At 41.0% G+C, this 58,785-nt stretch overlaps 1 protein-coding gene and 1 long non-coding RNA gene across 2 annotated transcripts; both read right to left on the bottom strand.

The window, feature by feature from the left end:
• Positions 1–792: 792 nt before the first annotated feature.
• QRFPR (pyroglutamylated RFamide peptide receptor) lies at positions 793–13,615 on the bottom strand. The gene is made up of 6 exons (XM_059470718.1): positions 13,276–13,615; positions 5,892–6,050; positions 5,266–5,327; positions 4,282–4,517; positions 3,846–3,943; positions 793–2,910 (listed from the first exon to the last, which is right to left on the bottom strand). The coding sequence occupies exons 1-6, from the start codon at positions 13,613–13,615 to the stop codon at positions 2,507–2,509; spliced, it is 1,299 nt and encodes a 432-aa protein (XP_059326701.1). The 3' UTR covers positions 793–2,506.
• An 11,927-nt stretch (positions 13,616–25,542) lies between these two features.
• On the bottom strand, positions 25,543–33,448 carry LOC132071937 (uncharacterized). The gene is made up of 2 exons (XR_009418262.1): positions 33,317–33,448; positions 25,543–25,655 (listed from the first exon to the last, which is right to left on the bottom strand). It is a non-coding gene; the product is annotated as an uncharacterized LOC132071937 (long non-coding RNA).
• Between the last annotated feature and the right edge of the window lie 25,337 nt (positions 33,449–58,785).

Genomic DNA, 58,785 nt, shown 5'->3' with positions numbered 1-58,785 from the left:
TGTTCTCTGATAAATTCATTAGCCAGGAATATTTTTGTGCTCAGATGAGCCATGCAGTTACTGGAAGATGGAAAGAAGCCCAGGCAGGCTGAGGGACAGCAGGGCTTTGCCTGGTTTGAAGCACTCAGTTACAGCCACACACAGGGTACAAGCACTGCCAGGGATAGGTTAACCAGGCTGAAACTGAAACTCTTCAACAGCACAGCTGGTTTGGTTGGCTCAATCAAAGCTGAAGCTCTGACAGATCTATAAAACAATGGGCAAAATCCTGGTGGTGCTTATGCCAATAATGGATCTTTTATTATCATTTATTCCCTGCAGCCAGGACAAGATTACCTGGCTTCAAGACAACTACTCTGTCAAAAAAGCACAAATAATATAATTACCATTAAGAACAGTATAAGAACAGTCTTTTATATTATTTTAGTTTATATTTAATCTAAACATAGCCCCATACATCTATGCTGAAATATTTATCACTTCTCTTCTACCAAGACACTGGACTATTCTTTTTCTTTCTCACCTTATTCTGTAAAATCCTTTAAATCACAGCTCTCAGGATCACAGGAGCAGCTGGCACCTGTAACAGGACTGGAATTTAATCACTAAAGAGGCAAGGATAAGCTCACATCAATCTTCAAAAAAAGAGAGACTCAAAGTGAAGTTTACAGCAGATATCCCTAGTGCAAAACGGCACCAACAAAGCCATAAAGGAACTTTAATGAAAACGAAATTAATACTACAGCAGTTATTCATTGACACAACGTTTTATGAGACAACAGAAGCAGGGAGGACAAAACAAAAACATAAGATACTTGGAAGTTCTGGTTAAATGCTTGTTAAAATCTGCCACTGAAATTAGCAGTGCAAATAAATAAATAGCTTAAAATAAATCAGTTTTCAGTCACAGATTCTATCCAAACACATAGTTCTCACCATCAGACAGTTGAACTTTACATCTGCTGAGGAAAACTATGATGATAACCCAATAAACTCTTAATTCCTGGCCCTCAGGACAGTCAGGAGCTTTCAGTCATTGCACAGGAGTGTATCAAATAGAATATAAAAAATACATATGTGAACCAAGTGTGTCACAAACCCATTGCAATCTGTAGACACTACAGAACGATGAAATGACATCCAAATTATACAAGGATATTTTACTCTACGTTTTCATTTACAATGAAATGTAAAGTAGCAATGTAAAAGAATCTTAAATTGACTGCCAAGGCAGCACCAATGTCCCATAGGTGAGGCAAGGGGTGACAGAAGAGAGCACTGACATTTTACAGGCTGCTAAAGGATCCAACCTAATCTCAGCTGGAGTGGGAAATTCTGAATTTCAAGGCCTCATTTATGGAATCTCAGTGTACCAGATCAGATCACACTCACCTCCCCCCAGTCCCACACTTGCAAACATACCTTGGCAATTTTGCAGTTTGGCCCACTGAGAGCAAAAACATTTAGAATTTGTAAGAATATCAACCTCACTTAGTATGAAGCCTAAAACAACAAAGCACTGGCCCAGCTGTCAGACAGCAACTAATCCCTTTTGAAGATGATGGACAGACAAAAATACAAGCATGTCCTCAGAGAAGTGTCTGGTCAAAAGATCATCGTATTCCATTGACAGTCTTCCATGAAGTCCCAACAGGCTCTGGATCAGGCCCCTGTAACTCTCCAGAAAATGGCAACAACGCCCTTTCAACCTGAGAGTCACATGCCCAAGCATGACTGGAAGTTCAGTGCAGTTTTACTCTACAGACCACACCTCCTGCATCTGCACTCTCTTGTACAGCACTTTTCCAGCCTCTCCATTTTCCAGCAGAACAATGCAGTTTGCAGGGCAGCAAAATGGCATTGAAATTTGTACCCAGGAATGAACCTGTAAACAGCACAGTAATTATGCATGCATTGACTAATATGCTTCCTGGTAACAAATCTGAACATGCACGTAATGTTTAAACCTTAAACCTCTTCAGAGTCATGTTCTGGATAACTCTTTCATATTCCCTTTTTTTTCTAAAATGGAACTGCATTTCAGTCTCCATCTTTCCTGAACTCAGCTCTGAAGCTGCTCTGTCCTCAAAGATGCAGAAAGTAGATCTTACAATGTCATCCCCATGTCAGCTGTCCCAAAAAGGTGCACATGCTCTCCATAGTTCCTGTCTCCATGCATTCAGCTGTGCACAGTCCAGACACACAATAAATGGAGCAAGCAGCAGTTGTTTGGTTTATCTAAAGTAGAGGGCAAACAAGCCCTACATTAAGTCAGGAAGCAATTTTTTTCTCCTGGAAATCACACAGTAATGTTCATTTCCAAAGTCTTACTCCTCATAATTATAAAATAAATATTACATTTTCTCAGTCACTATCCCAACATTATTAGAGTCCACACATCATCTTCCCCCCTCATTTCGGCATGCAAAGCAGCAAACTCTTTTAAATGGCTTATTGAGATGAACATAAAGAGAGCAACATCTCCATTCCCAACCCCCTTGTGACGCTACTGTCCATTTCCTACTGCAGAGTGCACAGTAAGCTCAGAGCTGAACAGGACCAGGTGCCTTTTCAAATTCCTTTTGGAAGCTGGCTGATCACAGAACTTGACCTCGATGTTGCCATCACTGAATGCCTCCCTCCTGCCTTCGTCCGAATCCGTGGGATTTTTCTGAGATGCACTTGGCTTTTTCCTCCTCATGGTCATTCCTGAGTTCCCAAGCTGCCTGCTTGGGGATGTGTTGTCTTTCATAACGCAGAAGCAGAGGGCAGACAGAAAATTTTTCTTGAAGTTCTCATTCATGAAAGCATACACAATAGGGTTACAAATAGAATTGAAGAATCCTATTATCTGGACAATTGCAAAAATCATTTTGATTGTCACATCATCATACTCCTTCTCAAAATTACCTGCAGAGAAGAAGAGAAATATGTTCTAAGTAAAGAAGGTCATAAATGCTTACTACTTAGTCTGTTTATATCCAGTTTGGCATTAGATGTTTTTGTTTAAAATCAACAAAAACCCATGCTGGAAGCTCTTAACATTAGTAATTGAGTTTTCTCAACAAGATAAAATCAAGATCTATCACACAGTCCTGCTTTGTATGTAGACAGTAACAGAATCAAAAGAAAGAAAATTTATGAGCCAAAAAAGCTGACTGGCTGAACTATTGATTTATCTGCTAGAATCTTTTTTGTGTCAGAAGACAAAGGAACGCTACTTGCCTTTAGCAAGTAGAGTACAACTAGTGAAAAATTCCTCTTGTTCCTGCTCATAGGCTGCTCCAGTATCCATGGAGGAGGTGGGAGATGAACAGTGCAAGACCCCAGAGAATAAGGCAAATAGCAAAAAAGCCAACACAAAAGCATTAAGGGCCTTTCCAAGCCAGTTTTCAGCAGAGAACACTGAAAAGCTCCAGCTGGATTAATTGGATATCATCACTGTGATGTCCAGTATTTATATTTCCAATATGCCTACCACAATAAAAGGGATAAATATTTCATTTTAAGTGTAACTCAAAACAGTTAAGTTAAATTAAATATAATTAAAAACTTCAAGATGTTTTATGCTCAGAAATAACTTTTACCTTCCAGCCAAGCCCTTTTGGCCTTTCAGCAAATGAGGGCAACATAACAGACATGGTAAGAAAAAGCATCTACACAGACAGGCTCACCCCTCTAACACTCCTGGTTTTCCTTAAAGCAGGACATCAACCTTTGCTATCTGAAGGTATTTCAGAGCTGAATGCTGTAGCATCATTAGATTTTCACAATCTGAAGTCCCATTAACTAATAAAAACCCCAAAACTCCAGACTTCATTCTATGAGATATGGCAGGTACTCACTGTACTCCATCATCATGTGAATCACATGGAAAGGGGCCCAACAGACTGCAAAGAGAAACACCACTGTCACCATCATAACAATTGCTCGCTTCTTCTTCCTGAAATTGCACCAAGAATTCCACACTGAGTCACTGGGAACTGGCTGGCAGTTACATATCTCTCTTCAAGTTACATCTGTGACTGTGTTCTGATGGCTGTAGATTCAAATAAAACCCTCAAGGAAAGCTCAGAAGTACACAATCCCCTTGGAAAGAAAAAATGCATCATCGTATAAATCTAGCACTTGATTTCTCTTTTTTGGGACAGCAGAGCACTTTGCAGCATGACAGTAGCATGTCTTGCAAGGCATTTTCAACTCTATTCAGAAGGAATAATAAAAAAGTCAGGAATAAAGCTTCCTAGAAGTCAAAGTTCCAAGTGCATTTTGCTTACAAACCTTGATATTTTAGACATTTCACTCCCGTGAATGGTTTGAAGAACTGAAGCGTCTCCCACTCGTTTCTTAATCCAGAGTTCATAGCCAATTTTAGTGTACAGAAAGAGCATCAGCATCAGAGGCAGAAGGAAGAGTATGACAAGAATAAAGGTCGTATAGATCTTCTGATAAATGGGACTGGCCCATTCTTCCAAGCAACAAACATGCACTTTTTCATATAGAAAGTCATATTTAACCTGTAACAAATGCAAAGAAGATGAATCAACAAGGTGTTTTATTCCAAGTGTAAATCCCAAGCACATTCAGATATTCCTTGCTCTTAATGGAACAACCAAAATTCAACAGATTTTTCAGAGTGACAAAAGTCTTTCGAGCACTTGTCCAATCAGATACTTGGTTCAATCCAAATTGACAAAAAGAGGCAGGGAGATGCTCTGATTTGGACTTCAAAGGAGACCTTGGCTACATGCTTTGCAAGTAAAGATGGATGTATGGAAACCTCACATTAGCCACTTGAGAAAACAAGAAAATTATCAACATTCAGATTCACAAGCAGCAGATTCTGCTAAGTCTTCTGCCTAACCTCCAAACGTGTGTGGTAACTCATCAACTATAATGAGCAGCTAATTAATTCTGAACTAAGCACAGCTCTTCCAGATGTTGGGGAGCATTGTGTCATCCTGAAACAACAATCTAAGCCCTCTATTCCTGTGTGCCAGTGCAAAAGAAATCCACAGTGGAAGTCACAGATGTAATTAACTCTTCTTTGATGTAATTAGGGAGAGCAGCCATGACTAGTCCCATACTAGTACATGCAAGCTCTCATCCTCAGCCTTTCCCAGGCTGGCATACAGAACCAAAGCTCCACCTCCCTCCCTTATCCCCCTCTAATTTCACAGGAGTTGATTCAATTTCACCTAAAGGTAGAGGAATATGCAGCAAGGACTGAGTTCAATAAGCAAACCCCCATCTGACCTAACTTACCTCAAGGCGCTGCACGTACCACATGGGCGACCCAACAATGAGAGCCAGCACCCACACTATGCCTGTAAACAAAGACATTTTTTCATGCTTTGTCCAACAAGCAGGATTTGCTATGAACAGCTTAAGAGCTTTGAAAAGTCAGGCAAGGTAGAAAACTGTAGCAAATAATAAAGTTTTCTACGAGGCATTCATCAGTCAACACATCAATAACAGCATGCTCTTTTGACATCAGTTGTCTGTCTCTCAAACCACCTCCATGTATTGATATTCCACAGGGAAAAGCACTTAATCTGCACAAGGAGTATTAAATAAACCTCATTGTGTAACAATGAAAGGGTCATTTCCCCGTGACACTTTTTAATCAGTGCTTGCACATTTTGAACTTTTCTTTAAAAAAAAAGGTGGCTAAAGGTTCATCTTTGTTAAGTACATTTTGGACTTCACATGCTAAGTCCCTTGTGAGAGCTTTGGCTAGTGAATACTTTACTTGTAGGCACTATCCTTGAGCTATTTTATAAAGGTCAATTAACTCTGCCTCTGAATCACTGGTCATATCACTGCCGTCTGTGGATCCACACTGAAGATCATTTCTCACACACAATCACTGGAGATGCCTAAAATCTTACCAAGCATGGTGAAAGCTCTTTTATTGGTGTACTGCCACTTCATTTTTAGTGGATGCACAATTCCCTGGTGTCTTTCCACAGCAATGCAGGTCATGGTAAGAATCTCAGTTACAATAGCAGTGGACTGGACAAATGGAACCATCTTGCAAGCAAAGGCACCTGCAATAATCGGAAAGTAAGGCATGCAACAGCTATTAACTCCATTACTAAAAACAACAGACCGAGATTGTTAGATTTATTGTAACATCTAAACTGCTGAGTCACCTATTTAAGCCACTTGTCAAATGCAGCTCTCCATAGCCATTCTTTGTTGTAGACATCTGCAAAGCCAAGATTTCTAAGGACATATTCACTTGTAAGTGTCACCAGTCTGACACTTACCCGTATTTCACTTTTGACCAAGTCTTCCATCATCTGTTTTCAAACACCTCCAGTTACAGAGCCATTTATTATTTTTTCATTTTTGCAGACTACTCTCCACTTTATGAAGGTCTGAGTGTAACCTGTTTAAAAGTTTACCTTTTCTGCTGTAGCAAACACATTCCCTAAGTGATTTCCATATCACTCTATCTGTACACTTCAGCATTTAATGCATCATCCTGTCAAATGAGATTTATAGAGGAGAAGGCGTAAGAGGAAAAATTTAACTCCATCATCCTTCTGTTCTCCAAGTCTCCCTCTCTGCTGATTACCAATTTATGTCAGTGCCACTTTCCAATCCAAATGCAATTTCCTGCCTGTATTTTCTAAGTTCTACAGGTTCCTATTGTGTTTATGCAACTTCAACTTTTATTGCTGACACAGCTTTCCAAAGTCCATATTCAATTTTTAATGTATTAGTCATTCTCCATTACCCATTCTCAAGTCCTAACCATCTTAGAAAGTCATATAAATAACTCTGTTAAAAAATCTTACTTTAATGCCCTTCCCAATCTACTTCTCTTTTGCCCATTTTTTGACCCTGAGATGATTTTCTCTGTACTTCCAGAGTTCCCTTACACTCTCTTACAGTTCAGTATTACCTATTCTTTTCAGCAACCATCAGGGTTATTTGTCCTTACCAGACTATTATTTATACCTTACTCAGATATAATCCATAAACCCAAAACAGCCTAAGAAGTATCTGATCCAATTTTCAGTCAGGCTTTAAGATGCTACAGACACCTCAAGCAGTAACAGCACAAAAAAGAGAAAACAAACAGAAAACTCTGAAAACTTAATCCTACCTTCCATGAAGGGAACAAACCAACTTCTGCTTGATGGACCAGGCTAAAATCCACTCCAGTTTACAAGAGGGAACTGGTTTGCTACTGGTCTTGCCAATCCTAGTTGCCCCAAAATCCCTTTTTCTGTGGCTCCACGAAGGGAAGGAGAAGACAAACAGCAATGGGTGGAAAACAAGCACCTTTCAAGCACATATTCAACACCAGCAGCATGATGGATGTGCACACAGATCTGGCTTAAGCCAGAATAAAAACACATCATGCAGCCCTTTCAAGTTCCTTGCATGAAATCTTAGCATTTAGCCAGTAGGAACTGCATGGCTGAGGATGCATTGGGCTGCATAAATACATACACCCAATATGTATTTTTCCAGAGCATCAGGGAGAGCAAGACAAGACATCCTCACATCTTCTGTCAACTGCAATTTATAAAATAAAATTCCCCCTGCTCCTTCCTGGGCATCAGTAATGCCTAAGGAAACGTCTCATGAAACAGACATGATATTTTACTAACTCAGCACCTCATCAGCTTCTCACTACACCAAGTACAGAATGTGCTGCACACACAGCACCAGACCCACTCTGCCAAATTCACATCCTTCACCCAGGGGGCTTCAACTTCTGTTGTGAGTTCAAACCAAAAGCAAGCTCAAATCCTACCTACTCTGCACACAGCAAATGGTCAATGTAACCAAAGAGCTGGTTTGCCATTTTGCATCACTAAGTTAGAAGGGACTCCTGCTACAAATAAACAGAAGAGCCAAACTTGTTAATGAAATGTTTAAGTTTCTGTTTCACTAAGGAAATAAGTTCAGGTCTGAGTGCTGAAGCTGGAGGAAAACTGAAAAAAAAAATCAAACAAACACAAAACAAAGCTAAAAAAACAACTCAAACTTTCACCATAGGCTATTTCTTACAGTTTGAAAAAGGCCAGACTCAAACCCACTTGAACTAAACCTGCCTTACAGGATTGCCCTGTAATGCACCACTCCTCCACTGAAGTCCCAACATCCCAGGGCATTCTTAGGAAGCACAGCAGTACCACTACTACTCAAGTAACAAAATGAGACTAACTTCCAACATCAGTCTGGTGGAATTTCCAGCTGGTACCCAGCTACTAAAGAACAAAGGGAACACCCCAAACTGGGAGAGAACTCTCAAATTCCCAGATGCCCATTGTTTTTTTTTTTACAGATGTCTTCCCATTTTCTTCCCAGCAACCACACTGTCAAAGAGCACAGACTACCACTCACTATGCCTTGAGCTGAACTCCCAGGAGAAAAGGCTGCAAAAAACCCCTCTAATTTATCTTTTTGAAGACCAACACACAAAAAGTAAGCAGTTAAACTATACAGAAGTAGCTAAAAGTAAAAGTCTACAAAATGCCTGCAGGTCGAGCCTACTGAGCTGGACAAGTGCCATTAGCACTTCCAGAAATGGGAAGCAAAAGGATATTTTCCATTAGCTGGAATACAAACACCTGCTCTGAGGCACACAGCACACATTTTGGGGACTTGGAGGCCACAGCAAAACAGCCACAGAGTCTTTTTATAAACAAGAAACATGGTTTTCCAAATGAATAATAGGTAAAAGCTAGTCAAAAAGCATCTATGTATCAAAAGTAAAACCAGAACAGAACTTGAGCTTCCCTGAAGCTTCTAATGCCACCATGCACAGGGTCTCTAGGTGTCACTGTTATTAACAATAAAATATCCCTTCAGGGCTCTGGTGCTTGCCCTGAATTGGAACTCACAACACAAATGCTTCCCATTATCTGAAATGATGAGACCTTCAAGTGCCTTGAAATTCAAACATCCATCACGGTTAAGACTGTTGAGCAAGGAAGTCGCCCCTCCTTCACAGAAGTATTTAAAACAGATTTGCTTAGGAGCAAAAGAGAAAAAAATAAACTTTTCAGGATGTCCGGGCCACCTGGGAAAATTCAATGGAATTCTGACATCAACACACCTGAGATCCATCCACCATCCTTACTGTGTTTGAATGGCATTTAATCCTGAGTCCTTGTACTTGGCAAAATAGTGACTGTTCTTCACATCAAGCCTCTTCTTGGCTTTTCAACCCACAGTTTTATTTATAAATCTATAGCAGCCATTCCCAACTGCTTAGATAATTACTAGAGACTTTCTCCAGATCTTTCAATACTTGAAATTATATTACTCTTTTTTTTTTCAAATTACAAACATTAACAGGCCTTTACAGATGGAAAATGAAATTTACTGTGAAATAAGGTAATTATTTCAGAACAACGCATGCACATTTCACTTAATATTTAATCCATTTGTGTGAAACAGGCTTCACCTGCAGCAAGAACAAATTGATACAATCCCATTCTCAAGTGTCTGTTAGTTCAAAGTCTACTATGGAAAAAAACTGAGAAAAAAGTGGCAAATTTTATTATAAGGAAGACATGGTAACATTCGAGGAAAAAAAATTAATTATGCTGTTACATCATAGTAAACACAGTGAAATTAAAATAAGACTGAGATAGGCAAAACCCCAGCTGTGTCAAACACATACATTAAAACCATTTCAAGCAAATTTTCACATTCATATTCAGACTTAACACAAAGAGAAGATTTTACTAGCTTAAATCTTGGTTAAAATCCAGCTGGTAAAAATGTGGCTGTTTGGAGCATGGTTTGCAGACTATATGACTAACAGACAAACACAAAGAAGAAAAGTCCACTTCAGTGAGGTTCAGTCAAGGTTATTGAAATTTCACTCCATAAGTTTTCCCAGTGCTGGGTTAAAGGCTAAAGTGCTGGGATCACCTCAACATCACTGGAACTGTGTTAATTTCTGCACTGGTGGCAATACAGAAAAGTGTTGACTCTTCTGAATAATTTAAATAATGATAACACTTTAATTAATACCTTAAGTATGTATCAAAATTAAATTATTTTTTATTTTAAATTTTTTTTTCATAATTAAATTCCCACGCTGTTAGGCTTTCAGAGAACACTTCCAAGGGGCTGCTAGTCAAGACAGCACTTCAGCACCTAAAACTGGCCACCTTCAACTGGGAAAGAAAATCATTTGCAGCAGAACATTGGGAATGAAAATAACTAATTGCTTCTCTTTTTCAAGAGGCTAAAAGTAATCCTTATGCATTGCTTGCTAAAAAGTGCACTGATTATTCAAGCAGTGAATAGTTTTCCCAACAATAACAAGTTCAGAGATTGCAAATGTAAATGTCTCTCCTGTAAGCATTTTATGCCTTCGTTATGGACACTGTGCCTGGAACTGTGATTCAGTCATTTCAAATATCACTTCTTTCATCAGGGCTACAAAAGTAAAAGCCTGAAAGCATTCTCTGATAAATGTTAAATTGCTCCTTCCTCTGGTAAAATGCTGTTGATCTTGCCCTTGCACTAGAATTTCTGCCACAGCTTGTAATGAGCTCTCTCCACCTCACCTGAAGCAGAGTAAATTGATTTTTCTCACATTTTATAACTTGGGGCAGTCAGCATCACACAGATGATAGCCCTAAGGGTGTTGCATACCTGGGCAATGCCTTGTTTTACATCAGTTCTTGGTATAGATGCAAGATTTAGTTCTCATCCCTCAGCAAGGAATTTTAAGTGTTCTCACACGTACGGGAAGTTCTGAGGTAACACACTGCTCGACACGTGACAATTAGTAAGAAAGTATGTTGGATTTTCATTCAAAGCTTCCCATGACATTACAGCTAATTCAGCTGCAAATTTTAAACTGGGAAATTAAATAATAATCATATGCTGACACTATTACACTCACACAGCTACACAGATTCTTAGAGACATCAGAGAATCAAAAGCAGGACCAGTTCAAATCTGTTTTTAGCCAATATGGTGCTGCTTCCAATGGTTACCCAAAAGAGTTAAAGGGTCTGCGCTAATGCTGCTTGATCATCAGGCAAAGTGAGGCACTCTGACATTTTTAACTGCAGGTGAAGTTAAGAGCGTGTAAGTGAAAATACTATGGAAAAAGTCACAGCTTCAGCTACTCTGAAACTGTGGCAGTTCTTTTGTTTGCATTACAGCGTTTGCAGTCCTCTCCTCCCGTCTCCCATGCTTCTGTGGGTTTCAGCAGGGGAAGCAACAAACATATGCAAGCATGGAAATAAAGAACCTGTTCTAAACTGAGCACAGGTACAAAACACACACATCCCGGTTCGCATCACCTAGTACAGACGCTTGTTTTAGTGATGCAAGTAAATCGATACAGAAAGTGACTAAAGGCTCAGATTCCCAGATCAATTTCTAGCATCAAGTGTCTCAGGATGCACCACTTCATCCACCAAGGATACATCACAAGTGAAATCACCTTTTTCATAACAGACTTGGATCTTGCACTACTCAGTGATGTTGCACTACAGTGGATGAGAACAAGATTTTTTCAGACTCCAAAATGAAAGGCAAAAGGCACATTAAACCAGTTAAGCCAGCAAGGAAAAGACTCCTCCAGGACTAGCAGGCTCTGATTCACAGTACAACTTTAATCATCACTCACAGTTCACCATGTCAGCATCAGGAACCAGATACCCTTGGGATACCATCAGTTCATGTATTTGTTTTCCTCAATTTTACTTCACACCCCCCCATCACCAATCCATGCTAGTACTTATTCTGTCCTCCCAACACTGAGTTAATTCAAGGTAATGATTTCACCAGATCAAAAGACCTATGCATTCACTGAAAATGCTCTAGCACAGCTAAGAGAGCAGGCAAAAAACACAGTAATCCCCAGAGAACAGTGTACTTCAGCTGCCCAAATACTGAATATCTGAAGAGATTTGCTGTAACTATGCTAGAGCTTTTACATTCATTGCTTCTAGATTTCGGTCAGGCACCCTCAGTAACAGAGTGTAAATAAAGACATACATATTTTTCCACCTGTTCCACCTGCCCATGCCCTATCTCCTCTAATTCACCCCACACAGAGGCTTCAGTTGATTCTGATCAGATATTTGGTCAAGCTGACAAATCAGACCTTTCCTTAGGAGAGAGAAGAATCACAAACCTTATCTTCCCCAAAACAGCTCATAAGAAAAAAGCACAGTTGTCCTTACTATCAGTAGTCCCAGGAGCTTTGGATTCATCACTTCTCATTGAAGTTTCTGTAATAAAGCCCATTTCTCACATGTGCTCCAAGTCTTCTCTGACCTGTCAATTCCCACAAAGCATTCTAGTCTGTGGGAAGTTATGGAATTAAATCTCCATGTTATGACAATCTTCACTGTTGTCTCCAAACAACAGAAACACAGTAAGCCTTGGAAACTGAAGCATCAACGTGTCACTTGATCAACATCTTTAGTGATCACTCCAAAATATTGTGAAAAAAATATTTCAATTTGTGGTTGTACAAGATGCTGTCTGCTACTTGCTGCAAAACCACCCCTTTTATTTTTCCACTTATAATTGTCAAACACTGTTTAAAGAAATGAAAACCAAAAAAATAAATACCATATACAATTCTACTGCACCTTTCTCTGCTTGCTCTTTACTGCTTTGGAACTGGGATGCATAGAAAAGGAAAAAAAAAATCCTTCTTTCCAGGTATCAGGGAAGCTTTGCCAAAAGGTTCTTCACATCAACAGGATACAACAGAGCTCCCAAGAATAAAAAAGAATTTAAAAAAATTTTAAAGATGCATTATTTCTGCATAAATTCTACACATTCTCCCAGTCACTTGTTCCTTCAAGGACATTCTTTTTCCTCACAAAATGTTAAGGAGGACTACTGTCTCCGAGCTGACAGCTGTCAGAGGAACTTAAGCTGCATAAAGATTGACACCTCACTTGCCAGACAGATTTCATTACTTAGCAATAAAATGAAGGAAAAAAAAAAAAAAAGGAGAGAAAGTAGTACGGCAAGACTCCACACAACGAACCGCTTCCCACACGCACACCGCAAATTTGAAGGAATACAAGGCGGAAAGGGCACTGGGTTATTTGAACATAACCTGAGGCAGGGATGGAGAGGGCACCCCTCACAGGGAGCGGGAAGGGGAAGGGTCCCTCACTCCTCACTGAGGGCAGGAAGGGTCCCTCGCTGAAGGCAGCAAGGAAGGGTCCCTCAGAGACGGGGAATGGGGAACGCCGGTCTCGGCTCCCGTCCCGCAGCCCAGCCCGGGAGCGGTGGCCCGGCCCCGGCACTCACCGCCCAGCCAGTTGGAGGAGATGTTCTGCAGCATGGTGAAGGGCACGCAGAAGAAGGCGATGAAGAGGTCGCTGAGCGCCAGGGAGCAGATGAAGATGTTGGTGACGGTCCTCATGGCTTTGCTGCGGGTCACCACGTAGAGCACCAAGCAGTTGCCGAAGAGCGCCAGGGCGAAGATGAGAACGCAGATGAGGACGAAGGCTATCTTGGTGCGCCCCGGCAGCTCCGGGATGTACACCAGCGGCTGCAGCCCGTAGAGAGCAATGAACTGCTCCCGCGTCACATTGTTGTCCCGCAGGAGCTGCGCGAACTGCTCCGGGGTGATGTTCAGGGACCGCATGGCGCCCGCTCTGGGACCGACACTCCACCCTCCGCCGTCTCAGCGCCGCCGCCCGGGCCCCGCCATGGCCGGACCACTGCCCCTGTGGCGGCGGCGAAGGGAGCGCACAGGGCCGGGAGCGGACCGGGAGCAGCCCGCGGGCGGCGGCGGCTCCGCCCGGACACAAACTTGGAGCGGCGGCGCCGCCCGCGGCCGCGGCGGGAGCGGCAGCCAATCAGCGCGGGGTGCGCGCTCGCCCCGGCCCCAGCGCTGTGGAGCGGGACGGGCGCGAGGCGGCTGTTGTGAGCGGGGAGCGCGCGGGGAGCCCCTCAGATCGCCGCCCCTCACTGCAGCGCCGCTCTCTCACAAGCCCTCACAGCGCTGGGACTGCCCTCACAGCAGCGCCGCTCTCACAAGCCCTCACAGCGCTGGGACTGCCCTCACAGCAGCGCCGCTCTCACAAGCCCTCACAGCGCTGGGATCCCCCCCTCACAGCTGCGCCGCTCTTTCACAAGCCCTCACAGCGCTGGGACTCCTTCACAACCTCCCCTCACAGCGCTGGGACCCCCTCACAGCATTGCATCCCATTCACTGGTGTCTCCCCAGCCCAGGCTCACAATGCTCAAGGTAGGTGCTGGCACTACCATATCAGCCTCTCCTCACGCTCGGATCAGGCTGAGCGGGAAAGGAAAGAGATGATGCTGTGGGGAACATGGCCTCTTGTGTGACGGGAGGCTCATGCCACCCACAGCAGGTCCCGCTGGTGCTGATTCATGCCCATCCCAAACAAGACAAGCGTAGGGATTTTATCTGCCCTGCCAGCCCCCTTTGTGCCAACGCCACTCCCAAAACACTGAAACAACTCCCCAAATCTAAAACAGAAAAGTTCTCTACACTTCACTGAGAGGACAGGAGGCTCCTGAAGACCCCTTTCTCAGCAGTACAACCACTCTCGCCAAGGGAGATGTGGACCGGATTCCATCCCACACAAACTGGCTGGCAAAGCAATGCAGGTAAGATCATAAAGGCTAGTAAGGTGCATTCAGCTAAGTGACTTAAAAAAAAATAAAATTAAAAGCCTCTGCAGTTTAAATATGAATAATAATAATGGCTAATGTCTAACAGAGGGACCAAGTTGAAAATAGGCATTGATTTCTCTTCCAGCCTAATTTAAATTGCCCAGTACAGCTTTCTCACTATCACAGGTAATATCCCCTTTGTAAGATAGTAGATTGAATAGCAACAATTTGCTTTAATCAGTCACATAAGAAATTACCAAAAAGTACTCAGACAAGGCAATAACAATATGAGAGCCTGTCTGGCAACACTTCCCACCCTCACAGAAATAGATGTTTCATAGGGAAGTCACATCACCAAGGAGAATGCTGCAAAATTACATTTTGTATTAAACGGATGCTCCATGGCCTGGGTACATAATTTTCCTGTACAAGTGAACCTCTAGAAAAGAATGAAGAAAAGTCTAGCCAAAGCTGTTTTTTGTAGCGTTTCTGGGATGCCAAGGAAAATTGAAGAAAGATTTCACCACCAATTCATTTTCAGCAAAAAAAAAAAAATGCTCAACAATACCAAAGGTATTTTGTGTCATCTTTGAAAAAAAAAAAAAAAAGAAATTCTGTTAAGTGGAAATCAATGGAGAGAAGTTCCAATGCCTGCACTAACCTGTGCTGCTTCAGTCCTCCACGTGCTGACAGCCCTCACTCTCTCTGGGTGTAGGTCCATGGCAAAGACTGACTTTATTATCCCATGCTGAGAGGAGATGTCAGTTTCCTTGGGTGCAGCATTGCTATTTTCCTCTTGAGATTAATGCCATTGGGGTCTGTCTCTGACAGACCTTCTAAGTCTTGTTCTGAAAAGCAAATGCTCATTAGACTGACTCAGATACTGACAGCCTCTTTCGCATTTCCTTAGGCCTGCCTTCTTGGCTGGAAAAGTTGGTCTTTTATTCCCATCATGATCCTGCTGAGCTTATGCTCTGTATCACACAGTCAGTCTTCTCTTGAAATCAATTTTCCCAGCACTTTCCCTTAACTACACCAGGTACAGCCTTAAGCCTCCTTCATGTCCTCTGTTCATAAATCCTTCCCTGTGCTTCTTTCTTTTCCCTCTTCCCCCTCCACTTTGTGCTGGTAACAGCACCCTCATTTGGGAGCTCTTCTGTTAGCACAAGCCAGATGTGTTCCTGCAGATTTCATTCCTGTCAGAGAAAAGGGCCAAACCTGGAGGCCAGTCTGTCATCCTGGACTGCAGTGTTGTGCTGTTCATTGTAAAAAGCATCCAAGTGTGTCAGGAACAAATAAATGGGAATAAGCTCTCACCTAAATAGTGCAGATATAGCCTGACTTTATGGTTAGCGTGGACATTAGTTTTTTCATATATCCTTGTTTTATTGCTATGATTGCTCATTACAAGTAATCAAACAGCATTAAAATGAACAACATCTGAATGGTTATTCCAGAGAACATAAATTTTGAAGCTGTAGGCAATGGAAGGGTGCCATTGCATCTAGTGCAGGTTTAGCTGGAGTTTTTGCAGGCAAACAAAGGCACAAAGCAGATCATTTTACAGATAACTTTTCTTGTTAGTACTTACCTACATGGAGAAGATAAAAGTAGGATTTACAGAAACTTTCATTTTCTTTGAGCATTATCCATCCTCTTAGCTGAAACAATAAGAGCAGAGACATCACACAGGTTGTAGGGCAAATCACTGGTAACTGCATTTCCCCACTCCTTGACTTGAATTAAATTGTATTTGGAGTTAAAAGGGTTGAGTTACAAAAGGTGACCTCATCTCAAACCTGTTGAAATTACTGAAATGAGTTCTCTGCTTCCCTGGGCCACAAATAATTGGCAGGTTGTGCAAAGTGTTTACTCTTCAGGGCAGCGCCTCATGTTCTGCCTTATCCTGCACCCGCTGCTCCAGCTTTTGATGCAGCCACAAAGCAGAGCCGTGTGGGGCTGCCCTCACTCCCCACATGGTGAAATCACCAGCCATGTAAAAATGTTTTGTCCAGAACTGGAAAGAGAGGCTGTGTAATTCTTCTTAACCAAAAAGGGATAAAAATGCTTTGTCAAACAAAAGGGGTTCATTTTCCCTAACTGACACTCCTAAGGCAAAGATTTGAGCAAATTCCTTGCTTCCTTGCTCATCAAAATACATACATACACACATACCTTGATTTGTCCTGCATGACTGCTTTCAGATTTTAATGATGATATTTCCAAATTCTTATCAGCAACCTCCAAATGCACTTCTGGTACCACTGAAGTCTATGGAGTGCTGATATTTGTAACAACAGGACACAGGTCATACCCTTACATAATCTGCAATAACAAATTAATCTCTGCTCTAAATTTTTAGTAGCCTGTACATGATAATAATAAATTACAAGCACTGTTCTGTTCCTTTGACAATTATTTATTAAACTGATGCATTTATAAATATAAAACAGGGTTTGAAAAAGCCCAAAATCTTCTGGTAAATAATTGATTATATGGAAACAATGCATTTCTCATTATTCTTAGCTGCAAAAAAAAAAAAAATAAGCCTCCTACTAATTAACTGACTAGAAATATTTTACTTCTGTGCCTAGAATCCCAGTGGAAAAAACTTGCATTTTTAACACAGATCAAATCTTGGATAATTCTCCTTTGGCTTCAGAAGGATTGCATATTCTTTGGTCACAAACTGACAGGCTGATAAGCACAGAAAGGTGTGACGTGTGTTGTACCAGACTGCTTGTATCAGAACCACTCATTGATTGCTTCGTGCCACCATGTGCTAATTTGTTTTTTGCCTATGTGATTTATCTGCATGACACTTCTCATTCAAAAGATGCTGTGGATGTTCTGCAGACTGAGAAATCTGTTAGTCAGTGAGGAACCTCTTCTCTGACAGAGAGGAAGGAAGCTGTACTTGCACTCTGTTTCCCCTCCAACAGCACGCAGAGAGATCCATGTCTGGCAGCTGTGAAAAATGGGTGACAACAACGAATGTGCCTTCACAGTTTTGCGTAAGTTTTGACAACTGAGCATGAAGTTTGTAGAAACTGTGAACAGCAGACATTTGGAACTCTGATAAAGCACATACTTACTGCATATTCCTAAACCAGAAATTTTAAAACATTTTCTCCCCTACCAAATCTCTACTCATGCTGTCTAATTCAGGCAAAAGAGATGGCAGAATTAAAAAAGAACCCCTTTTCTCCTCCTCTTTCCTTCTCTTGACACATGAAAATACTTTGGAAGAAGCAATTCAGATCCACGGTACCAACTTCTAAACAGCCACTGCAACTAATGATTAGTAACCCTTCCTGGCCTTGGATCCTTTGGCAGATACCTTGGGGATCAACTCCCCTCTAATCCAGATCAGTACCACAGCCTCTAGGATGAGTCTCTAAAGCAATGGAACAGCTTACCATCATCATTAGGTAATTTTAGACTAAGTCAGAACTACAGTGCCTCTTAAAATTGTCAAAGCAGCCTCTGAAACACAAATTTAGATAAAGCATTTGCTGTTCTTGAGCATACATGTTTAGAGAGAGCACTGAGGCTAAAACTTCAACTTTAGATTTATATGCTTTTATACACTTAACCAAACTGTAAATTAACTTGGAAAAGAGAAAACTCAACACTAATTGGGCTAGAATTTTATTTGGTATCTAAGGATACAGCTCAAAGTTGCTCTTACCAGTGTATACTTAATTTTGGCTATTGCCTCATCTTCATACATGGTTTACTTTCTATCACTTGTGGAGACAGGCAGCTTCCACAAAGCAGTATTTATGAAGAGAAGCATCAATCCCTAAAGCAGAGGAGCACACAGTTACAAGGTATGTTGGAGTGGCTGAACAGAAAATAAATTTTGTTAACTTGAGCACATCGGCGTAACTCCTAATGTTTTGTCTCCCACTGTGTGTGTGTGTGGCTGTGCTGATAAACACTGCTGGCTGCTAATATTTCTTCTTGTGAAGCCTCGTGTCTCTGCACCTCTAGATTTAGGGGTCCCCACCGAGCTTTATCACTCAGCCCCTTCTGTCAGTGATATTAATGCACAGTGTGTGCATGGTGGGGTGCAGGACACAAACCTTATAGGGCTTGCTGGTCATGCAGCAATTAAACACCAGAGAGCTGCATACATCAACTGGTCACTGTTTTAGCCTGGGAAGCCCAGCCTCACCAGGCTGCAGGTACTCCAACAATTCCCTGTGGGAGCCTGCCACTGTGACACCTGTGAAGAACTAACACAGAGACTCACTTGATGGCTTAGAGAAAAAGTAGCCCCTCAGTCCAGTGCAGGCTCTTACTCACCCAAACCAAGACTTTGCTGCTCAGGCTGTTCTGACATTGTTTGATTTACAGTTTCTATCCCAAATTGTGTAGCTGGCATGGACATTGGTTCATTGAGCAAGAGCCTTCTTAAATCACCTTGAGAAACTCTTCCCTTCCCTCAAAAGGAGCACATTTCTCATAGCTCCTGGTGCATGTGACACTTACCTCCACTTACTTTGACCCCACCTTCTGACAGCCTTCTCTTGGGCTTGTTCCTTGGGTTTTCTTCCTACTGCAAAGAATACTTTTTTAAACAGAGTCTGTGCTGGACTAGGACTTATTCTTTTAGACACTTTGATTCCTGCTATTTGTCATCTCAACAATGTTTAGTGAACTTGTGGAATCAAAAATAAGCTGCAGCAAGCACAATGCTCGAAGGAAGTAATTTAATGTAGTTGCTTTTTCAATTTTCCTTCCTTTTCTCCCCTATTCCCTTTCCTCATGCAGATGAAGCAAAACAAGAAAATGGTCAATATTTTTACAACTTTAAAAAAATGACATATAAAATATTTAACTTGTGATGGTTTGGGTTTTTTTTGAAGAGTGAGTTTAACTTTAAAAAAATATCTAGTCATGATGTGCAAGTAGCATTTGATATACATGCCAAAATACTAAGTTGTATATTGATTGGATTTTTAAGTTCCTTCCTTGTGCTGAGCATCAGTTCATCCTAAACTAAAACTTTTTTATTTCCATAGACAATTCCAATTGGTATTCTCTTTTATCCACCCACACAGAAAACCAGCTATTTTTGCCACCAGTTATCAACTGCCACAGTTTGCCTAGAGATGAAATTAAATTTCCTCATGTTCTGATTTAATACCAAGCCTATACCTGGCCCAGTCCCTTTTGTTAGGAATAATCACAAGTCCCACAGCAAGCAGCGTTCTCCCTGGCCAGCCACAAATCTATTTCTGCTGTTCTCAGAGCATCAGGAGACAATGGCAACAGCACCATGTTGCAAATATCCTCACTCCTTGTAGCCCTCATGTCATTTTCATTTCCTTCAATGATTTCCAGATGACTTGAGCCCAAAAATCAGTTCTAATCCTCCTATAAATCTCATTTCCACTTACAGCAAAAGGTTTGCAAGAGCTACTCCTTTCATGTAAAATCTTTCATCTCCAAATATATTAGCAAGTCTGAATACCCCTTGCTTGTTCTGTCACTTCAGGTAACCATTTTTGTAGCAATTCTAAGACTTTGGTTGACTGTCACACAAAGCCTTACCTAATTGTAAAAGGCCAATTACCTGGCACACCTTTTAGCTGTTGCCATTCTATTTATCTTGCACTGGAATTAATTTTCCATCCAAGAGCAGACTCAGTCATTTCCAAATTATCATTCAAGAAATAAAATATAACAGTAATTTCATTTTCTGCTAGTCCAAGTCTCATTTTCTTCCTTTCTATTGATGCTAATACCAAGCTTTGTCATTTGCAAAATATGCTGTTAAATATCTGTACTGCAGTGACATGGATCTTTTCCTTCTCAAGTAGAGACCTACTTAGCATAAACAAACTGATTCAGTTCTAGATGTCAGCTTAAAATTGAGGGAGCCTTTGGCTCTAAGCCTCCACAGGGACATGCAAAATATGGTGTTAGAGGGATTGAAAAGAGAAGCTGCACTTATGAGAACTGCTCTCAGAATTTAAAATTTAGGTTACCATTAGGATTTGGTGTATTATTATTAAAATACTGTGATATGATGATTATCATACAGTAATGCTCTCAATTTTAATTTCTATTTCTAATCACGAATTTCATGTTGTCAAGTAGAGAGTTCAGCAATTTTCACCTATAATGGCTGTGTGACAGAATTAGAGTCTCTCATTTTCACATACCAAATACACCTCGGGGTAGGTTCTTTTCTAAAGAATATAATGCTGCAGTTCTCTAAGTCAGGTATTCAGTGATACAAATGACTCTAAATTATTTCTGAAAGAGAAATCCCTGTTAGCAAATATACTTTAAAAGGTGAAATGAGCTCATTAAACTTCTGTAAGCAACATAGCAGAATTTTACCTTCTGGCCAAGTGAAAACATTGATTCACCAATAATCTTTTGAAAAGTTCACGAGAAGAGCTTGAGATCTGCAGGAGAGCTCAGGACTGTTTACTGCTGGCAATTTTGTGTGGAATACACATTCTCTAGACAGAGACATAATTCTCTCTCTCAGGATTTTTTCTGGGAAACAATTCTTTTCTCTACTTGCGGCTCCTGCAGCTTGGCACACGTGCAATGTGTTATGGAGATTGTTTACCAAGAGTGACTTATATTTGGGTTCTGGTGATGGTTGTTTGGATTGATTGCCCAGTTAGGTCAAAGCTGTGCTGAGACTGTCTCCAGACAGTCACAGGTTTTTCTTTAGTATCTCTTTAGTATAGTTTTAATATAATATTAGTGTAATATAACATAGCTTATAGAGCAATTGTTGAGCCTTCTGAATCATAGAGTCAGAGCACATTATGCCCTGGCTAGGGGCTCCTTGCATCGATAATTTCATGGCAATGATCCATATTTTGCTTTGGGATAGTGGATTTTGCACTTTATAGCTGCTGCATCTCCAAGAATGGCTTTTGCTTTCTGAACAGATACTGGTAAGTAGTTAATGTATGTTTTTACAAGCTTTAAAGGCTGCATATCCCATGCTCTGGAGCAAAGCAATTGACTGACTCCCTGTTTGCCCTTGTCTTTCATAAACACTTGAAAATCACAACTCCTGTTGGGCCAAATGCCATCAGTAGCAGGTAAACAAGATGCCATATTCACTTCCATGTAATGATTTCTTTTCTATGTTAGATTAATATTTGCAACCTTTTAAAATCCTTTTACAAGTTACAGTGCATTTATAAAGGAAAAATAACTATTTCACATGCAAGAGAGCATTGCTGAGAAATTACTTGGGGAAAAAGCTGATGAATAGAATAAGAAACCTTGGAAATACAGAGCACAACAGAAATAACTAGCAAAGATCAACGTCAAAGTATTAGCAAAATTTGGTAGTATTGTTTCCCTTCCACAAAAGAGCTTTCAGAGTAAATAGAGTGAAAAGAAGGTGGCCCACAGGGAGATAAAGTATCTCTTATCCTTTCTGATGGAATCAGAATTACACTCTCAGACTTGTTTTCACATAAGAGTCTTCCTACTGTGATTCATCTGCACTTTCTCTGAGAAGGTAATTAAAACAATCCCACTTCTATACAAGGTTTTCAAAAACCATCTGATGGCTTAACAAGTACAAGTCTCAGTGAAAGGTAGCACCATTTAGGAAGCCCTTAGGAATTGGTACTCCTACCCTTTTTGATGTGGGAGTTGGCTTTGTCATGATTTGAGCAGCAGCTGAATTTGTCCCTCTAAACTCCAGGGGATTTTCTTACATCCAAGAACATTCCATCACCCACACGTTTGGTTGGATTGGCAGCACCTTCCTAATTAAAAGATAATCACAATATTTCAGAAAGGATTAAAACAAAATCAGTTCATGAAATACCCTGTGCACCACTCTATTTCAAACAATCCACATGGTATTCAAGGATAAATCCCAGAGCCAGCAATGTGGGGCTCCCATGAGAGCTAATGAGGCTCTTGGGCTGTAAGCTGGGTATCATTTAAGCATTCTTTAATACTGTTGTGACTGGTGACCTTGCTACAACGCTATTTCACCATGGTTTAGTTAGATGTGATTAATTCCATATAACCCTTATTATTCTAAATTAGATCATCTTGCTCTGAATGAGCAATTTCTTTCTTTCAATTAGAATATTAAATCATACTTCTTCCTTTCTCATGTTTTGCATAACATTCGCTAGACGGGGTGCTATCATGTGCTGCACAGCAAGAGGCTTGTGCTAGCACATTCCTGCTGCTTGTAGTGCTCTTACCACCTGCTGTCCCCAAAAATAAAATTTCAAGAAGAGGATGTATGTGCAAACACACAGATTTCAAAGTACAGACAGATTCCAGGGTGTAATTATAAATAAATTGTTTTAGGACATTTAACTGAAAGCATATTAAAAAAACCAGGATTAACAGCATACAGAAGCAATTGACTTTTGGGCTTCTAAGGGTTTGGGGGTTATTTTCCACTTAGCTAAAGATGATGGTGATGACTTTGGGGACAGGCTGGCTAATTTATTTTCAGTTAACACATCTCCATGAATCAAATTGTCACATAACACGACAAAAGGTTAACAGTAGGAAAAGGTACAGTTTGTCACACAGTCACAGCAGATTAATGAGGTAGTCACTGGGCTGGCAAAAGCACTGGCAAGCCGAACACTGAGGGGAAAGAACAGAGTGGGAAGAGATGGGATCTCACTGCCACAGTCCCTGTGGGCAAAACAAGGGTTTATCTCCCCCTTCAAGCAGCACTGGGTTACACCTTGCTTCTGGATTACAGGTTAGAAGTTAATCTAGTTACAGAAGAATGCAAAATATTCAAGTATTGATTAAGCAAATGTCATAATCAACTACAAAAAGACATGTAGGATTTCCATTGCCCATCACAGAATTTCAGTCTAAGGCCAAAACAACAAAAAGTTTGAGGTAAACGCAAACACCAAAGACCAGAATTTTGGACAATTTTATGCACTGGGGTAGTATTAAACAACAGGAAGCTTTTCTAGGTACCTAAACTGTCCATAAAAGTGTTATTTGCAAAGGTAGCAATTTGTTCAGAGTGTTCCAAGGATACAAAAAGTCAAGGAAGTAAGAAAAAGCACTAAGGATTAAATTGTGTAAAAAAATCCAGAGAATCTTAAATTAACTGCAGTGCAATGAAACAATCTAATCTTTAAATGGTGTCAGTATCAATAAGCATTTTTGCACAAATTACTTTTCACATTACAGAAATGTATTCGGGGCCACTGTGGTCTCTGTTTTGTACCAATGTGAGTGGTTTACAAAGTGAACACCAGGAAATAAATCTGAGGAATTTTCTCCCGAATGTAACAGAGACAAGAAAAATAGAGCTATGAATCAAATCTTTGCCATTTAATATTTCATAGCTATTGTTATATTGTACACTGCTCAGCATGAACTTCTAGATAACTTTATATGGAAAAAAGTTCAGAAAATATTCAGCCTATTAAGGATTCAATGGCAGCTCTGCCTTTTTTTAAACAATATTTTGACCATGGCTTCACAAATGGTTCTAGTCATTTACTGGGTAAATGAAATCTTTGCCTATTTCAACTAAAGACATTTAGCAAAAAAATCCAGTAAATCAGAAAGTCTTATACTAGCACACAAGTAAGATGTTTCCCAAATCCTCAAAAGTGGATGCATTTCTTAATATATTTCTTAATACATTTGTGTATTAGGAATGTCATCCATGTTTCCCTAGTAGTGCAGGGAGTTTTCCAAAACAGCAGATTTGTTTGAACAAATAGGCCTTGGACAAGCTTTTGTGTTTGAGAGGGGCCACAGATGAGCTAAGTGCTTAACTCCCCTTCAGTCAATTCCTATAAAAGCTTTCCTAAGCTGTGAGCTTTCCTGTTTCATATCCAGAACAAACCATCAGCTGCAGTCCCAGGTGTAACATTGGTGAACAAAGGTTTTATCAAGGAACTCTTCCTTACAGTTAGAAAGCACAGAATGATGACAAGAGTTGCTGGCAAGTGCTTGTGATGCCTCTGGAATGCAACCTGGCAGGCCCACAGACTCTGTCATCGATTGGCCTTCAAATGCTTGACAAGGAGAGCAGTAAATGCTCTTAAGGGGGAAGCTGAAATACAGAGAGAGGATTTCCTAAAAGTTATTCCATAAACAAAACCAGGATTGGCACCTGGGCATTAGAACAATGCTTTTTCCACTAGACTACAACTCCCCCATCATGAGAAATTGATTGCATAGGTTTGCTCTTCTTTCTGTCAGCTCTCGCCTAAGATAAAGTGTGTGCCACTAGACAGTGTCCACCTTGGCATGGGGGAAGAGTCTTCTCAAATAAGGAGCTCCTTTTCCTAACATCATGTCCCATATCCCATCCTGGGAAGCTGGAAAACTCATCTGTGACAAACACGTGTGGAATCATTTTAGTTTAAGAGTCAGGAAAAGTCAACATTTCTGCAAATTTTTTTGCAAAACCTTACCAATGCATCAGCCTATGAAATAGCAATATGTTGAATGTGAAATGCAGTTCTGATTTCTCTCAGTTTAAAGACAATCAAGCCAAGCTGGAAAAGGTGTGAAGAATGATGGTTAATAGGACCAAGTTTTCCCATTACCAGAACTCTTCAGCTTGGAAATGCACAACTAAAGGGGAGAGGGAATAGAGTCTAAGAATAACACTGAGTGGCAGAAGCTGGCGATGCAAGCATGTCTATTTCTTAATACAAACAAACAAAAAAACCCAAAACCAAATTAATTTCCCTGGTTGTTTTCTCAAGCAGACTACAAGCATAAAATAGTAAACCTACAATTCTGAGAAGCCAAATAGTGTTTAGTTTTCCAGATCCTTGCTAAGTCAATTATGTTGAAATACTAAATGCCATGAAAGAAAAAACTTATTTGACCCAGACCAAAAACTAGAGATGCTCATTAATAAATATCATACCTTGTCATTGTTAGCTCCAGCAAGCTGCCAAATCTCCATGACTTGGGTTTTCATCCATTGCTAACTTCAGGTTCTAGGTTGATGACACTTGACAAGCTTTGGAAATTGCCCTTCCTTGACTTTTATCCAGAGAAAAGTGAAAATCGTCCCAAACCTACAAGAGTCATTAAATGTGAAAAAGAAAAACTTTTAAAACACGGGTAAATCCAGCTGTGAAGTGTCCCTTGTGTGTCACTGCCCTGCCTACCTGACATCAGCTACTTCTTCAGGCTGAGCCCTGGCATGAGAAATGGAGCCAGAGCTTTGTGATGGGTGACAGCTGAGCTGGGGCCAGTGCTGTGAAATGGCTTCTGACCTGCTTGGGAAAACAGATCAGGAAGACACAGTAACCAGATAGACTGAGGCTTGAGGAAGACTGAAGGAAAAACAGGATGGCTGCAGCAATCTTTTCCCTAAGCAGGCTCCAGCTGATTTCCTGTCTGGAAACCCAAGTCCTCTGCCCAAGGGCTAGTTAATGAGTTACAGTCACAAGTGGCAGGAACATCCTTCACCTTGTGCTGGCGGGACACAGATGAAGAAACATGGCAGAGAGGGAGCAGGAAGTGGTTACTGGACATGGAAATGGCATTTTCACTTCCTACTGATGTTAAATGACACATCTGACCTTTACCTGTGTTCAGGAAAAAAACTATTTTTTTCTAATTTTCTGTCTTCCACATCCTCAAGTTTATGACAGTCAAGCTATTGCAGTGCACAAAAGACTTTTGAAGTTATTTCTTTTGAATAAGACGTTTGCAGCTTAGGGAGTCTTGCCTAAATACATTTTCTACCTAAAATAATTTGAAATAATTACATTCTTAAACGTGACCTAGAATTTTTAGAATTGGTTATTTAGCACCAACATTGTAAACAATGAAAAGCACTGGATGAGGAAAACCACAGCCTGAGGAATTGGAAATGGAGTTTTTTGATGGCTGTCCAAGTGAACTGTTATGAATTGGTACTGTAGACTTGGCTTCCCTGCAAATCAGCTCACCACAAAAGTTATCATTCAGTGCAGCTCAGCTGCTCTTTCCAAACCAATTAAGTAAGAACTCTAAAGGAAAGGAGATTTGGGTATGAAAACATGATTACCTCCTGTTGCTTTAAATCACATTGCTTTATATCAGTCCTCATTATTTAGTCTTATTATTTGCCATTGCAGAAAAGTATCTTTGAGGTCCCTTTCTTATCATTTCCATGTGAAAACAAAGAGGTGTTTTACCAAAGATAATTTATGGATTTTTTTAAGTTCAGAGGCAAAATAAGTACCATGGCAATCAGGCACTTGGCATTTAATATTTGATAAAAATAGAGACCTTCAGAGAACCATCTGCTAGATATCAAGATTTTATTCGAGAAGGGCATATCCCTATTTTCCTAGCTTTATAAAACTCTGCTAACTCCAGAGATTACCCTGCCTCATCACCTGAAGCTTCTACAGAAGAGCACTGCAGAAAATTTATAACACATTTTTTCTTGCCATCTCTCAAGATCTCACAGAGCCCTAGACTGGAATTCTTTTCCATCTTAATATGTTTCACTGAAAATATTCTTACAGACACAAGCTGAAAGCCTGAAACACCACAAACAGATACCTAAGAAATGTTTCAGGAGAAGGTGGTCCCTCTTTCACCTGCTCCTGAGCCATATTAGTTTTTTCCCAGCTTCAAGTAGCTGCTCATCCTCTCAAGTGTTCTTAGTGTGCTCGGAAAGAGCTGTCAGCTTCTCCCTCAGACACTGTTTTGTTGGCTATTTAATGGAAAAAAGAACTCTCTGGAGGGAACCTCACATGTGTCATTTGTCAGTTCTATTTTGTTCTTATTTAAAGGCATGACTCATTGTGCTGAGGTATACAGCATAAATAAACAGCATGTCAGACAGCAAGCGCTAGGTTGGCCTGGTATCCCTTTTTGTCCTCTGTTCCTGTCACTTAAATCCCCAAAGTTTTGCTGTCTTCTGACCACAGTGCAGCTCTTAATCCTCTGGGAATGAGGAAGCCCCAGCCATTTTCCAGAACCACAGTCCTTTGGGATCTGGCACAAAGAAGCAGCTGTTACTGTTATTCCCTTCTCCTCAGACCTCTCACAGGTAGCCCACAGTAGCCAGGCTGAGCCTTCTGTGCTGCAGGGGCTGCCCCAAGTGAAGGCTGGCACAGTGGCACAAAAAGGATACCTGAAAGGTGAATGAGCTCCTGAGAAACACAGTCAGGTAATTAAAAGCATAATATTGTGATGATAGACAAGGCAAACACCTCTGAACCAAGGTTCCTTCGTGCTGTCAAAGGCTGAGTGTAGTAGTGTCAAAAACATGGCATGTGGGAATGACTTTATACTTTCTCTTTAGGTAGATCCATTCCACAAACGCCCTTTCCAAGTGCTGAATTTATTAAAGTCTTAAAAAATTCTATTTAAAACATTTTCAATGAATGCTTCTTCTGTCTGAGCCTAAATTCAAAGTGGCAGTAAGAGCCACTGGGTCCTTCTCTCTGTTGTGAAACAAGGTAGAATAACTTTGAAAACAGGCCCATGCTGTAAAGCTAGGTAAAGGAAATTCCTTCCCACCATTCAACTGCTAGCCCTTATTAAAATACTTAGATTGTGACATCAGGACTACAGTAAATATCTTTACATTTTAAATCTATCATGTGGTAAACACAAATGCCACCATTTACTAAGGAAATTGAGTTCTGGGGCAGTAAAATTTTCATTATACCCATCAAATGCATATTTACTAATTTTGACTCAAGTTTATGCATTACTCTGATTAAAAAAAAAAAAAGGGAGGAGAACCAAATCAGCTTTTTTATGTGTGTGTGTTAACCTTATACACAATGCCTGCCCTGCCCTTGGAAAATAATTCTCTAGTTTCCCTTTAGCAAGCCCATGTGACTGTAGGCCAAAATGGGATTTCATTTGGTCAACCTACATTATCTAACTGGGTCTTTTCATGGATTTCTATGTGTCAAAAATTGCAGCTCAAAAATATGGCTTGTTTCAAGGATGTGTGGCAGCAGTTTTTCACTAAATTAGTGAAGTTATTTCAGTCATCATGTTTGTTATCCCAGAATAATGATTAGGATCTGGTACCATTGCCTAGTGTACACAGTCTGTACTTATGGCTGGTGTATTTTAAGTAAATAGTTTGACAGCTCCAGCTAACAAGAAATATCCTTCCCAAGACTGAAAATGCTCTCTTCCTCTTACAGTTCATTACTAATTTCTGATACAGGACTGATTGCCTTCTCTCTTCAGGTTTTTATATACAGCTCTAGCTAACACATAGTGATAGGGCTAATTAATTTCAACAGTACTTCCCAACCAGAGCTGGAAATGTCATCCAATTTCTCTTAGAGGTTTATGGTGAGTTTTTTAAATGAAAATAGCCTAAAACCACTTGGGATCCAGTTTTGAATGGAATTCGCAGTGAAACTGTAAGATATAGCTTAAGTAGGAATGCTCCAAGCACCCTACTTTCAAGTGCCATCTAACTACTGTCTTTTCTTTCAAGGCCTTTTCCAGCAAAACCCACCAGGAGCAAATGGATACACAAGTTTCCAATGCTTCTCAAAACTCAAAGTTTCCTTCCTTTAACTGGGGGTTTGGAGAGATGAGGCTTCAAAGGCACGCAAGTTTAAAAACAACCCACAGCATTTTCATTTTATATCTGAAAGATTTGGCAACAATTGTTGACATGCAATTCAAAGCAACTTTGCGGTCAAATTTCAGATGCAATTCAGGAATCAATTTCTTTGGTGGCAAACCTGGCCTAACAAGCTCTTGATTTTGCCTCCTGTGCCCGGCTGCACAGTTGTCCTGTGGATTCATGGATTTCCACCCTACAACTGAGGCAGCACACCAAAGCACAGAGAATTAAATTAGGATTTAAATTATTACAGGAATATACCTTCATGGTTGATGCCATTACCTTATCAAATTATGAAAAAAATTTTTAAGTTTAGGACCAAGATTTTAAACTGGCCTTGGAAGTTAGCCAGGACATCCTGCAGGACTATGAACATAACAGCAATACATTCTTGGAGAATGAATTTTGAAGGAGTCAGACCATTCTATTTGGTTCCTATGGACAACAGGTGCCATTTTCCTGAAGACATCCAATAACACAACTGGAGGTGACCAGTGTATGGATAACCACTGCTAGGGCCAAACAAAGAGGACTTCCACAAAGCAGAAGGATCAGGCTTTTTGATCACCTGTGGCTATCAATAAATTCAAGAGGAATCCCAGGACTCTTCCAATTACAAACAGCAATGCTTCTGTCACACTGGGAAATGAGAAAAAAGGCCAAGAATTTGAATTTGACAACTGCTCCTCACCTCCATATCAGTATACATGCAGATGCCACTTCTGCCAGGAAATAGGGAAAACTTGGTTTTGGTCATGAAATGTTTTTATTCCTATGACTAGTTTCCTTCCAAACTTTAAATTATTATTTTTTCTAAGAAATGGCAGCTCAGAATAAATTACAGAGAAGACATCAAGAGAGGATTCATTTCAGGAGATAATCACTCTCACTTTGCCAGTAGCAGCAACTTAATAAAAAAGCAGGTGTTTAGCAATGCCTTAAAGGCTTCACATAGGCCTGGCCCAGGAGATGTCACCAATCCCAAGAGCCACAATAAGAATCAACTCCTTCAGGCAATATTCCTTCCTTCCTTCTCGAACTTTTCAAATTTTCAAAACCAGCTAACCACAACAACGAAATCAGTAACAGTGATTTCTGCAGGCATTCCTAGGTCTGTTTTCAGCTCAAATTATTTCCCCAGAAAACATCACTTACTTGTATGGTTTGAATGGCAACTGGCTGCTGGAACCACTTCTAATTACTACCCTGCTCTTCACTGGAAGATTCCTTTTCCACAGTGCCCTCACATTTTTACAGATGTACCTTATCTAAACTTGTTCCCCTTAAAACTGCATATATTTGGCAACAGAAAAGATACAAGACGAAATGACTGACCATGATTAAATCTTTTATCTCTCAGTCCAGTGAAGGGCTGGTTTGGGCTGCTTAAATAACTCTGCCTCATGCCCTCTGAGAGCAGTGTCCTCCCATGCTGCCACCTGAGTGGCACCTGAGAAATCTGCACATAAAAACGAATGTAAACACAGATTGTCAGGCAGACAGAAAAGAACATGAGAAATAAGATATCCTCAATGTTTTTCAGACCATGAGAGAAGTTAGTACCACCAAGAGAGATGAAGTCTGAGAATAGAGCAGGGAAAGAGAACAGTACCATGCTTACCATTACCATCCATTTTGAAAGCATTAACTCCACACATTTTCACTTGCCAACACAATCAGTCACAGAGGAGCAAGAATAACCCTTACAGCATTATGTTTGCATACTGTAATCAAAGTTGCCAGTTTTCTCCTAGTTTAATGAGTAAAACAAGTTCTGAACTATTAGGCTGGACTTAACCAGTTTATCTTTCAGACTTATCCCCCAGAGAAGCACCTCTCTTGTGTCGCAGACATTTCTCCACAGAAATCCTTCCTTTCATATTTCTGTGTCTTCGGGAGCCAGAGGCCCCCGAAGAGAAGGTAAACAATTATTATCAGCTGCTGTGGAATGCAATAGGATTCACCTTGATTGGCTCATTTTCTATGTTTATAATTAAGAGCCAATCACCAGTTCAAGCCAGGGGACTGAGTCCTTGGCCACAACTTTGTTGTGGGTTCTTTTCTATCTCTTCTCAGCTTAGCTAGCTGCTCTGCAAACCTCTCTCTATATTCTTTTTAGTATAATTATAATGTATTATATCATATATTAATAAATTCAGCCTTCTGATCAAGATACAAGATTCACCGTCTCTCTCTCACCAACTGCGACCCACACAGGTCGCGGTAATACTCTTGCAATGCACTAACACTTGCATTGACAAACAAGGTTTTTCCTAGACCTAAAATGTCACAGGACTTTATAGCCAGGCCCACTTCTCAGAAGTGTTTCTCTTGAATGGCTACAAAGTGATTCCCTCTTCCCTTCATTTCCTCCTTAAAGTCTTTGCAGTGGCAGGTTGCAAAGTCCTCTTGAAGCTGTTGGTGAGATCACAGTGATCTCAGTCACCCGAGGCAGTGATGGTACAGAAAGGTTGCTGAGCTCAGACACCTGCCCTCCAGCACACCAAGGAGTGAAAAGTGTTCCCAGCTGGAAATGTGACCATCTACACTTGTGACAACATTTATTTCTGATCCCAGTCCTGTCCATGAAGGGGGCACTGCTGCTATTCAAATGCTCTGGCCCAGTAAACACGGGGTAAAGACAGCAGAGCAAACACTGATTGCTATCACAGTCCTGTAACAAACTGGGGAGCTGCTGACTCCTGCAGCGATGCTCACTTCCTTTCATTAGCTCACTGCTTTCAGCAAAGACTCCTTTTCTCTGAAAGACACTTTAACACTGGGCTCCATTAATTTTAAGCTTAGTGCCATCCTCCCCACTGCTGAGTTGAAGAATCATTGCTTTTATTTCTGCCTGAGATTTTGTAGCTGCTGACCACCTTTTCATCAGGTACTTCTTGAAATTTCAGTCACAGAAAGGCATAACCATTTCTGGTTTGTTAAAAGCATATATTCCCATCACAACCTAGCATCTCTTTTTCTTAAAATAAAAAAAAAGGCAAGCAAAAAAACCCCAGAAAAACCCCCCAAACCCACCAAAAAACTCAACGGTAATAAGGTTCTTCTGCTTTACATTTATAGCCACCTCTGCATACTTGAAGTTAATCATCAATAAAGCATTAGGAAATACTTTAAATTGCTGGAAATACTAATTTGTTTTTTGCAAATGTTCTTGTTACTGAGCACTTCTACAAAAGTCTGTAGGGCAACAACCCTCCAAGCAGCAGCAGCAGCTTTGATGCTAACTTAGTGCTGTTAGCCACAACTCAAACCAACCTATAAAAAGGAATGATCCCTTCCCAACAGGCACACTAGGGTATTATCTTGGCCTTCAACAACTTCATCTGCAATGGCAGGTGTTATTTTCTTCCAGGGAGGACTGAGAAAAGCTGAATGGCAATAACCTGTGAAAGCATTCTACTCCTTCAGGTTTTGGAAACGCATCAACACTTTTGCTGCACCCTGTTTGGTACAACTGAGTACTTTCTTGGTTTAGGGACTTCACAGCAGCACCAGGACACAGATAGGAATGCTGCCTGGGGACAACACTCCCCTTCCAGCTCAGAGAATCTGCAATACCCACAATTTTACCTTCTCTTGGATGTTTTTCATTAAGCACCACAAGGGTGTTTAACAGATGTGACTTAGAGTCCGTCTTGTCTCATTAGTAAGGCAGGGGTTCACCAGTACTTTTAGTTCCAAATACAAGTTTCCAAAAAACACAGAAGGACACTGCTTCCACACATGCTGCAGATCATAATGCCCCTGCTTTGTCTCTTGACAGCAATCACAAAGAAAAAATACTGGAGACAGTTCGAGATTGCCTGCTGCTCAGATAGTGATTTTCAGTTAGTTTCAAGGCCATGAATGGCATTTTCATTCCCAGAAAAGACCCTTAAATTGAGTCCAACCACTAAGCCAGCACTGCCAGGGTCAGCACTAAACTGTGTCCCTACATGCTGCATCTACACATCTTTTCAACACCTCCAGGGATGGTGACTTCACTGCTCCCCTGGACAGCCCTTTGGGTGAAGAAATCTTTTCTAACATCCAACCTGAACTTCCCCTGACACAACCTGAGACCACTTCCCCTTGTCCGTTGTCACTTGTTACCTGGAAGAAGGGACTGACCTCCACCTGGCAACAGGTTCCTTTTAGGCAGTTGTGGAGAGCAATAAGGTCCCCCCCAAGCCTCTTCTTCTCCAGGTTAAACACCCCCAGTTTGCTCAACTGCTCTTCAGAGTCATCACCATCTCCAGCTCTGCTTTGGACGTGGAGAAAAGAACCAAAAGAGAAGCAAAGGGGAAAGACATAGTTACTCTGAGCCATTCATCTCTGCCACACAAAAATCAAAGTGCCCATTAAATTAAAGGAGGAAAAATCATTTGTTCCTTAAATTGAAAGATAAGAACTTAAGTTAAAAGTTTTTTAAGAGGGAATGTTAGATCTGCTCTTGGAGGTCATTACTCACAGCTTGGAATTACATTTTACTGATGGGTGCTCAATACAGCCCACATACTGCCTTGTTTCTTCTAAAAATTCAACTGCAGCTATTCATATTACCCATAACGGAGAGGTACAGAATTTTCGACCTATACAAATGAATTATCATCTGCTAGAAATAATTAGATCCAACATCAAATGCAGCTTCAGAAAAACTTAATGATTCTTCATTGCTTTCCTGCATTAACAGCTCGCACTCATTAGCCAGTGGCATTTCTGTCACCTCATGGGGTGCCACTGAGTGAGCAGAGCGCCAAAGCTGAGGCAGCTCCAGCTGAGGTGTGGATTACTCCCTTCACAGGGATTATTATGCAGGGCAATCAGCTTTGAGTGCTCAGCCGCCACACTGAGGTGGGGACAGCTCCCAGGCAGTTCAGCAGCACCACCACCCTCTGCAGAGACCACAGGGGGATGGAGGCTCCCTAGGTGGGCTCCAGACTATGAAAGAGTGTCCCTGGAGAAAGATAATGGCATAGGTTGCCTTTGTTCAGAATGAGGGCACAAGTCACCTTTGGAAAAAATTGGTGTGTCCATTTCATTGTTTCCTCTCACAAAAACCAATGGAAGAAAATCAGCTCCCCTCTAGTTTCCCTCCGACTCACCTACACAAAGCCCAGAGAATTTCATCTAAAGCGCTGCAACTATCAGGAGGCTCCTGTTTCCTGTTGACAGGGACAAGACAATTGTTCCTCAGGTGGCAGTAGTAGCAGAGAAGTGATTGAGTGACAGAAGTCCTAATGCTTCCAGCTAAAGATCTGCTCCCCAGGCTTCAGAGAAAGGTGGAAATCTGACAGATCCCTGCGGGGCAAATTGATTTCCAGCTCATCTCAAACAAGATGCTCAAAGCTGAGCATATACATGGAAGCAAAAATGTCAGGGAAAGACCAGAAAAAGAATCCTTTGTGACAACTCAAAGAATCCTTTGTGTCTCTGCCCCATTGGAGTCTCATGCCTCATCTCCAGCTAAGTTCAGCCCCAGTGTGCCAGAGGAAAGCGGGAAAGCAGATTCTGTACCACTCACAGCTGAGGAATGAAGTGTTCCTGGCCATGACAGGAGAGCCACCACAAGGATTTGTCTTAATACAGTCCCACAGTGACTAAAGGGAAAGCAGGGGAAGCAACTCCAATTACCTTGTGTAATTGCAATTTTAAATTGCTGAACATTAGAGCTTGAGTCAAATCATGAATTCCAGTTTCAGTTTGCCTCTGCATTTTTTAGCAATTCGTTGTTTCCAATTTTCTCAGAAGCCATTGGAATTTGCAAGTAAAACAGGAGCATAGACACTCTATTGAAAGCAGTGCTGCTGTTCTCAAAACAGAAGGGCAGTTTTAAAGATACACATGTTAAAATAGCGGCTGTGGAACTCAGTACTTATTTACTGCCTGATCATATGATACTTTGTTTCAAAAGTGTAGGTTACGTGCTGCGGGGTTTTCTGTGTTGCTGTTCTGGTGGCCTGGAAAGGCCCAGGGATGGCCTTGGAGAGCCGACACTTCAAAGGACGAGGAGAGACTTCTGATCTTGTCTCGGTCTTGGTGTTTATTAATTGTTTATCTAAAAGATTTTCTTTCAGCCCAACAGAGGTCTGCACAGCAAGTCAGCCATGGGCACACTCCCCAAGCCCCCGGGGCGGTCACTTATCTTTATACCCGAAGTTACGTGTACAATATTTATCATTTCTCTCCAATACTTTCTACTCTTATTAACCTGTGCACTTCTAGTAACAACCAATCCCAAAGTGCCACCACCACCACAGAAGATGGAGGCCAAGAAGAAGAAGAAGAAGGACAGGACACGCCCCAATTCCTCCATCTTACTTCTTTAGACCCCCCTGTACCAAAATCCTAAACCCTGTGTTTTACACTTTAACTAACTTATCCCTTCACCATTCACCCAGTGGAATCCTCCCAGTCCTCATACAGGTCTCATCTCCTGTGTAGGATCAAAATCCTGCCACCAGACACTTCTGGCAACATTCCAGGATTCCCGAGCCCCCCAAGGGTGGTCTCGGCCTCTCTGCACCTCCATCCTGAGGTGCTGAGATCCCACAACGTGCCAATTCCTATTGAAATCATAGTAACTTAGCATGTGATATTTATCAATTTAACCAGCACTACCTTATGACTGCTGCAGAGTTCCTCAGGTGCATCACGAGCACGCACAAGTCCCTCAAAGTATCATTTTCTATTTTCTTTGTCACACTCAGAACTACTGCCTTTTCCTGGGCCCACACAGGCTTGCTGTGTACAGGAGGCTGCTTACACCATTACCTGGCAACCTCTTCCAATTTCCTTCCTTCCTCTTGCTTCTAAATGAGCACAGACTTGGTGTACGCTCACTCCCAGCCTTCAGCTACAACAAGGTCACCCAGATTATCTCCTCTCCCTCTACTGGGAGCTAATTTGGTTACCTCAGGTTTAGGCATGAGCAAATGCAGTGTGTAACACACCCCCTCTGCTGTCTCAATTTACATCCAGAGTGTGGGGTCTCTAGTACTAAGAAAATATCTCAATGATGTCTTGCATTCTAACAACTGGTTTATATATTTTGAAGCTTCCCATACTTGGGACAGACCTCTATCCATACTCCAGCTCATATGAACAACCCTTGCATATCCCACTTGCATATAAACTAGGGATTCCATTGAATTCTCAGAGAAATTAACAGGAAAAAAAACAGTATAAAATGAAATTATATTTAACTTGAAAGCATGTATTTCTCATTTTCACTAGGATGAATTTCCTCATACCATTAATTTTAAGAACATAAATGATGTTTCTTTCCTGCTAAAAATCTTTATAGCAAGAAAGCAAATACTCACACATCTATGATTTCTAAAACTTCTTTGCCTTTGGATTCTACATAAAGAAACTCGCCCTCCACTCTGTGTAGAAGAACATCCTGTTGGTAGAAAACAATCAGCTCCCAGGCCTCGAAAGCAGCATCCCTTTCCACTGGGTGATGGATAAGGACCATAACAACCCATGATGCCCCATGGCTTGCTTGGCTTCAGCAAAGGGGACAGCTATACACATCATGCCAGCCTCTGGCCAGAGTCCTCCAGAAAGGCTCAATGCCTGTTTCCGGGCAACTGTGGAAATTCAAGGCTTGGGTGAAATTCTCCTATTTTCATCTGCTTTATCACTGCATAATCAGTGTTTTCCCTGGTGCTGGCTGGCAGAATTTATTTATCGGTACATTTGTCTTTGCGCTGCTGGGCAGCAATTGCAAATCTAATTACTGCCAAAGTGGCTCTAGGGGCTTGTGCACAGGTGTTTTGCTTAATACTAAAACTAAATAAAAAACTCACTAGCAGGGACCTGTTCATAACAATTTGTGACATGCATGCTTTCAAGGAGAAACGGCACAGCCTTCAGCTCCCTCTTCCCTCCAGTTCCCTGCTACTTAGTTCTTCAGGCAGTAGCACTGTGCAAATCAGCAGTCATCATCACACCATTTCCAGGTAACAGCTCTCAGAGTTGCCAAGTGGTCAGATGGGGCTTTCCCTCTCCAGCACTGCCGACAAGGAAAACCTAATTGATTTGTGAAGCTTTATCTCAGGATAGCTTTGTTCATTTTCCTCAAGCCGTGTTCTCAGTAACATCTACATAGTCCCAGAGATACAACTGTCAAGAATAATAAATAATTCCATTCAAAACTCCTGACAAGGAATTCAAAGCAAGCCAAAAATGCTTCAAAAAGCAATTTAAAATGCGCTTGCTACTCTACAAGGCACACCTTTTTCTTTCAGTAAATACGTAAATACACACAACAGAAATTACCCTTTTAAACACGGGGTAGTGTTTCTCAGTAACCCCACCAGCATAAAAGCCTTGTAGTCTGTAAACAAACAAAAAAAGTGCTGGAGTTCACAAAGCTTGACTCCAAAATTGTGATGCAAAGCACAGCTGTGACCACTAAAAAAAATACTATGAAGGTGTTAACACTCGCTGTTCTTCATCCTGTGCTTCACCTCCTCTGTATAGGTTAAAGACATCTTAAATGAATTATTAGCTCATTTATTAACAGCTGTGCATCTCTAGCTTTGCCAATCCTATTACATGATCAAAAAGTTATGCTCAGGAAGTTATTTGGTTAGATTTTCAAGCTTTTGCTAGTTCAGGGGAATATGAAGGTCGAAGACAAGAGAAGAATAAAAACATGTAACAGTTCCTTTTGCTGACTTTAAATATGTTTTTGCTTAAACTTTAGCTTCTTCAGAGCCCAGAATGGCTTTTATATATTTCAAACCAGCCAGTGATACTCCCCCCTTCCAGCCCCTTCGCTGACTGCTTTGCCAAGAGGAACAGGAATAACCCTCCAAAGAGCCTCCTGTTGCTCCCCTCTCCAAGGTAATGAAAAGAAATAGCCATAACAGGTTTAGCCACTTTTTCAGTCTAATGGGGAAGAAAGGCAAATTTCAAACTATTTGGCCAGTGATGACTCATCATCCTCTGGTTTTTGACTGATTCAATCACACTCATACAACCAAAACCTAAGGTTTACAAAAAAAATGGGGGGGCAGGGTGGGATGGGGAACTTCATCCATATCATGTCACAATTTAGTTGTGATTCTGAATATACTCAGAATGAAAAAAAAAAAAAAAAAAAAACAAAAGATCAATTTTACAAAGAGAGAAAAGGAGAAACAAGACACTGAGTACATCCTGTAAATACCACTGGTGCTTAAGTAGTCTATTTTTTGGGATGGCTGCAATTGGTTTAGCCCTTTTTTTAATAATGAATCAACAAAACAATGAGTAAGGAATAAGAGTACAGATTAAAATAACAATTAGAAGAGTCAGGATGTTTTCCATGATGATAGAAGCTACAGAAATGCATTATTTTAGCTCTTGCTGATTATGAAATAGGACATTCCAATACAGTTAGAAAATTGCTGTATTTATCCTAATTTGTTCAGTACTGTCAGAACATTTGTACTGCTATTGAGTCATAGGTATTTCTATATCATTACTGTGGCTAGAAAAATATGTGTGGGCTAAACCTATAGTTCAACTAGAGAGAAAACTGTGTTTCAGCATAGAAAACCATCTTACTAGTAATTCTTTCTTCCTCAGATTTGTGTGCATGATACTGAGTTTCAACATCAAATGGAAAATAGTTGGAGAAGATACAGTGATCAACCTGAAAGCATAAGTGGCAGTAAAAACCCACTGAGAAGATGAAAATGCTTTCCAGAAAAGATGTGCAAAGTCAACAAATTTGTAACTCCAACCAGGGCACGAGGTAAAGGTCATTTGAATTTTTGGAATGTTTAGAACCCTAACATTTTTTAAAAGGTATAATAAAACTTGTTCCAAATCTTCTGGGGAAAATCAGAAACCAGTTCAATGTCCCATCTCAAAAAAAAAAAAAAAAGTAGGCAGAAAAATGACTGCTGACAAGCACAGGTGCTTATTTGAAATCACTCACCTCAGTTTGTAATGTTTGACTAGAGGCTTCTTGACAGCTTCATATTCGGGATTTCAGAGCATTTCACTTCTGTTCCAAGAGTATCTGGACAGAGAGTCCTTCATAATACTGCACTCCATACACTTTGTCCAGCTTTGATTACAGCAGATGGATAGACAGAGAAAGCAATTTTCTGCAGGTTGTACAACTTCAGAAGAAATCTCAACTGAATTTCCTTCTAAAAATGAGTAAAAATTTTAAGTTGTGCCTGGAGTGAGAGACTAATTTTTAAAGGCAGCTAGTTTGTATCTCAAGCTAGAGTCTCACACTCTTCCTGACCAATTCCTGAAAAAAAGTCTGAAACAATTTCCTTGGTAAAAGCAACATCTTTCTATGATGAAACAGATTTTAAATGAGTACAAAAAAGGGGATGTTAGTCATTCTCTGTGTGGAACCGTGAAAGAACACATGAAGGCATTCTGCAGAGCACAGGGACAGAATGACATCCTACGCACTGCTTAGAGCCATGGCATTGCCAGGAGAATGAACTTCACACAAATCTAAGGAAACACAGCTAGACAAGGTAAGGCAAAGCATCAGAGTGGATATGGAAGGTGTCCTCACACGTGGAGATTCAACTCACCTTCTGCTGTCATTTCATCAGGTATTTAAAGATTAAGGCTCTATTTCAGGGCAATTGAGGGTGGTTTTGGGAAGTCAAGAACTTGGAGCAATTTTATCACTGATCTGTAGAGGAAAGGCAAAGAATCTTTTCATCTTCAGCTTATTCCTATCCCTGTGTAGCTGGCCTCCTCACCTACTCTAAACCATTTTTATTTATCTATAGAGGATTCCTGCTCCAAACTAACATAGCATGAAAAAACAAGTTAATGTGAAGAAGTGTACTCCACACTAGCAATTACAGAGCTACTCCTTATCTTTGGGCCAGCTGCAGAGTCAAAGGCAGCCTGAATTTCCCATATCCCTCCCACTGAGCCTTGAAGCCCACATTGCTGTGGCTCTGCTTTCAAAATCCTGTTTCTTTGTCCTTTTATTAATCTAGAATGCTGTTATTAAAATATGAAAAATACTGTCTTCTTTACCACATAAAATAGATCAAAAGAGTGAAACATTAGCAACTCATTCAAGTATTTCAGTGAATAGCTCATCCAACAATGACTTTTATGCATTTCATAGGCACCTACCCATTTCATAATAAGTTTTCAGTATAAAATCTGATTGACAAGTCAATCTTACCTTAAAGAGACCTCAAAAAGCTCAGAGTCTTCACTGAAAAATTACAAGTATTGTTCAGTTAATATAAAAAGATAAGAAAATCTCTTAATACTGAAAGCCTGAAGAACTAGACACCTTATCCATTAAATGGAAAAAACAGCCTAACATTTATTTATTCCAGGAAATATTCCTGTTGAGTTTATCTTAGTGCCTGAAAGACCCTTTCAAAAGTTACTCATCCCACAAAAGAGCAAATCCAGCTTGGCTAATAGGTAGATAGGTATTGAGGAAATAGCCAGCAATTTTGGAAGGCATAAAAATTGAAAACTAGCAGTAGCCTCTACACTTGATTTAAGCTTCAGCTCCCTGGGAGCACACAGTCTTCATGCCTGCAGCAGACTTGCAAGCTCACACTAGCACAGAGCAGGCAGGATGCAAACTTCACCACAGCCTGGTTAGATTTAACTTCACCAATAAGTTTTCAATAACTCACTACCTCCATTTCCTTTCTGTCTATGAGATGAATGTGCAAGGCCATTTGAGTTGTGTGGCTGCTGACATCACAAGCAACTCAGCAATTGTAGATTCTGCATTTGTAAGGAAATAAAACTGCCAAATGCAAGGAGGTAGACAAAGCAGGATATTTTGCGGAGGGGGCCAAAGCTGTGTAGAAGTGACTACAGCCGAGTTATTGTCTCTGGAGAGCTGATAAATTCTACCACACACACGCAGCATCCCCCAGTCTGCTCATGCTCATGTTCACCACTGTTGCCTAACACATGGAAGCTGCACAGACAGTAAGATCCCCAGAGTTCATGGCCAAACTGTGAGCTTGGGAAGGATTCATTTTCTGTGCCCAGGGCTATGATCAGCTGTACGTATTATTCCTAACATGTATTTCTGCACCCTGTTCTTAAAGGCTTCAGACCCTGACAGATTTCAGTCTTTCAAATGTGATGTCCTTTGCTAACATTTCTGTATCTTTACCTTTGAAAAGTCTGAGGAAGCACCCTCTAATTCCCCTCAATTTAAGCCTGTTCCTGCTTTATCAAGAGCAGCTAGGCAGAACAAGCCAGTCCCTTCCACACTGCAAAAGTCTGTAATCAGGTGCAAAGGATGGAACCTCTAAATCCTCTCTTCTTCAAGCTGAAGAACATCCATTCGATTCATCTTTGTCACAGGGCATGTTTTCACACTGTCAACAATGCTCTTCCTCCATCTACACAGTCCTCAATTGTTGCACAGCTTGCTTGGATTTTAGTACCTAAATGCTCCAGGATTTGGTACCTGATCCCCTAGGACAAGCCCTAATTGAGCAGAACAACTCACTCATCTCCCACCCAGGCTAAAAATCTCATGCCTCAACAGCTTTTTTCTTTTTGCAGTACTCCCTGGAAACTGCCATCCATTTCTGTACAAACACTCCACAGCCAGCTCTCCCCATGCCATTGCTATTCCTAAGAACTGTGCTGGAATTTGTACTTGTTGATGAGTTTTTATTCTTTTGAAACTACTCCACCTGTTTGAAAATATCATTCCAAACATATGCTGAGCTCTTTATTCTCTCACATGCTTGTGGCACCTACCCCACACAGTACTCAAAGGATTTGAACAATTCCATCGCCAGGTCCTTGTCCTAATCATGAATAAAAGTCAGATGTGTGATACCAGGGAACATACAGATTCAAACTCCCCTATGTATAATCAGATAGGAAATTTGGCATGTACATTATTACTCAACAGTGAGATTTTAGCTCCTCCAGAATACACCAACATTTCTCTAGCACTTTATAGTTTCAGCTTTTGTACTCTTTTTTATTCCATTTACTCAGCTACTGCCTTATTGTTTAATTCCCTACTTGAAAAAAATGCATCACTGATACAAGGCAGTTACAGTAATAATTGCTGAAAGATAAACACATTTATTTTGAGAAATTAGTTTCTCACTGACAGTGAAGGCCATTGTTTAAGAGTAAGAAAAACATCTCATGAAAACGCTTCTCATTTCTGAGAAAACTTACTTTTTTATTTCACCTAAGAACTGTTTGTCAGAAATCTTTATATTCCTCTAAGACTCCCTTCAAGGTTATATCACAGATGTTCAGAAATTAATTGAAAGTAACAGGAACAAAGTAGAGATACCTTTTGCTCCTTGAGGTGATTTTTAAGTGCTAGTTAGCTCTCATAATCTCTGTGCACAGCCAGAAGCAGGGGCAGGCATGGCCCAGAATAATTTAAGCACTCACAGTACTCACAAGGACTGAGTTTTATCCAGCCTTGATAATCCTGCAAAACAAGTGAAGGAATAGCAAGCTTCTCTCAGGAGCTTGAGACAGAGGAGGGCATTTCCTGGATGTGACAGCCTGGCTGCTCTCCTGCCAGCGGCACTGGGGAAAAGGGCTGACATGGCTGTGTGAGCCCCACACCACCTGGGAAGCCCACCCACGAAAGGTGGGGTCTCAGAGAACCATTTCCAACCTTTTAGGGCATTGGTATCACCAAGGCAATGATAAAAGCCCTTCAGCAAGTTCCAGATCAGGTCAGATACATCCACATTTTATCTCTCACCCCTCTGCTTCTGCGGTGAGGAGCAGCAGCTGTCTAAAGCACCATTTGGCAGCACTATTTCCCATCTGACTGGGAACAAGAAGGCAGCTGTAACACACACATCAACCAACCAGACAGAAGGCTGTTGCCAGCCCTTTGTGGCAGAACAGGGAACCACAAACCAGGCCAACGAGCTGCTGCTGGAGAGACACCCCAGGCAGCCCGAGGGCCAAGTGAAGCATGGGCCCAGCTGTCAGCTGTGCAGAAAGGCAGCCCCTGCACAAGCTTCTCAGGAGGAAAATCAAAGCAAGTCTTTATAGTTAAAGTGATTCTATTGGGAGAGGAAAAGTTGGGGTGCATGGAAAAATCACATTTCTACCACAGATGCCTGTGGTGGTGTTCACAGGGGTCTCAGGAGGAGGGAAGAGACAAGAATCTTGACTCCAGGTTTCAGAAGTCTTGATTTATTATTTTATGATATATATTCTACTAAAGCTATACTAAAAGAATAGAAGTAAGGATCTCATCAGAAGGCTAGCAAGGAAAGGAAAGATAATTAAATCTTGTGACTGACCACAGAGTCCAAGACAGCTGGACTGTGATTGGCCATTAATTAAAAACAGCCACAAGACCAAAGATGCACCTGTTGTATTTCACAGCAGCAGATAATCATAGTTTACATTTTGTTTCTGAGGCCTCTCAGCTTCTCAGGAGAAAAATCCTAGCAAAAGGATTTTTCATAAAATGTCTGTGACAGATGCCAAACATACCTTAACAATCTATAAAGTTAAGGACAGAAGAGATCTGAAAGCAAAGTACCAAGGCTCTAATCGCACTGCAAGATGTCTGAGAAACTGTGAAGCCCAAATAAACATGAGTCAGATTTAGAGTCTCAAGTCTGTTAGGTGTGCCCTGAGAACTGTACCCTAATGCAGGCTGTATGCTGTGTTAAATAAAGCTCTCAACACACTCCATCAAAGCGAACTTTGTCAAGGCCACCAAGGGGGCTGTCACCCAATGAAGAGGTTTGTAATGGTCAGCTTAAAACACAATAAGGGAGCTAACATTAAACATAGCACCAATAAATTTTTTCTCAAAGGGAAGAGATATGGTCATTTAAAGTAAGAGAGAGACAGATAAATAGATACATGTAAATGTATGGAGACTGGGAAAAAACCCCTGGAGGTCAGAGGTCTCTTATTTGCCTAGATCCCACTCAAACTCGCAGAGTAGTGTAGTGCCAGTCACGTGAGACACAAAGAGAAAGGTCCCTGAAAGTGCTCAGAACAGGTGGAGGAAATGACTGTGAAGCACAGATTTTGGGCTGACTGGGACATCAGGAAGAAGACTACCTGACTGTAACAATTTGTGTACTAACTTTATACCCAGAAAAACCCAGTAAAGATCAAGGGAAGGGATTAAAACATCCAGCTTGCTATGTACTGCTGGCTTTCCTTCCTTTTCTCTCATAGACTAACAACTTCAGTTCAGAAGACCTTTTGCCCCTAAAATTGAAGCGCACACAGGTGAAGAAAAGCAACTAAGTTAAACCAGCACGCCTTGGATATTTTTTTTTTTTCCTCTGAATATGATTTGGCTGCTGGTCTGTACAATTGAGTCAATGTCAGTGAATGCGGTAGAGGCTGAGTCACAGGTATCAGCCAGTCCCAGGCAGTTTCTGCTTGAAGGGAACATTTGGTAAAATCTCACCTTTTATTGGCACCTTTTCACAAACTAAATACAATCTTACAAATAAAGTTAACTGCTATTAAAATGCCTTTACTTCATATCAAGGTATTAGTCACCAACTATTCAGAAGCTGTTTCAAATCATTAAAATACACAAATAGGTTTTGGCTACTAAATACCTGTTATTGATTTAACAAAGCTACACAATAAAATATATTTGTTTCTCTGCTGTCCACAAATCAAATTTCACAGCCACTGCAACAGGAATACTTCCTTGGGATGTAGCCAAAACAAGCAAAAACAAAGCAAATTATTTGGAAAACCAGTTCTGTAATCCTGGCTTACTTTCATTTGAGCTGTGCAGTCATTGACAGACTGCTAATAAAAACTCAAAGGTCTAAAACAGGACCCATTTTTTCATAGCTGTCAGCACATTTGCCTGCTGGGACTTCTCTAATAACTTGTCCTGCCCCATATTTATCCCCCTATACCATATGTCACGATGAGAAACAAGACTGTACAACTCCAGGGTAAGCAAATGTAAAAGACTTTGAGTCAATAGAGAAGCCAACATTTCTGATGGCTGACAAGTCAGGAACCCCCAGAAGCTGCAGCTCAGCTTTACAGCTGCTTTTTATATTTTCCAGGCTGTGTTACATTGAAGTGATTTCTCTTGCTCCTTTGGGCACACAGCACTGATCACTTAGCGTTTCATTCAGCCCTCTCTCATTTGCATAACCCACATTTATTTATCATACAGATTTTGGTTTTCCTCCATCTGGAGACACAGCAGACTCGGCAAGTCACCAGCAAAGTGGCATCTGCTTTCCTGGGGCTGGGACCAGAGCTGCAGAGGCTCCCTTAATTAGGGAAACAGTGACAAACCCAAGGACATGCTGGAATCAGGGCCAGTCGGACCCCATTGCCAGCCATGTGCCACCACTGAGCACTCCTCCTGCTGTCTCAACACCCAAGGGTCCTTTGTACTGCTCAGTCTCCAACATTTTGAAAGAAACTAAAGCAAAGCTCAGTACAGATCATTACTCCTCACAGTCAAACACCCTACAGTGTCTTTTTTGGATCAGTTGACCCACTTATCATTAGAATGAAATTTTGAAGTGACATGCCACATCTCACACCACAAATGCAGTTGGATTCTCAAACAACTTAATCCAAGCAGCTTCACTTTAGATGCTCTATTTTCATGACATGATACTTTTTCCACCAAGACACCATAAAAGTGAAGACAAAGAGTGAAAAAACTTGATTTTTTTTTTTCCTTCCTTCTGAACTTTCACACAGACTTACAAAACAACAAAGTGCAGAATTTGGCTGATGGTGTAGCTGAGGAAAATGCTCCCAGGCCAATGTCACAGCTCTACTAACTATATCGGGTTCACAAAGAGTTCTTGGAAACCAACAGCAATATTGCAGTCTGTGTCCAGGTATAAAGGTCTCTGAGCTGCCTTCAGCCTGGTAACCAGAAGCAGATTGACTGCTGCAATAATATGGCCAAACAGATTAACCTGCACTGAGCTCTGTACTGGCAGAGCCACACTGCCTGCTCATGCGAAGAGGCTTCAGCATCTGCTGAGGAGCCAGCAAGCTGCTACAGTAGTTTCTGGATTTCTGGCTCATTTTGAAAGGAAGACCATCTATTTTAATTGTAACTTCAAAAGGCATGCCCTTGTGCAGGGCTGCACTCTAAAATTCTTATGCACACTCTTGAACTTGGGATAGCTGCAGTTTTAATCTGTTTAGGAGTTGATTCAGCTAACACTAATCATAACCGAACACAGCTGATGCTTGCAAAAGAATAGCATAGGAATCCATCATCTGAAATGTTTCCTCTGGTGCAGGTTATTTAGCATTATTTTTCTTCCTTTCAATTTTTCTCTCCATGTAATCACAGTCCTCAGTGTCATCTCTCAATAGACTTTGTTCTTACCGGTTCAAGGTGCTTTACCTTTTAAGTAGTGAAGCTGCAGTCCTTTCACACTCATCTGGAGTTCCTTCATTCTCCCAGGAGCAGAAAACTGCTTGGGGTGAGAGAGGCTGATTACCATGTTTCCAAAGGAAAAAACCCCAAGTTATTACATTTGTCTGAAAATTTGTTTCCCTGAATGTTCCAGTCTGACTTTTCAGACCACAGGTGTTTGAAACCTTCACAAACTCCATTGACATGGCTCACTCCGAGTAGGATTTCAGTACTTCTATGTGCCCTGTTGCTGTTTTCACCCCTTGTCTTTGGGTTTTCAGCCATTTATTCTGCCAACCTAAGATTCCATATTGGGTGATAACTCCAAGCCATACAAGTCTTACCTGTCTTCACTTGGAAAATTCTGTCATTCCTCCATAATAGTCACTTCCTCCATAATTCTTCTTGTTTCTCCTAGTTATGCTACCTTCCCACAGTCCTGCCTGCTATCTGACTTGTTATCTATAAAGACAAATGCCAAATTGCTTTGCAAAATAAGCCGGGAGCCCACACTCATCCTGTGCTTTTATTTGCTGCTCCCACCCCACAACATTCACCAAAGCTGCTAATGCTATGCCACATAAAAAGCTATTTTTGTTTAGCTAAAGTACAAAATGAAGAACTCTGTTGGGATCCAATTTGTCTCTTGCTGGTGCAGAATGTGGATCTCCAGGGGAATCTGAACTGCACCAGGCATTCACCACCTCAGCATCCCCCACCAAACTGTTGCCTTAACTGCACATCCCTTCAGGACAACTGCAAAGCTTATCAGCTTTACTTCCGTTGTTGCCCTGACCCATTTCAGCTCCAGCAAGTGCTGGGCAGGCAGGTAAAGTGTGGCATCCAGCAGTGCCCTGAGTTGCAGCATGTTCAGTTGTCAAGGTGATTAAAACTGAGTACTGAGATGTTCAACGTGACAATGGGATGTACAGGAAACTGTCTGTGCCTGCTGGCTGTGCTGGGGGGTACAATCTCCTGGGGCAGAAACAAAGGAATCCATGGGAAATAGCTGTATTCCATGGCCAGGTCCACATGGCACCACAGGAAACATTAAGACTGTACCAACTAAACTAACCCCAGGAAAGGGAGATACAAGTATTTGCATTACTGCAGCTCTTACTCTAATTTGGCTGCTGCTTCAGCCATCATTGTTTTTCTGACCATAGCAAACCAAGATCTAGTTCATTATCAAATCCATTTGAAAGAAAAGTTTAGGGCCTTACAACATTAAGTACTTTCCAGTATTGGAAAGCCTCAGCGCTATCTTCCATTGATTTTACTTCCTCAGATATTTTTCTTGATAGAGATGCACATTTTATTGCACACTCTCCAACATTTCAGGAACAAAATTCTCTGTGGATTTAGCTGACTTTTCCTTTCATGGGGCTCACAATAGCACTTCACTGTATTGATAAAATAGGCTCCCAAAATGGTCTCTCTGCCTAAAAACACATTACTCTCCCGAATTTCACATTGTAAGAGGCACAGAAACTCACAGTTAAGGGTAATGGCCATGCAGCTTTGTATTACATTCCTCACTAAAGGAAGCAAATTCTGTGATTTTGGGATGTTTTTAATTGTAAAATGGTGTGAATGAGAAATTCTTGTAATTGAAACCACTATAACAGAACAGTAGTAGACTGGCTATATATTAATTTTAAAGTGGTTTTTTGCACATAATTACATGAAGAATAGTTTTTCAGTGATTTATCAGCATTTATCTTGCTCAATTTTTGTGTTTCTCTGAGCAGTTTTTTTTTTTTCCTGCTTTATTATGCTACATGGACCTAAATTTTACAGATATAAGTAATATAATCCATCCAATAGCTAAAGAAAACTAATCCACTGTAAAACATGGAAAGTGAATTAGAAAACAGGATAAATCTTACCTGCATTTTACATATTGCTCCTCAAGTTAATTAAAATTCATTCTAGAGCAAGAATGAAACTGGCCTTCATCTTTGTGCAGGACATGTGGAAGCCCTTGCACTGATGGGCATTCATATTACATTTTCTAGTAAAAAGAAAAACAAGGAAAAATTTAAAGAGTAACTAAGGGTGACTAAGTGTTCCCATGTGCCAGACCTCTGTTCCTGGGTTTTTATCAGTGGGAACCATCTACAGCTGCTGCTCCACAGCTCCCACAAGTCTGCTTGTAAAGCTGGGGCCCCCACACTTAAAAATTGACATTGAGTCAGCAGATTTATTGTAAACAATTAATGAAAATTATTCTGTTGAACAACATTCTGAAAATGATCTTTTTGAAAGCTTACCAGTTGCCAGAAGCAGGGCTCTTGAGAGTATGAAGTTCAAACAAAATACAAATAAAAAGTAACTTCTGAAAGATGGTTCCTTAGCTATATTTCCAAATCCCACCCAAAACAGAGCTTTATGCAACAGACAATCCTACTGAGGACTGCTTCCTCTGTTCTCAGGAACATACAATTACTGCTTGTACAAATCATTCCAAGAGCATCAGAAAATGCATAATGATTTCTATCACTACTTAATGAAGAAGCTCAAAAAACATTTTTTAAAAGTTTATGACATTAATGTATGCTCTGTAGCTGAGCTGATGTGATAAAAATAATTAAGAAGAAATCAATCACAATGCAGAGATTAACCAGCTCAGATAACAAATGCCTTAAATTCCTCAATGCCATTTGAGAAAAGCATCAAGTAGATTACAGAGCAATGTATAAATTAGAATTAATTTCACTGAAATTTATCCAAAAATTGGCACAAGGATGATCAGATTCTTTAAGTTTGTAAGAAAAAGTACAACTACTAATGCTGCATTTAACTGTCCGGGGCAACATCAAAATGAACCCTGTGAAGAGAATGACTGGCTGCTCACAGAAATGCAGCCACCTAAAGCAGTTTTCAAAGAACAAACAGTTCACTCCATCCCATTATTCCAGGCTATTTCAGCCCACATTAAAATCATAGAAAATCAGCCCATAACCACTAAAGAAGCAAAGAACTAAATGAGGATTTTGAGAATTTAATCTTAAAGGTTAAATTTTTTAAAAAGTAAAAACTAATACACAAGAAAAACAAATTACAAAACCCCCTAACATGATCCACCACAAAATGTATCTCTTTTATTTCTGAACATCGTTGTCAGAACAATTATTTTAGTACTTTACCAGCTTGGGATTGTCAGCTGATACATCTTTGTACTTTTTAATAACCATTTGAGACATTTTTGCTCAGAGATAACTGGAGTGCAGATAATCACCACTTATCACAATTTCATCTATTTTTTTTTCATCATACATTTCAAATATTAGGGAATTACACAAAGTAATTGCTAAAGAAAAAGTACTAGGGCTGTATTTAAGCTATATTAATCCTTTCTATCACAGAGGGATTCTTTTCTATTGCTATAAAAGGAGATGAATTTGTCTTTGTGACTGGGTTCAATTCAGGTTTATCTGTTTTACTTCTTGTGACTCATCCTGATGTTGCTATATAGAAAATCACAGGGCAGAGTGAAGTTACACAGCCTGAGGAGCGAGTATTTGCTCAGTCACAGTCCCTCTGCGGCAACCAGGGGATCAGCCCCAGGTTAATTTCAGTAATGTTTTTGCAGTAAGCCAGGTAGGAAGTCAGGCAAAATGCATGAAGTTACTGAAAACTTTCTTTATGAAGTGCAGTTAAATGATCTACTTAGGGAAATGTCCTAGCTGTCATTTGTCTACTTGTGCATTCATCCTATCAAGGGTGAAATTTTGGGGGGAAATTTTTTTGGTTTTCTTTGCTGAGGGGGCCACATTTGGGATTTGGTGAAGATTTTTTGTACTGTTGAGATTGCTTTCAGAGACAGCTTCAGTACTTGCTTATTCACAAATAATTTCTTCCTGTAATCTGGGCCTAGCCTGGGCTCTGAGAAGAACTGCAGTACTGTTGAGAAAGCAGAGACCCTTCTCTTTAAAAACCAAACCTTTTTTCCAAGGCCTAGCAGGGCTAAGTGTTTTGGTTTTTTTTTAATTTGTAAGTCAAAGTGTAGAAGAAAACACTGCTGCAGAAATAAGATAAGCTTATCTTGAATCTCAGAAACACAAGAAACTGAAGTGTATGAAGAGAGGGGGAAAAGCATTTCTGTAATATGATTTGGCTGATGAGTGAGCTCCAGCGGCCCCTTGAGTGTCATGGCACAACCAGATCAGCCTTTCCTCCAACACCACTCTTTCTGCAAAGAGCACAGCTGAGAAGCCAGATAATATTTCTGAAAACAGGAATTCAGGGAATCAGGTACTCAACTTCATCTGGTGAGCAAGAGATAAAACCATGCATTCAATTCCATCTTAAGTAAAACTTATCTGCTTCAATGGTTAAAATTGTAATTTGAAAGCTTGCTGATGATACAGATATATTTTACATTTACCCAGGACAGCATTTTCTGTTCCCCCCCTTAATGCATAAAGGAAATACTATCTCCCATCTTAGCAACAAGCCATGCACCTAGTTCCCATGACATAGATATTTTTCTTCAGCAGCTTACAAATCTCTGGCAATATTAGTAAATGCTTTGGAAGACAGCGCATTCCACAAATTTTAGAAATCAAAGGCAATTTGATTTGCAATGTTCTTTAGAACAGTGCTGGCACTCTGCAATTCTGGTCATCCATACCAAAAAAATAAAAAGGAATCCAAGCTAAAATGGGGAACAGGGGTGGAAAGCAGAGCAGCTGCTTTAACTGTCTTCACCAAGAGGAGAGTTAAAGATTACCCTTGTGCAATCAGCCTGGTAAATTAGGGACTGGAAGGCAGGACATGACTGCTTTCCACAACCACATGAAATCCTGTGAGGAGTAAGTGCTGCTCAAGATGAAAGACAATTCCCAAGAAGTGGGAATACAGTGACTGATTTTAAACTGAAAATTAGGAGGATCAGTAGAACAATCATGTCCTCGGACAGTCAGGACAAAAGGAAGTGAAGACAAGTAAGCCACTTATAAGATGGAATAAATACATTTACAAAGAACATTGTAGGATATGGGGGCTATGACAGCAAGATATGGGCCTTGGTCATGCAGGAGATCTTTTTGAATGACCTTGAATACAGACATAAGAGAAGGAAGAAATGTTTTACCCTCCTGTTTAGGTAAGACACAAACTACATAGACAGGTACTACTACAATGCAAACTCCAGGCATGGGAGAACAGCATTTCTGTAGCAGGCTGCAAAGCCATGAGTGATTGGGCAAATAAAGGCAAAGTTATCTCAGTTCTAATGTTTCACTTTCAACATTTCAATCAGTGCAGAAATACCTCACAGAAACACCAATTAGCTGCATCAGAATAACAAGCAATTTATTCCCATTGATATCTATGTGACAGTCTTAATTCACTTTTCATGAGTTCCTTTGCCTCTTCTGCTTTGCTGTGTTTTAGCAATAAATCGCTTTAAGTGTCAGTCAGGCAACTACAAAGCCACACTGTCATAGTTAGGGACAAGAACAGCTCCCCTTGACTGGAATTGGAGATGCCAGCCCTGACAGCAGCCAGAGCCACTGCTCCCACAGTGTACGTCTGGGAGTAGAATGGCAAATTCCCAGTGTTACAGAGCAAGATGATGTCACTGGTAAGATTCAAATGCGTGGAATTTCTGCCAGCTATGTACAGAAGACAGTGGGCATATTTATTAGCCTTCCTGGACAAAAAGCAACTCTTAATGCTCTACTTCCTAATTTAATTCTCTTTGCTTGAAAAAAATATTACCATACTCCATATGTAACAGATTTTTCAACCAAAAGTTGAAGTGAGACAAGGCCAACTGCACTTGAGGAGTACTGAAAGCAACTTTCAAAGTGCAGACAAAACCTGCAGTTTTATGTATTTACACTCCTCAGAGTGACAGTCCAGTCCCTTCCCCAGGCACAAGCTGAGCCACAGCATATCCATGGCAACTACTTAGGCACATTTATGGGATCACAGAGACAGTAACACCATGCTCCTGTCACAAGGCTAGTTTAATTCTCATCTCGTCTTTCAACAAGTTACTGGAATATCAGAACTCCTATAGAATTCAAGGCTTTTTTGAGCTTGGACAAAATCAGTTGCTGGATATTCACTTCAGACTCTGCACAGCACAACACTTCAATCTCATAGAAGTGCCTTTGGTTTACTATTTAAAAAACCCAAACCAAAGCTATACAAAATCAATGCAAGAAGTCACAGAAATCTATCCTGTGTCTATGTTTTACCGTAACAAATTGTCTGGCTGGAAATCAATTCCTTCAAATGTGCTGCATCTGAACTACTGCTTCTGAATCTCTTGCATAACTTGAAATGGAGATTTTGTCTTATCTTCTTGCAAATGTTCAAATATGTCAGGAGAACAAGATTTGATTGCATTGAAATTTGTAGTTCATCTCACTTTATGTCTCCGTGCTGTCATTTTGCCTTGCTCTTCACTCTCTAAGGAGCAACGCTGGCTTTTCGTGATACTGAAAGCCTTGTTTGCATTCACTCCTTACATAATGCTTCCATCCTTCAACATTAACTTTTAGAAAGCAAGAACACGGTGACCAGACCTTGCTAATTCAACAGATGCATCACTTCGTCCTGAGAGATCAGATGAAATGACATAAAGCATGTTTCAGCATCCACTCCTTAGTTCTTTGGAAAGGTGAATCTTTTATTCCTTACCAGCTCAGAAATGAAAAGACAAAGCCTGTTATTTTCACATGAGCTAATAAATACAAGGCTGTCAGTAAACAGTAGCTGGAGATGCTCACACTTAGCACAGATTACTAAATTAATAACAGCAACCTAGAATAATTTCTAACCAGAATTATACATGAGCTTTCTTACTTAAAGCTGGACAAAAAAAATCTTTTGAATGCTCACAGCAGAGTAGACATAGTTTAAGTCCCTAGGAATAGATTTTAGCCCAAACAATTGCAAACAACATACAAATAATTGCACTTGTAAAGCACTCTGAAGCCTCCAAATTCATTTGTCTTTTCATGTGTTCCTGCCACTTCATCCCAAAGCTCAGAAGGAATGTTAAATTGGCATTACTCTGTGCATTGAAAATCTTCACGCACCCATGCCAGAAGAGTCAATTTTCCCCTCTGCAGCCATCACAGGACCCGCTTAGGCAGATGCTATGGACAATGCCATTACTGAGATCACAAGCCCATGCCTTACCTTGGAAGGAGGCTTATGGCTCCTCTTTGCCTTGGGCTGCACTAGGCCACCTCAGGGAAGCAAGGCATTGTACTGAACTGGGCAGGAAGAGCAGCCCAGAAGTCCTGCTATTGTTTCCCCCTGCATCCTCAAAGCCCTGTGAATGCAAGCCCACAGAAAATAATGAGCAGCTCCTCTTTACTGTGACATGAGGGACCCTATGCCCACAAGTTACCCTGCTGCACTGAGCAACGAGGTTTTCCTGCTATTTTACTGTTTCTGCTGGAAATTATTTTTAAGGACAGGCATCACTTTTATTTGAACTGCCAGGAGACAGATAATACAGAATAAAATCTTGGGACTATATAGCCTCTGTTCCACAGCCTCCAACAGCACTCCCACATTTATCTCTACATTTACACATAACCCTGCAGCACACTTGTACTGGGCTTGCTTTGCTTTCCAGAATCCAGCAAGCCTTGAAACACACAGCTGGGATCCTGGTAGCTCCCAAATCCTGTAGCTCCTCTAGCACCAAACTGTGCCCCTGTGCCTTGTGGGCTGCCTGACTTCTGTCTGGTCAGGCACCAGCCACTGATCCCTCTTCCCTACCAGCAACAGCCTCCTCATCACACACCAACATTTGCACATCTCCTACCTCCACCCCTCAAACACAAATTCAAACTTCTGGCAGTGCTGGGACTGGGGCAGCTGAACTCCCAGGTAAGCAAAACATGAGCTCTGTGCCAGCCAAGCATACATCTTTGGAAAAGTGGCACCTGTCACATCAGTGAACTGCTCAGTGCCCTCAGAGTTAATTATGCAAAATCTAAATTGAGACTAAACCAGCTGCCCACTGGGCATACCAAGGAAATAAAGACATTAAAAACAGATTCCTGAACATGTTAGTGACAGAATTATGCCAGAGAGGACAAGGTGAGACCTGGGGGCTGACAAAATGTAAATAGCAAACGAAAAACTGCCATCCCAATTCCTGAGTGGGACCAGCAGCATTTCCAAGCAGCTGGTTCTCAGGTGCAGTTACGAAGAGCAGGCAGAGGAACATGGACTAACAGGTCACACACTCAGGGACTCATCTTACAGATCACTAGAAAAATTAGTACTGAGAGTCATATTGACCTCAGCCATTATACATCCAGTTAAATACTAACAAGTAGCTTTTAATGAAGTATTTAATAATAATTAATCATTCATTAATTGATAATTAATATTGGAGCTCTGGTTATAAAAGGCCTTCTAGCCCATCCCTGTTAAATTGTGCTTTTTAAAATTAAATACTTGAGTGGTTCTGAAGACAAAGGTTTAACATGCTATGAAGAAAAAGCACCACATACATGAAAGCATTTAGGTGGTAAACACAAGCTGGGTTTTTATATTCCTTGCACATCGCATTTATGCCAAAATTATGCAGCCCACTACATATGTATTAGGCATCATTCTACTGCCTCTTTTTGAAAATATCAACGATTGCACAATTCAAAATGATGAAGTCGTCATCGGCCAGAGTCCACAGCCCTCCTGTTTGGCTATGGCTTTTCCAAATACAATGTTCTACTTGGAATAAGATATTCTACTCAGAACAGAACAATGGGAGAAAAAAAACCTCTGTAAAAAACAATAATCAAGATTGCTAACAGCAAGAAATATAGACTTGTGCATACAGAGAAAAATAGAGACATGGAAGAGCAAGCCCTGTTCTGCCATCCTCAGCATTATTCACCTAATAGTGGCTTTCACGTTGCTCCCTGCCAAAGCACCTGCTAACCTGTATTTGGCTGTGAGCAAATGGCAGCCTTGGGAAGGGTATCTGACCATGCCCTTTATGTAGATGTTTCCAGATTAACTTCAACTCAAATGTAATTGAGAAGACCCACATTACCCATTTTAAAAACATACACCGCCAGCACTAAGCTTTACAATTGATAACTACAATATTCTGAGAGTCTCAATTAAAAGGCTAAATAAGTACTTCAGCTGTTTCAAAAGATGGACCTTCTACATATGGGAAATGCTAATAGCGATTTTCTTTTCTGTTCTGAATGAAAATGTCAAAACCAGCAGTCAAACAGAAATCTCCACCTCAAAAGAAATGCCTCAATCTTTTTTCAGAAGTACAGAACTATTATTCCAATTCAGAACTGTAAGTGGATTTTATTTTACTAATGAGAAACATTGGTGTATAGCAGCAGATACAAAGTAATTGAAAACTATTTAAGATAACATCAAATGAAACAAAGCAGAACAAGGCTATTTTAACCTAATTTAGATGGAGCCAGGTATTAAACTACTTCTACAACTGACAGACTTCAAAAAATATTTTGCCTGTTTTTACAACAGAAAGAGTTAGCATAGAGTCTGCTCCACTGATTTCTTTTCCCATCATGTTTCACTGCACTGTTCACTGCAGGACAAAACTAATGAAACATGAGGCAGAAGTATAGCAATTAAATTCAGAGGAAGACTACAAGCATCAATGTCACAATCCCACATTCACCTTCAAAAGAACCTTTTACTTCAGGTTTATCTACCTAACCTGGCAGCACCAGCACAGTGGGAGGAATGGCACACATTTCATCCCAGTTCTCCACTTGTCTGTACCCTGTGTAATTATTTTCAAGTGTATGACTACAAAGCATAAAGAGCTGCGATAGTTTACAGCCACGCTGCACAAGCGTCAGTCAGTACATGAAGTACAGAGGGATGACTAACTGGGCAATGAGTGAGTTGCAAAGTACACAACATGAGACTGTGGTTTTTCATAATTTCAGCTCTGGGAGGCACAGCATTCGGGCTGCACGGTTCCCCAGCTCTCAGCAGGGCACTCAGTCTGTGCCCTCACCAACCCTGCTTCTGCCACCTGGAAAGCTTAACTCTTGCTCCTCTAAGAGATGTGGCACATCCTTGTCTCCATGGTTCAAAAAAGTAAGAAATTGATAAACTGCAGCTCTGGAGCAGATCCTGCTGTGTATCAATCACATCACGGCAGATGGTGAGCAGTTCCCACCCTGAAAGTTGAGCAGTCCTAGAGTGAGTAATAGCGGCTTCAAGTGAACACGTATTTGCTACTTTTTATTTAACTGAGCTCATTGCTAATGAAGGAGCATTTAGGGAATGAGCTAATTTACATGTTTATTAGGGCACTGAGCAGAGCAAAATGCCTGCGATTAATCACAGCAACCCACAAGTTTACATGAAAGAGAACAAAACCTAAACAGCAGTTTCAAAAACAGGGTAAATCTAACCCCATGCCTCCCTTCATGAATGCTCATTAGCTTCCTATCTTTACTCACAGAACATGTATGGAGGCTCACTTTCCTCCCCTGCCTCTTGTTCCAAAGCTTTGCAAAGGGACCCACATCTCACTTGCAGGGAAAGTAGATCTATTCTTATCTTACTGTAAAACCAGGCTGTTCTGAAACTGCTTGTATTTTCACCTGAAACTGCCTCCTCTGCCACTTAAACAGTCACCCTACCTCAACAGGCAGCATGGAACACAACTTGAGAGGTCATTGAGGGATTTTAGCTACTGAAAGAAAACATCCACTTTGGTTTTTTCACATGAATGATGCATTATTTGTATAAATATTTCAACCACCTGCACTCCTAAAACTCCCCCCCCCGCCTTCTTTCCAGAGCACACCATTCTCAATCAAAAAATTGATGCTTACATTTTCCCTACTTGAAATTCTCTCCCTATTCTCAGCAAGCACCATCTCTTGCTTCCCCTACAAGCACTCGCAGGAAGAATTGCTAATGACCCATAACAAGATCCCAAGTCAGAAGCAGCCCTGTCACATTTTGGTTTCATACGCAGCCTAATGCACAACACTAGAACCAGCTGGCTTTTTTAGGAGGATGCAGCCATTTCCAAACGCACTGTACCAAATAAAGTCCTGTGAAGCAGACAGTTCTCAGGGAAATGCTCATCAGGAAGCCCCTCTCCTTCCCATGTATTTGGCACATTGGAGGAGGGCTAAGCCTGCAGAGATGAATGGGTGTCACAAATATTTTGCATTTCATATTCAGACTTCATGTACACAGGAGATTCCTCTGCAGTCTGAGCTTAATGCAGCAGGTGTCCCACTTCCCTCTCCCATCCCAGGCTTGGCTTTAGCAGCTGTCCATAACCTTCAAGGCCTTAAGGGTCTGCTTTTTGCCAGTCTCACTAACACTGACCAAGGCAAATGCAGTCCATCCTACTTTCAGAAAACTCTCAGTCACCTACCTGAAGGGGACAGGAAAAGTGCTGGGACTCAGCCAAACTCACCCTCAACCAGAGATTCTCTCTTACTGCAAAGCTCTGTGGCAGAGCTCCAGGTCAGCCTCCAGCCTGGAGGGAAATACACGCAGAAAGCACCTCATCCCCTCATTTGCAAATAAAGACTCCTGGTGCATCCTTTGGGGGGATGGGCAAACTCTCCAGACAAACAGCCCTGGTCAATCCATTATCAGAAGATAACAGCAACACTAAAGAAGGGCTTTCTATGGCTTCCACAGGAACATTTTAGTTATTTTGGGCTTGTTTCTTTTAATTCATTTTAGGCAATTACTAAAAGATTGCAGCCCACTTTACATTAGGTCCATGTGCCAAATCACATGGATTGTTATTTGTAACAGCAAGTGCTGTTACAGCAGCCCCAAGCCAGGGAGAGCCAGCAGTCTGTGAACACCTGTTTCCCCCCTCTGCTCCTCCTCTCTCAGTCTTTACAGCCAGAGGTGGCAAAGAGGAGCTGCTCTGTGAAATGCACATTGAAATTGAATGACAGTCAAAGCCAAAGGAGCCACCCTATGCGAGCCTGAAAAGCTTGGTGCAGGCTCCACAGCACAGGGTTTTACCCTCTACACTGCCTTCAGCAGAACGAGATGCCCAAGCCACTATTATGAACCAGTCAGATCTACCCCTTCCTTCTGTGCTCATACAAATCAGAAACCAAGTTTAACTATTACCAACTAATGAGCTGTTTCCTCTGATGCAACAGTATCCTCCTAATCTGCTCTGGTGAGACCCACCTGTAGTGCTGCATCCAGCTCTGGGGTTCCCAACACAGGAAGGGCTTTGGCCAGTTGGAGCCAG

This window comes from Ammospiza nelsoni, chromosome 4 (genome assembly GCF_027579445.1).
Source record: "Ammospiza nelsoni isolate bAmmNel1 chromosome 4, bAmmNel1.pri, whole genome shotgun sequence".
NCBI lineage: Eukaryota > Metazoa > Chordata > Aves > Passeriformes > Passerellidae > Ammospiza > Ammospiza nelsoni.
This window is presented reverse-complemented; position numbering and strand designations above follow the sequence as displayed.

What these genes read in the sequence shown, in the direction of transcription:
- QRFPR (XM_059470718.1), bottom strand. Translation starts at nt 13,615, where the DNA reads ATGCGGTCCCTGAACATCACCCCGGAGCAGTTCGCGCAGCTCCTGCGG. An exon ending in GAAATGTCTAAAATATCAAG is followed by an intron (nt 3,944 to 4,281) that starts GTTTGTAAGCAA and finishes GTGCAATTTCAG; the next exon opens with GAAGAAGAAGCGAGCAATTG. An exon ending in TCACATGATGATGGAGTACA is followed by an intron (nt 2,911 to 3,845) that starts GTGAGTACCTGC and finishes TCTTCTCTGCAG; the next exon opens with GTAATTTTGAGAAGGAGTAT.